The sequence below is a fragment of the Phoca vitulina genome, unplaced genomic scaffold, assembly GCF_004348235.1.
Source record: "Phoca vitulina isolate PV1807 unplaced genomic scaffold, GSC_HSeal_1.0 scaffold25, whole genome shotgun sequence".
NCBI lineage: Eukaryota > Metazoa > Chordata > Mammalia > Carnivora > Phocidae > Phoca > Phoca vitulina.
In genome coordinates, this window is record NW_022589728.1 from 24890604 (window position 1) to 24962692 (window position 72089).

At 35.9% G+C, this 72089-nt stretch overlaps 1 protein-coding gene across 2 annotated transcripts; it reads left to right on the forward strand.

Annotated features, from left to right (window-relative positions):
- The first annotated feature begins 8588 nt into the window (after positions 1-8588).
- Positions 8589-53180, forward strand: CRISPLD1 (cysteine rich secretory protein LCCL domain containing 1). Of its 2 annotated transcripts, XM_032421871.1 has the most exons (15): positions 8589-9035; positions 9955-10327; positions 35389-35507; positions 35857-35989; positions 37041-37156; positions 37861-37961; positions 39636-39776; positions 39943-40003; positions 40110-40176; positions 40382-40512; positions 42239-42282; positions 42376-42448; positions 46922-46997; positions 50546-50676; positions 52053-53180. In XM_032421871.1, exons 2-15 carry the CDS (start codon positions 10070-10072, stop codon positions 52102-52104), a joined length of 1503 nt encoding a protein of 500 aa, XP_032277762.1. In that variant the 5' UTR covers positions 8589-9035; positions 9955-10069; the 3' UTR covers positions 52105-53180. The 2 variants fall into 2 exon arrangements, with proteins under 2 accessions (XP_032277762.1, XP_032277763.1); XM_032421872.1 differs by lacking the exons at positions 8589-9035; positions 9955-10327; positions 35389-35507; positions 37041-37156 and having other exon boundaries at positions 35922-35989; positions 52053-53174.
- The last annotated feature ends 18909 nt before the right edge of the window (positions 53181-72089 follow it).

Here is a 72089-nt window from a genome sequence, read left to right on the forward strand (position 1 = left end):
TGGAAGTGTTGAATCACTATTGTACACCTGAAACTAATATAACATTGTATGTTAATTACTGGAATTAAAATAAAGATTTAAAATACAAAGATGAAGCTGCAGCATGATTTCTTAGGCTAAATGCACTTCAGAGACACTTCTTTATTTTTAAAAGTTTTTAGCATTACCTACTATTCTGGATATTCTAATTTAAAGAAATTAAAATATAATATTTCAACCAGGCTGGACAGTTTTATATCAATGAATAGCTCTTTCAGTTTCACATCTCTGGCTCCTGCTGTAATTTACAATGTTGCAGATGCTAACAATACACAGGTGCCAGGTCTTCATATAAGCTGTAAAGAGACCTATGGAAATATAAAAAAATCCATCAGTAGGTAAAACATACATAGTAGGACATCAGTTAAGTAGGGTATCATTCTGAAATATGGTTTTTAAAAAATATTTGACCTGCTTCTCTTTACCTTAGCAAACATCATTTTCCTATGGATGTTTAGAAATGATATATTGAAAAGAATGCATGGCTTAAATGTGCATTCTTTTTTAGAAAATGTTACACCATGCTTGGTTTTCATTTTAAAATTAATCTGAATTGCTCATCTGCTTTGTAATTCATTTGTGACATAAACACTTGTTTCAATATGTTTTCCCTCAAAAAAAAAAAAAAAAAGAGCTCCAAGTGAAAATCATCTCTAGTATGATGTGCTTTGTTTTGTGAATTCTAGTTCTCCTGCCAACAGGCTTGTATGCCCAGGGATATGTGTGTACCATTCTGAGAAATACCGAATATTCCAAAAATCCAAATTCATTTGTTTATATAACATAAATGGTAAGTAACACAAAGTCACATAAATATGATCTCCCTTCTCTAGCACTGTTGGAGATAAGACAAGTACATTGATAAGAGTTTGAGGAAAACGAAACAACAGAGATAATGGTTGGCTGGATTAGTTAAAATCTTTGTGGAGAAGGATGGTTAGAGAGTGGGTACTCAAAAAGAATAAATGGAGGAGACTTCAAGCCGTGAAAACAGGATCAAGAAAGGCACAGAAGTATTTATGGAAATTATTAAAATTTTGTTTTTTTCAGATAATGTAGGACAGCACTGGTGGTAAAAGAAGATATTTTAAAAATGAATCACTGTACTTAGTAACTGTAGATGAGTCAAATTTCAAATGGATGACAAAATAGGTTCTCTAAAAATCTAAAAATAAGCTTAAAATAATTACTTTCCTAGACCTCAAGAAACAGGTTAAAGAGTTTTCAGGTTATGGGATCAATATACATCTCGGCATTTATGTTTTAAATAGTCTGATCAAAGCATCATAGTGACTCCAGATTTCAAGAACAATGACATTTTTCTATCTTTTCATTCTGAAACTTACACTTTTTTCCAGAACAAATTCATAGCTTTATAGCGATGACTACAAGAAATGCAGATTTGAATATAATCATTGCAATCTTTCTTTAAAAATTCAGTTATTCCCTTGACATAGCATAACACAAAAATCCATTCTGGGTGGATCAAAGAGTTTATTGTAAAGTGTAAAATAATAGAGGCAGAAGATAACATAAGAAAACTTTCTTCATGACTTTAGGATAGGCAAATATTTCTCCAACAGGTTACACACATCACTTACCAAAAGAAAAAGATCGATGAAATGAACTCCATTAAAATTAGGACATTATGTTCATCGAGAGACATGATTACAAGAGTGAAAAGGCAATGACAGGAGAGAAATAAGAAATGTATATTTTATATCTAAAAAAGACACACGCCCAACACTTACAAAAGATCAATAAGAAAAAGGTATACAATCCAATTTATCTACTGAAATTATACATAAATATGCATTAGGACTCACTAGTTCTACTCCTAGCTGTATAGCCAATAAAAAAAGTATAAATATGTGCATAAAAAGACATGTACAGGAATGTTCTTAGCAGCATTATTTTTACACTCCTAAACTGGAAACAACTCTAATATTGAACAACAGAATGGATAAATAAGTTGGGGTATGTTCACTAAAGAAAAAGAACAAATTATGGCTATCTACAACAACATGGATGACTCTTGCAGACATACTGAATTTGAAAGAAACAAGACACCAAAGAAGCCAGACAATGGAAGAATCTACTGTATGATTCCATTTATGTATAAATTAAAAATAGGCAAAGCTAATTGTAGATAAAAAGTAAGAATATTAGTTACCTTTAGGGGGGATGTATCAGGAAAGAGGCACAAAATAGGCTTCTAGGGGATGATTATGTTCTCTATCTGGATCTGAGTGGTTTTCACACAGGTGTGTTAACTTTGTAAAATTCCGTCAAGCTGAACACTTAAGATTTCTTCATTTTAATATATGTATATATGATTTTAATATATGTATATATGATTACATGCTTGCAGTTAGAGTAGAAAGGCTACGTATGGCATTCATTAAAAGTGTGTCATATATATATGAAAGACATATACATATATATATGAAAGACATATGCATATACATATATATATTCCAGATCTTGAGCAGAGACAAAGGGCTGCTTTGAATAAGAATGGAGACCGTTTCCTATGGTAAGCTGAATTAAATACTATATGAGCAGTGAGAAGAAAATTGATTACACATTGCCAGAAATATTATAGATTGTCTTCATCATGTCTATGACTCGTCTTCGATTTAAAAGTTAAGCCTCTAAACTGCACAGTACTTTGATTAAACCCCATTGAGTTTATAAAATAGCATATATAAAGTCTCTAGTTTAGTTCTTATAATAATATTTAACTCTTGTTGAGTACTTTCTATTTGTTACTGTTTTAAGTACTCCCAAGCATTAACTCTCTCTCTCTTTTTTTAAAAAAGATTTACCTAGGGGCGCCTGGGTGGCTCAGCCGTTAAGCGTCTGCCTTCGGCTCAGGTCATGATCCCAGAGTCCTGGGATCGAGCCCCACATCGGGCTCCCTGCTCAGCAGGGAGCCTGCTTCTCCCTCTCCCGCAGTCCCCCTGCTTGTGTTCCTGCTCTCGCTATCTCTCTCTCTGTCAGATACATAAATAAAAAATTAAAAAAAAAAGATTTACCTATTTATTTTAGAGAGAGAGAGAGTGCACGGTCTGGGGGGGGGGGGGGGGCAGAAGGAGAGGGAGAGAGAGTCTCAAGCAGACTCTGCACTGAGCATGGAGCCTAATGCTGGCTGGATCCCATGACCCCAAGATCATGACCCCAGCCAAAACCAAGAGTCTGATGCTTAATCAACTGTGCCACCCAGGCGCCCCCGTTAACTCATCTTAGTACACAAAGTGACAAAGTTTAAGATAGCTACTATTATTATTTCCTTTTAAAGAGGAAGGATCAAGGGCTCAGAGTGGCCAAGTAGCATAATCAAGGTCCCACAACTAGTAACAGGTCATGGCGCTCACTCCAGCATCTTAATTTAAAATTCCACACTTTAAAACATTGCACTACACTGATTCCACCTCTTAAAACAAGACAGGAATTCTATTCTTATATTCCCTAGTGGAGGATGGGTTTATCAGTGATGTGCTACCAGAACAACCAGTGCCTTGCCCTGAGATCCAGGTTTGAGGGTCATGAAACCATACCCTGGATGAAATGTCTATAGGAGAATATGTACAGATGAATATACACAGGCATGCCTCATTTTTTTTCCTGCTTTGTTTTATTGCACTTTACAGATGCTGAAGTTTTTACGAATTGAAGTTTGTAGCAACCCTGTGTCAAGCAAGGCTATCGTGCCGTTTTTCCAGAAGCATTTGCTCACTTCTTATCTCTGCGTCACATTTTGGTAATTCTCAAAATATTTCAAACTTTTTCATTGTTACTGTGTTTGTTAATGATGATCTGTGATCAGTGATCTTTGATGTTACTACTGTAATTCTTTTAGGGTGCTATGAACCATGCCCATATAAGACTGTGAACTTAATAAATGTTGTGTGTGTTCTGACTGCACCACCTTCTAAATGTTCAAGTGAAAGAATAATCACCATCTCTCACTTTAAATAAAAAAACAAACAAACCAGAAATGATTAAGCTTAGTGAGGAAGGTATGTTGAAAACAGAGATAGATCAAAAGCCAGTCCTCTTGCGCCAGTTAGCCAAACTGTGAATATAAAGAGAAGAGGTCTTGAAGGAAATTAGAAGTGCCACTTCAGTGAACACACAAATGATAAGAAAGCAAAACAGCCTCGTTGCTGATATGTAGAATGTTTTCATGTTCTGAATAGGGGGTCAGATAAGCCACAACACTCTGTTAAGCATAAACCTCATCCAGAGCAAGGCCCTGACTCTCCTAAATTCTAAAGGCTGAGAGAGGCGAGGAAGCTGCAGGAAAAAAATTTGAAGCTAGAAGAGATTGCTTTAAGAGTTTTATGGAAGGAGCCATCTCCATAACATCAAAGTACAAGGTGAAGCAGCCAATGCTGATGTAGAAGCTGCAGCAAGTTCTCCAGAAGATCCAGCTAAGATAACTAATGAGGGTGGCTACACTAAATAACAGATCTTCAATGTAGACAAAACAGCCTTCTATTAGAAAAAAAGATGCCATCTAGGACTTTCATAGCTAGAGAGGAGAAATCAATGCCTGGCTTCAAAGCTTCAAAGGACAGGCTCACTTTCTAGTTAGGGGTTAATGCAACGGATGACTTTAGGTCAAAGCCTCTGCTCATTTCTCATTCTGAAAATCTTAGGGCTCTTAAGAATGATGCTAAATCTACTTTGCTTGTGCTCTATAAATGAAACAACACCTGTATGATAGCACATCTGTTTACAACATGGTTCACTGAATATTTTTAGCCCACTGTTATGACCTATTGCTAAGAGAAAAAGATTCCTTACAAAATATTATTGCTCATTGACAAGCATCTGGTCACCCAAGAGCTCTGATGGAGATGTACAATGAGATTAATCTTGTTTTCATGCCAGCTAACATAACATCCACTCTGCTGCTTATAGATCAAAGAGTAATTTTGACTTTTAAATCTTATTATTAAAAAAATACATTTCATAAAGTTATAGCTGCCATAGATAATGATTTCTCTGATGGATTTGGGCAAAGTTAGTTGAAAACCTCTGGAAAGGTTTCACTATTCTAGATGCCCTTAAGAAAGTGTGTGATTTGTGGGAAAAGGTCAAAATATCAACATCAACAGGAATTTGGAAGAAGTTGATTCCAATCCTCATGGATGACTTTGAGGGGTTCAGGACTTCAGTGGAGGAAGTCACTGCAAATGTGGCGGAAACTGCAAGAGAACTAGAATTAGAAGTGGAGCCTGAAGATGTCTTTGAATTGCGGCAACATCATGATAAAACTGGAATGAATGAGGAGTTGCTTCTTATGGATGAGCAAAGAAAGTGGTTTCTTGAGATGGAATCTACTCCTGGTGAAGATGTTGTGAAGATTTTTTAAATGACAATAAAGATTTAGAATATCACATAAATTTAGTTGAAGGCAGCAGCAGGGTTTGAGAGGATTGACTCAATTTTGAAAGAAGTTCTACTATGGGTAAAATGCTCTCAAACAGCATCACATGCTACAGAGAAATCATTTGTGAAAGAAAGAGTCAATCAACATGGCAAACTTCATCATCGTTTTAAGAAATTGCCACAGCCACCCCAACCTTCCATAACAAGGTGTCAGCAGCCATCAATACTGAGGTAAGTCCCTCCACCAGCAAAAAGATTATGACTCACTGAAAGCTCAGATGGCCATTGGCATTTTTTAGAAATATTTTTAAATTAAGATATACATTGTTTTTTAGACACAATGTTATTGCACACTTAATAGACTACAGTATAGTATAAACATAGCTTTTATATGCACTGGGAAATTAAAAAATTCATTTGACTTGCTTTATTATGATATTTGCTTTATTGCAATGGTCTGGAAATGAAACCACAATATCTCTGAGGTATGCCCATACCTACTTTTGCAAGGGCAGGGATAGAAAAACACATAAGAATGTATTTAAAGATAGCACCTAAGTATGCACCATAGCAGAAAATGATAGCAGCATAGACAAAATGACATTGCCAGAGGAAGGTATCTTCTTTGTGGAATATGTCTGTTAGAATACTTTGAGCTGCAAGTAGCTGAATACCCAAGTCAATGTGGCCTACATAATACATTTATTATCTCTCGTAGGCAGGTGTACAATGACCGGCCAACGGCAAAGAGACTTAGCCACTATCTGTCCATCCATTCAGCCAAGCTGATAGGTCTCTGCTCTCAGGCTTACCCCTCTTCTTTGCACAATAACAGCTATATCTTTAAATTTCACAAACTTATCAGCACCTGCAGGGACATTTTCTTGTTTTGTATCTCTTTTTATCACAAAAGAAAACCTTGCCAACCCTTCTCCTCATACCTAAGATTTCTTCCATCCTTTCTGTAGCCAGGGTTGCATGTCATGTCCATGTGAAATCAATCACTGCCCAGGGATAAATTGTGATGATTGGCTTTAGTTAATCAACATTCATCTCAAGGATGCTAGCTGGACAGCATGTGAGAGGGTGACCACCCTCAGTAAACTGCAGGCTTGGGAGAAAAGGGTGGAAGGCTGGTTGTTGGTTAAGCAATCAACAGCGTCTGCCACAAGAAAGTAGTAATGCTAACATTATAAGTAACATCCTTACCCACAAACCAAAGTGCCATTTTTATATGAATTCAGCATGGAGAAGATGTTTGCTCTGTCTACATACAGATTTCTCAACCACAAATAAAAATGTGTAGAGTATCATCTTTAAGTATTCAAGAATATTGTCACTTCTCTTCAGAACATATATTCTGGCATATATATTATGCCAGGCATATATATTAGGCATAATATATAAGGCATATATATTAAATCAGATATGATAAGCTGTATTATCAAAATGTTAATATTTAATATAATGAATGTTTGAATCATTCTTTTACATAAAAATATGACCTGAAGTACCAAATTGGAGGCCAATTTAAATGCTGAGCCAAGGGATAAAAACTTTTTTTTTCTTGTCTGGAGAGTTTGGAAATAAAACCTTAAAGCCAAATCTTATTTTCTTTAATGTAAGCCTTTAGGTGTCTGATTTGTATATTGTGTAGGAAGGCTTATGACGGAAACATTCAAGAGTCAATGCATTTCACTTCAGTTCCTTATCATCTTACTTCCCTTCTTCCCAATTTAAATTCACTTTGAAAATGTTTCAAGTGATGTTATTACTTTTAAGATTTTTTTATTTGATACTCAGCATACTTTTCAATACTACATTAAAATTGTAGTTTCCAAGAGGGAAAGCCAGTTTTCTGAACCCTGTGCAGAAGAGTTATAAATAACTGTTTGAAAAGTACAAAGCAACAGTCTTTTGTGCTTAAACTGCTATGAAGTTGCAAAATTACACCTTCTATGGAAGTCGTATGTGCACCAAAACTTTTCACCTTCTGTGCCCTTCTGATAGGTGATGCTTTCCTTTTCTTTATTGTGAGAGGAAGCAAGGTCTCAAGTGCACTTGAGGCTTAAATGTCAGTTTTTAGGTTTGATAAAGTGTAACTGCATTGTGGAAAGAGACAGGTAGCAGCTTGGGATGATTTGGGAGTTACTATCAAAATGTTTTACTTCATTTGATTATATGCTATACACTGTAGCATTTAGAAATAAAGAATTAAAATCATGGCTCACTACAGAAGGGAAGCAAAGGTAAATGAATTAAATTAATTAATTAAAAAAAAAACCTATCTGTAGAAGCAGTACCACATTCAGTAGGGTGAGCCTTCCTGAATTTAAAGATAGTTATTTTCTTACTCCAGATTATAACATGGACTACAGGGAAACTGGTACTCATTTCACTATCAATTCTAGGGCTGGGTTTTGAATTCCTGTTAATATAGCACTGATGAATTAATTTAGGGCACCCTTTATATATCAACTCCAAAAATATATACATCATCATAAAAGAAAAAAAAAGTGCTCTCGTCCCCTTGGGAAGCGAATGCCACATATTTTACAGATGAAGTGAGACTCAACTGTCAGACAATCCCAAGTGACAGATCATTACATCATTCTATGAAACCCCTTGTCCATCTGGTCATCATAAAGTTTTAATGGAGCCAAAAAGAACAACTTCTCAATTCTAGACACTGGGTCCTGGAAACAGAAGTGATCTGGAGAAAATAAAAGAAAAAGCCTTTCCTTCCCCATCCCGTCCCCCAGTACCTCTTCTGCATCTCCAAGATCTGATGTGTTAACCCATCCCTACTCCCTCTGCATGCTCTCTGGGGCGCCTCCTTTTCTGTAAGGGTTGTTAAAGTCATTGTAGCATCTCGTCAGGAAGCAACTAGGAAGAAGACCTCTGGAAGCAGAGGAGCTGTGAGGGGCGGGAGGAGTTGGGGCCCTCCTTACACACGCCTCCCCCAGGGTCCTGACCGGCACGCCGGGCCTCTGAAGCCCAAATCACGCCCACAAAGGCCAAGCGTCCAGGCTTCGCGGGGCCGGGGGAGAAGCAGAGCGGCTGCTCCCTGCTCCGCAGCAGGCAGCGGGCCAGGCTGGGTAGAGGTGGGGGTGGGCGAGGAGGGGCGCTCACGTCACGTGCGCGCGCAGGGACCGCAATAAATGCCCGGGAGCTCGCGGGAGCGGCGGAAGCGCTCGGCGCCTGCTCTGCGCACCGCGGCTGCACCGAGCGGGAGCGCGAGGTCGCCGGCGGCCTTCGCTTCCCAGCCCCGCTCCTGTCCCCGCCCCTTGCTCCTGCGGAGAGCGCTTGCAGGAGCTCGGGCACCCACCCTGGCTAGCTAGCCGGGCCGCTCCCTTTCAGCCCGAATTTCAGGCTCTAACTTCGGAGCGCTTCGCCTGCTGCAGGACCTAACGAGCCGCGAAGGCCCAGGCTCGCGTCCACCCTCAGTCAGCGCCCTCGTCGCCCCAGGACGCGCCGCGTCCCGGTCTTTCCCGACCCGACTGTGTGTGTGCAGTCGCGTGCGGAGGCTGGGGCGGCTGCGGGAGGCCGGCCGTGGTGTTCTGCTCCGCTCTCGTAGGGAACTTCACGCTGGAGAGGTAAGGGCATTTCTAAAACTCATCGCCGAGTCGTCAGGCTCCCACCTTTTCCCATCTACTTTTTTTTTTTTTTCCCAAAACCCCACTTAAAAAAAAAAAAAAGCCAACTTGTAGAGAATGGGCGGACACGGGGGTGAGTGCGCTGCTTGGAAAGCTGCAGCGATGGAGATCTGCGGATGCTTGTGCTTTCAAGTGACTGTGGGTTTCACCTCCTCCTCCTCCTCCTGTCGCGCGCTTTCCGTTTGGGTTATGAAGAGTGTGCGCCTGCGGCGTGTGGGAGGAAAAGCTGAAGTTAGTGGTGAACTGTTAGCTCTATCGGGTGCGGGCCACAGGCTGGGCTCACACTTCCCAGGAAATAATGATTGAATTCTTCTTGCCCTGCGCCTGGTTAAGAGGAGACTTCCTCCCAGACCATTCTTTGGCATTAGTTCCGTGGGCCCTCTAGATGTACCCATGGATACATGAATGAATGACATTTTGTACTTTAAAACATGCACCTCAATTTCAGCATGTTGTGGACATTCTGACTGTCTGCGAACTGGATATAGGACACTGGTATAAAATAATACCTTAGTACAGAGAAACATGGACCTCTAGATTGGTAGAAAACCCTGTAGGTAGATAATACCCTTTGCAGGCTGTATGTAATATATAGCCATCTAAAGCCTTTCAATTCAGAAATTGATTTCAGACTTGGACTCTTCGGGGCTACTTTTGCCATTTATTTTGGCCTCACGCATGTTATCTTGGTACATATAGTTGCTTATTTTGTGAAAATAACGCAATGTGAAAAGTCCTCTGGAGGAAAAATGGATTGGAGATAGGTATTTCAAAAAGTGCATGTCCATTTGTTGGCATTATAGAAACAAATCAAACTGTCACACTTCCTTTGTAACTGTTATTTTACTTTTGTTATTAGAAAATTAGTATCTGCCTCGATTTTCGCCTTAATCACACTGCATGTCGTGATAGCCAAAAGGAGTGGAAGAGCCTGTCTTGGAGATTTTCCCGGGGAAATCCTGAGATCATTCATTATGAAGTGTACGGCGCAGGAGTGGCTCAGAGTAACCACAGTGCTATTCATGGCTAGAGCAATTCCAGCCATGGTAGTTCCTAATGCTACTTTATTGGAGAAACTTTTGGAAAAGTACATGGATGAGGATGGTGAGTGGTGGATGGCCAAGCAAAGAGGGAAAAGGGCCATCACAGACAATGACATGCAGAGTATCTTGGACCTTCATAACAAATTACGAAGTCAGGTGTATCCAACAGCATCTAATATGCAGTATATGGTAAGGAAATTTTTCGAATGGTATGTACAAAAAATGTTTATTAATGCTTTCAGTCTTCCTGGTTAAATTCCCTCATGCTATTATTTAATCTTTACCATTTGTCCTGTATGAAATTTTTAAAAAAAGAGATTTTCTTGGGGAGTATCTTCCTCTGCATATTTTTTTATCAGTGTTCCCTTTATTCTAAGAGCTCTTTGAATTTCAGAGTAGAATTAAATATCTTCAGATGCAATGTTCCTACTAAAAGTCCTAAATTCTACTCTTACCAGGAAGATTCCTATACTGAAAATGCTGAACAGCTGACACATTTGCTTTTAAGTGACTTAGTAGAACAATTGCTTCCTAATTCCTAACTGATGGAACTTACGAATGGTGGATCTGAAAAAATCAGGGACCAATAATTTAAAGCAGTTTTCTGGATTGTTGATAACTTTCCAATGGGTCCTTGCTTCTTACCAATATGTAAATGACCCACTGTAAAGGGTATGTTTCTGTGGTTGCTTTATGTTAAGCAGTGCTTTGGCAATGACTTTTTTTTCTTGTGGGTTTATTTGTGCACTTTGACATGTGAAAACAAGCCTGGACAAAGATTAAAATAAATATGTGACTTATCCATAATAACCTCATATTTATTTTTAGAATAAAGTAACAAATTTGGGAAACAAACTTACATTATTATTATTATTTTTATTTATTATTATTTTTAGAGAGGTAGGGAGAGGGAGCAAGAGAATCTTAAGCAGGCTCCCTGCCCAAAGTGGAGTCGGACGCGGGGCTCGATCTCATGACCCTGAGATTATGACCTTAGCCGAAATCAAGAGTCAGACACTTAATCAACTGAGCCACCCAGCCATCCCACAAACTTATTCTTTAAAGGCTATTAGGATGTTACTCATTAATGTATTACTCTATACCTTAAATATGGAGAAAAATTTTCAAATATCTATTACACTAAAATTAGGAATGTACTAGCAAAAACTGATAAGTAATCATTGGTGATAGCAACGTTTATACAGTGAACCTTGGGAATCGCATTTCTCCTTTGGATACGTTGTAGGGTATAGTTAATTTTAATGCATTCTAGTTTTCTTCTTTCTGTATTCACATTAGTGCTGATGGATATTCTCTAGGCAACTTTTATGATATATGGAAGTTCTAAGTTCACATTACCCATTACAAAGTATAGCTTATTATTTTAGCTTTCACTAGAAAAATTTACCCTGAAGAAAGTAGGTAGCACTCAAGAGAACTCATCAGAGGTTAAGAATTAGGGCCTGGCAATCAGGCGGTCTGGGTTTAAATTCTGGCACTGATACCCATTAGCTGTGTGACTTAGGGCAACTTAATTTCTATTTCCGTTCCCTCATGTCTAGCATGTGTACTCACCTCAGAGGGTTGTTGTGGGGATTGAATGAGATGACCTATGTAAAGTTTAGCTCATTATCAGGCATATTGTAAGGTCTTAGTAAATGTGACTATGACCGATAGTTAATTTTACGTCTTCCCATAGTGTTTAAATAAAATACCTAAGGAAATTGTTAGCTCTTTTAAAAATTCTTTGCAGGCTATGACATCTGTAATGTCTCACATTTCGGTTTTTTTTGTATTTTAAAGCATTTGTCCAAAGTAAAAAATTCTATGACTTCTTCATTTGTGAGCTTTCAAACAGCATGAGCCAATTACGGAGCCTTTCCAAGTAGGCCACCTTATGCTTATTCCATGTGGATAGGTATTCCATTGCTTTATTTAAAATAAGGAAGAACTTGGGAGTTTGAACCCACAAAAAGAAACCTGAGAATATTTGTGTGTTTTTTAAGTAATATGGAAATAATGAAAGAACAGTTCTGTGATTCGTTTTCATGTCTTACTTCCAAAGAAAATAACTGCCTATTGTATGATGTCTAGTCTGGGGTGTTTATAGGAGTTTCTTTTTAGTTTCACTGGTTTCATTCTATCCTTGAAATGTAGATTTAGAAACCAGCCAGGGTTTATGTTGTGTTGCCCTTAGATACTATTAGCACTGGAACTGTGTCTTGGCCATTAGCTGGGCTGCAAAGGACTTCATTGCCCAACTGTACTGGAACACGTTTTCTAGAATACACATTTAAGGGGAAGGTCTAAAAGAACAATACTATATTATGTGAAATATTGTTGACTTATGTATTACATAGCAGTAGAAGTATGGATGTTGATCAACCTTGTGAAAATGTTACTTATTCAAATAGTTATTTAAAAGTGTATTTATTCTGGGGCACCTGGGTGGCTCAGATGGTTAAGCATCTGCCTTCGGCTCAGGTCATGATCCCAGGGTCCTGGGATCGAGCCCCGCATCAGGCTCCCTGCTCAGCGGGGAGCTTGCTTCTCCCCCTCCCTCTGCTTCTCCCCCTGCTCATGTTCTCTCTCTCTCTCTCTGTATCTCTGTGTCTCAAATGAATAAATAAAAAAAAATCTTAAAAAAAAATAAAAGTGTATTTATTCTGAGACAGCAAAGTTAAAATTTGGCTTAAAGAGCTATTTCCTGTAAAATCTGCAATACCCTAGAAGTGCCACCACTTTGTCTACTTGTACACTGCATGTCACTAGCCAGTTACCTTATTTACGCTTGGTGCTCATGTTAGTGTACTCTTTGTACTTGAACCAATGGCAGCCAACCACATCCACATTTATTAACATCACATCCCTACCCCTACTCTTATCATCATTTAACTAATAGGGTTAAAAATTGACTCTGGAACACCACATCTTCCCTTGAAGAGCTTATAGGTTGATTGAGAAGAAAGAATAGACACATTTGAAAATGTTCAAGTAAACAAGGGCATAAAATTCTCTGCTAAAGTGTGTGAATAATACCAAGGGAGCACAGAATAATGGAATATTCCTAATGGTGAGAGTTAATCAGTGGGGAGGATGGGGTTTATGTTATTCCTGGAAGGTGGTCAGGACCCTGAATTGTGGCAAAGAGTGGAGGGCGTATCTCAACTAGAGGAAGAGAAACAGGCAAGTGCTGCTTCCAGGGAAACTTCTAGAAGAAGAGCAGGTTGAGGAAAGCACAGACCTGGGGCAGAATCAGGAAGGGGAGAAATGAATTATTGATTATTGAAACCAGTGATGCTTGGAAAGGCTCCCTAATTGGCTTTCTTTTTGAAAGCTCATAAATGAAGAAGTCCTACAAATTTTTACTTTAGACAAGCCTTTAAAAAGAAAGATTACCCATATTTAATTTTGGGTAAGTTGAGAAACTAGAGCTCTTAGGTCACCAAGGGAAACTGTTGCTGAAAGAGGCAATGGATTTTTAAAGGAAAAACTAGCTTTGGCCCTCGATAGCAGCAGGTTCACCTTTGCCTCTGCTGCTTGCTGGTATGTGAACTCTGTCAGTCAGCAACCATTCTGGGCACTGCTTTTCTCAATGGTAAAATTGGTGTAAAGAATAAAACTACAAGCTGAAAGGAGATAAGACATTTGACTGTTGCACATACTTTCTTTTTTTCAGGTCTTTCCTTTCCATGGGTTTTCTTTCACCTTATCATTTGGTTGTTTTATTTTTCTGGTTATTTCATCAACGTGTTCTTGTTTCTAGCTCGTCTTGTAAAACTTTGTTTCCTAGGTTTTTCCTTTTGGCCTTCTCCTTTCCTACAGGATGTTATGTACTCCTTTGACTTTAAATACCATCCGTATATTGATGGTGTATAGTCCATAGCTAATCTATATCTCTATGTAACAATCTTCTCTTTGAGCTTCATTTTCATATTTCTTACTGGAAATATGGGTCATCTCCTTGTGGTATTACTCCACAGTTACTTCAAACTTAAGATGTCTGAAAAGAAAATGAACTGCCTTACCTTTTTCCCTCTACCCTTGCCCGTGATCCTACTTCTTTTCCTGGATTCTTAGTAGATCTCATCAACATCTGCTCAGTTTTCTGTAAGCAAAGCAAAACAAAACAAAACACCCCACAAAACAGAAAATTGGTCCCATCCCCCCAACTCTTGCCGTGCTCTCATTCTTTCTTCCCACTTTCATATAACATATGCACGCAAACATAAATACACAGTTACTTGCCAAATTCTGTAGCTCCTGTCTCAGAAATGTCTTTTGAATTCATCTCTTCCATTTCATCCTAACCTTTGCTCATTATCTCACCTCAAGATTGGTACTACAGCTTCTCACCCAACAGACTATACCAGTCTGTTCCTACTTTATTTTTACTTTAGTCCACCTTCCTCATTGTTACTAAATCTGTCTTTTTCCTCAAACAAATCTGTGGTTGTTACTCAGCTGTGCAAAACTTCTGTTAACTTCTGGAAGCTCACAAGTTGAAGCCCACCTTGATTAATGTATAAAAGGAGGCACATCATGTCAATTCTGCCCATGGCCCTCAACTCCCTTGTGTATATCCGGATCTGTGTTCACACTGAACTATTTTCACTGTTCTTCTTTTTTTTTTTTTTTTAAAGATTTTATTTATTTATTTATTTGACAGAAAGCGGGAGAGAGACAGCGAGAGAGGGAACACAAGCAGGGGGAGTGGGAGAGAGAGAAGCAGGCTTCCCGCCGAGCAGGGAGCCTGATGCGGGCCCGATCCCAGGACCCCGGGATCATGACCTGAGCCGAAGGCAGACGCCTAACGACTGAGCCACCCAGGCGCCCCTATTTTCACTGTTCTTAAAGATGGTTGTGCTTCCTCATGTCTCTTTGCCTCTTTGCTCATCAGTTTCTTCTGTGCCCAGAATATCTGTGCTTCCTGTCCCTTCCTCATAATCTCTTACTCAAGACTAAGCTCAAATGTTGTCTTTCTGCAGAGCTTCCTCTGGTGCACCCATTCCTCTGCTCCACAGAAGGAGCACCACTTCTGTGCTCCTCAAGTATTTTATTCAAACTTATTGAAAGTATAACCGTTTTGTTGCAATTAAATAGTTACATGTCTCTTTTCCTTTCCAAGATTTTAAATTTCTAGATAGGTAAGCATCCTACCTTATTGTTTACAACTCTGTGCCTGATGCCTAGAAGTGCTTAGTAAATATTTTTTTTGATTGAATATTGTTGATGGTTCAACAAATGTGTTGGATGAAGGGATGGGTGGAAAAATAAAGATTATATATGAGATAAACGTGAGGACAGGTAAGAAAGAGGAATTAAAATAATAAAATTTCTGGAAGGTAGGATATCAGCAACACTGGAGATATTGACATAGAAACTGGAAATGCTAGAGATGAAGGAATGAATGTTTCAAATAATTCAATATTTAAAATATTGATAGTACATTAAAAATTATCCTGTAATATGGAGCTACTGAGATAATTATAAATATATTCAAATATTCTGGAATTCAAATACTAAAATGAGTTAATGGGTATTTACCTCTTGCTACAAATTTTTAACATAGAGCCCCTAAAACACTATAGACTGAAATCCCAAGTAGTTCACTGTGATGCAAAGTGTACGTAAGTCTAGAATGTGCTTTAGCAGCCAGAACAATTTACCTGAAAAAGGACACATGGGCCAATTATATAAGCCATTTTCCGCTATTGTAACTATTTCCATGTCTTTTAGGGAACTGTTGACAGACACTCTGCTGGGAGGTTTGGTGGCTGTGCCGGCTTGTTCTCACCTGACATATGGGCGAGACTGTGGGCAGAACCTTGGCATAGCACTTTCCCGAATGTAGAACAAAATACATCTGAATACCTCTCCTTTTGCTAGGCAACCGGAGGCTCTGAGGCAAACAACCGGTGGTACTTTTGGTCCATGGTGCATGTTGCAATAACTTGGTTCCTGTTTGTCACTTAGATTTTTTCTGAGGCCATGTTTAACATGGGAAGTTAAGTTGTTAGTGGTCTTGTTTTTTCCTGTACTTTAGTATAGCAGATAATCATAGAAACTGGACATGAGACAACCTAGTTTGCTAAACAGGGTGAAGCTAGTCTGGTTTCTGCCCTATTTCTGTCTGTAGCCTGAATCCAAACCTGAAAGAGTGATCTTTGTCTTGTGAGTTGCTCTGTTTATTCTCATAAATCTATATTTTCTGGCATTATTTGCCACCTGTTACATATATCCAGAATAAATACAGGTAATGAAGTGATGGCCTCATAACTCACTTACCCAAAGTTCCATGTTTGCATATTTTTTATCTTGCTAAAAGTGGCAGAAAGGAAAGAGAAGACAAGTAGTTTTAGGAGGAGAATGGAGCACTCAAAGCCAGAAAATGCCACAAAATTTTGAAATTGTTGTTGTTATTTATTCCTTCATTCAGCAGATACCAGAGGTTTACTCTATGGCAGGCACCACTAGGACCCAGAAGTAAACACAACAAACATTCTTCCTTGCCTGGAATAGGTGTGAAGACCCTGAATCACCATACTCGACAGATTGCCCATGTGGCTGACACAGAGTGAGGGTGGGAAGTAATGTAGGAAATGAGATCAGAAATTTAACTGAGAAGGACAGATTTAGATCATTGTAGAAACTCACTTTCAGTCTGAGCAGTAAGAAACCATTTGAACTGTTTAAACAGAGGAATAGTATGATCTTGAACTTACACAGAATCATCTGGCTTTGTTGAGAACAGAAATTAGGTGGTGCAAGGTGGGGCAAAAGTGTGAGCAGGGAGGCAAAACTATTGCAATAATCCATCTAATACTGATAACTGGTAGCCACGAAGGTGGTGAGAAGTGGCAAGAGTGTGAATACACACTAAAACCCCTTTGTAATCATAACATCAATCTTGAAAAGTTCAAGGAAGCCTTGTTGCAAGATTACTGAAATTGCCTTGGTGAGCTAGGCAGCCAGTAGGCTGGGAGTTTCTGCATCTAATGCAAGATCTAAATCCAGTCAATTCCTGGCTGCAGTTTTTTGAAAATGGATGGTGTTTCTATTCTAGTTTAAAGATCAATGGGGAAGATTCTGTATCTTTCAACTTGTAGTGGCTTCCTAATGGTTACAGAGATCCCAGAAGTCACCCAGTTACTTGATACCCATTTTGCCAACAAATTCCAAGAGATTAGAGGAGGTGAAACCAACCTCTGCCTTCTCACTTCCCAGGATAAGGATGCCTGCTGTTTTCCCACATGGTTTTCTCTCCTCTCCTCTCCCAAAAAGCCAGTCTACTCTTTCACTCCCTCTATTAACAATGGAAGATGAGACCTTTAGCATGAGAAGCAGAACAGGACAGTGGCCTCGTTCTTGTCCATCACCAGTTTCTTTATAATGGGGTATATCATTAGGATTTTATTTCATTTTGGAGTTAACAGATTTTGGATGTGGTGTATGGCTGTATAGTTTTTGCCTGAGGAACTAGAAGTATTGGAGTTACCATATTTTTAAGACAGGGAAGAATGTAGATAGATCAACTTTTGGTAGAGAAAGCTTGGGCTCAATTTTGGACATATTAAACTTAAGATTTAGCTTAAATATCCAAGTGAATTTGTCATGTATGCAATTAGACAAATGTGGTATAGTCTAATATGGAACATAAAATTAGCATTTATCAGCATTTAGATAGTATTTAAAGCCATGAAGAGAGAGGAGATCATCAAGGAAGTGAGTATAGATAGAGATGTTTGAGAAGTGAGCCCTTGACACACTTTATGGTGTAGAGTTAGAGAGGTGGGAGAAACAGCAAAGGGAATTGAAAATTAGGAAAAAAAAAAACAATAACAGCAACAAAAACACCTGGGAGCATGATGTCCTAGAAGCTAAATGAAGAAAGGCAGAAATGATGATCAGCTCTGTTGGATGACGCTTATAAAAATTAAGTAAAATGAGGAGCCTTGAATTTAACAATATGGAGGCGACATTGAAAGTCTGATAAAACAGTTTGGGTAAAGTCATAGTGGTCCAAGGGTAGCTGGGCAGAATGGGATGAAAAAAATGAGCACGCACGTTCATTCACTCATTCATCAAACACGTGTGTTTCATTTTCTATGGGCCAGGTGGTATCTGCACTCTTAACTGTTTTCTAACCAAAAATTTTTAACTTAGTTTTAGAAGATGCAACTCAATAAACATGTCCCACACTTAAAATGATGGTCAGTAGGAAAATGCAATTTCTTTGAGTATTTTTTTTTACCTTTACTAAATGCCTTCATTAAAAACAAAATAATCATTTATAATAATTTATAATCATAATTGAGTGACATTGAGTTCAAGAACATTCTTTGCTATCATTCAGCTGTGTCCTCTTACACAGTCCTTTTAGGAATTTATACAACCAAATAATTATACATGATTTAAAATTTAAATTCTCATTTTTTTTTTAAAGATTTTATTTATTTGACAGAGAGAGACACGGCAAGAGAGGGAACACAAGAGAGAGGGAACACAAGCAGGGAGAATGGGGGAGGTAGAAGCAGGCTTCCCACAGAGCAGGGAGCCCGAAACGGGGCCGATCCCAGAATCCTGGGATCATGACCTGAGCCAAAAGCAGACGCTTAATGACTGACCCACCCAGGTGCCCCTAAATTCTCATATTTTTAATGATTTTTACTAATTCAATTAAAGCCAGATATTTATAAAACTGACATATATGTCATATATTATTATGTACAATACATACATATAATATCTAGTTAATTGGAAGAAAATGTACAAATTCAAGTGGTAATGAATTGTCTGGTTCAGGTATTACAGTATGTCTAAGTAACCCTTTCCTTCTTTTCCTATGTATCTGTTGCCTTCAAAATTTTAAGAAGTTACAGGAAAGCTTTTATAATTGATTAAACCAATTTGTTATTGATAACCTTGTGTTTGAGAAAGCATTTAATTCAACAAATACTGATTGAGCATTTTTGTGTCAGGCACTGTTCTTGATGCTGGAGGATACATAAAGTTCAATAAGTTAATGAAAATAAGGAGAATGAGATGATTGAGAAGGATAGAGATGGAGCTAATCCTGTTGGATAGTTGGGGAAGACTTCTCTGAGTTGGTGTCTCTTGAGCTGAGAGCTAAGTTACAAGAAGGAGTCAGCTAAACAAAAATACAGAGATCTGGGCAGAAGGCATACTGGATACAAAGTCTCTAAGTCAGAAGTGAAGTGGGGTTTTCAGGGGTCATAAAGAAGGCTAGTGTGACTGAACTTTATTCAGTAATGAGGGAAGTGTTAGAAAATGAGGTAGACTTATAAGCATGGGCCAGAAGCCCTTTTGGGTTATAGGTGAGGAGAAATTTGGATTTTATGCTGAGTGATATGGAAATCCATTGGAAAATTTCTTGCAAGGGATTGACCTGGTCAATTTCCATTTCAGAAATTATTCTGACTACATTATGGAGAGTGGTCTGAAGGATAGCTAAGGCTGAAAGCAGAGAGGCAGTTAGGAAGCCATTGCTATATTCTGGGTGTGAGAGAATGGTGACTGGGACCAGGGTGATCGTGGTAAAGATGGGGAGAGGTGGGTTGTTTCAAGGTATGATTTGATGGCATTTAATGTGAAGGGTGAAAGATAAGGAGAAATTTGGGATGTTCACAGATTTTACTTAAGCACATTGGTGGATAGTTGAAGCATTTTCTGAGAAGCAGACAGGAGTAGGTGAGGATGAAATCAGGAATCTTTTTGGCCAAGCTTCATTGTGATGCCAAATGTCATCTTCATTTGGGTTTTAATGGTCATTGGGGAGGTGGGACTCGAGATAAAAATGTGGAAATTACGTAGATGTTATTAGGAAACATCTTAACTGACCGAACAAAATCATCCAAGGAGAAGATTTTTATGGACAAGAGTCATAGGCCTTGGATTGAGCCCTGGGGTCCCGCAATATGTAGAGGTTGAACAGAGAGGAGCAATTAACAAAGAAAGCTGAGAAAAAGTGGTCAGCAGGATTGGAGGAAAAGACAGGGTAGACTGGTGTCCCAAGAGCAGAAGAGAGTTCAACAAGGGAGAAGTTAGTGTTTCAGTATTGTTGAGAGGCTGAGTAAAATGAAGAAGAAAAGCCAACAATGGTTTTGTTAACATGGAGGTTGTTGATGACCTTGATATGAGTAATTTCAGTGGTGGGATCTGACTGGAAGTCTTACTGAAGTGGGAAGAAGAGAATAGGAGAGGTAATAGGGAAGTTACTTCAAGTAACTCTTTAAGATGATGTTGCTGTGCAAGAGGTTAAAGAAAGGAAACTACCTATTGCTAGAGGGGAATATGGGCTTTTTTTCATTTTTTTAAAGGAGTATGTTTGTAGGTTAATGAGAATGAAGAAGTTGAGAAAGCACTTGGCAATGGGAGGGAGAAAATATAACTACAAAGTCACCTCATTTATTGTAACAGGAAAGACTGAGGCTATAGGTTCAGAAGCAGACAGTTTGGTGTATTCGATGAGGAAGAGAGAAGAGAATTTTCATGTGGATGCTTCCAATTTTTTCCCAGTGAAATTATAAAGCAAGATCATCAGCAGAGATTGAGAAGGTGGGAATGAAGGGTATGAAGATAGGACATTACGAGGTGGTAATTTTGGACATACTGCATAAAGATCCATATGGAATCAAATGTATGGGATGTTTTGAGATGTTTTCAGCTCATTTCGTTCATAATGCTTTAAGTTTAAAAATCCAAGAGATATAGAGAAGATTTACTATATAGTATGTTAAGATGTTTCTAAAAAACAGGGAGATTTAAAGTAATGATTCCTGCTCTGACTTGCCATAGGTCACATTGCTCTTTTTCAGCCACTTTATGTGATGTCACCTGCTTGAACTTTGAAGACATTTGACTAGGCATCTTCTGGAGATGAGAAAGAGATGATTAAAGGCAAGTTAGTGGGGTTCAAGTTTTGAAATATTCAGATACTACATAATACGGATCAAGTACAGATACAGACCAAATAGTATATTTGGGGTTCAGATTGCAAACTGAATGCTAAATACAGATAGTTGTATGGGAAGTCCAAAAATTAAATTATGGGACCAATCCAAATATGTGACTTGGAATAGTGGGTAACTAAAACTTACCAAAGATAAGAACCCGGAACTATGATCTGGTGAAACTTACTTTTTTTCTTTTAAGTAGTTAACAGAATCAATAAGGTGTGGTTAAGTCAACTACTTACATCTAGCTTATTGGAGAAATGGCAGCATATTTTCTATATTGGTAGCTGATCAACCTCAAAAGCAAAATATGAATACGGACATAATCTATTTAGTAGGCTATGCTGCTTTATATTTTAAGTTTTTAATCGAAGAACATTTTGAAATCAATCATCAGGAAATTAAGGAGAGCAAGTGTTTTCATTAGAGAAAAGCCATTAGGTATGATTTTGGGAATAGGATGCTTTAGTCCAGCATTGCTGAAACTTTAATGTGCATATGAATCCCCTGGGAATCTTGTTAAAATACAGATTTTGATTCAGTAAGTCTATGTAGACCTCACTATTCTGCAGGCTCCCAGGTGATGTGGCAGCACTATCTGGGAACCCCAGTTTGAATAGACTCTAGGCTCCCTGAAGGACATGAAACATTGACTCTGGAATTCAGATTCTTTCTTTTTCCCCTCCTCAACTATTATATTCACCTTCTTCCTTTTTATAAGATAGCAGCTGTAACTACTAATGCAGGACAACAGAAACTTTTCACTCTCTTTCAAGAAGTACTTAGAAACCAAAAAGATAAAAGCATTTGAACAGTAAAATCCCCCAATGCCTAATGTTTAAATCAGTGTAATTGGAGGAGAAATGGAAAATGAAATCTTAAAATTAGCTAATGGCACAGTTTTGTGGGATAGTGACAGGAGAGGTGTAGTCAGTGATAGGATAAACAATAAAGGGCATGTGAGTGAGGAGGGAGGAAGTGGAATTTCAAATTGGGCAAGTATGGAGGGGCAACTAGGAAAAAAAGGGTAATGAGCTATTAGATAAGACCCAGGAATGAGCACGAGAGTTCCTGTTCATAGACTTTCCCATGTATGTTGTTGTACCTCAGACAATATAAAGTAATCCCACGAAGGGGGCAATCCCATAAAGTTTCTGGGAGTAAAACATAAAACTGTATCTTATATTTCCTCAAGACATGGCAGATCCATATCTGAAATACTGAATGATTGACTGTATATGGTGAGATCAGATGTTATCCAGAGAAGGGAAACCAAAGCGCTAGAAGTATGGGTTCCTGGGAGGGCGTGGCTCTGGATTGAGATGGAATAAGAGCATCAGAACTCCTGCCTAGAAAGAGAGAGCAGAGAGGTCTGTTCACCAAGAGTTCTGTGAACACAGAAAACTAAACAAATAAAAAGCATCGCTAATTTCACGTGAGCATCTATGCCATGATTCCATATACCTTGGGTTTTTTTGATGCTGTACACATCTTGCCAAGCCTGATCACCTTTGCACATGTTGGAATGCCTTATGCCCTCCCGGTTTTCTCTCTAACAAATTTCTCCTCTTCCTTAAGAATCTGCTTTTGTCTGAACCCTTCCATACAGAGTTGGGTGCACGCCCATGCACTGCCCAAGCTCCCATAGCATTTCATATCTGCCTCTGACCCTGGTATTTGCATCCTGTCTCTTTCCCTAACCTTCCATTCATTTATGGGAAGGACCTGTTCTTTAGTAATTTTTGTATTCCCCAGCTGAGTGGCTGACAGATACTCCACGCTCAATTCATGCTAGTTGGAATGGGAAAAAATGTAATGAATAAAGGAAAAACGAAAAGATGATTAGGTCTTCAACAACAGTTCTAAAATGGGTAGAATGCAAAAGGATTTGATTAATTTTGTTCTGACAAGAAAGTGCTCTTAAAAATTGCAAAAACATTCTTTTTAATGAAGTATGGTGTTTATGTTTTATTTTATAATTTTAAGTGCAGTGCATTTTGGTTAGGTAAAATCATTCTTTAATAAGTATGACAGGTGGCTAAATTGGCACTGGATTTCAGTGACTTTGAGAGTTACATTGGTTTATGGACAACTCTATCTCATGAAGGGAGGATGTCTAGACCCCTCAGCAAGTATGGAGACTCTTTCAGGAGATATAGGGATCAGAGTGCGAAGACTTTTGCCAGAGCACTGTTTTTGAGATGTAAATCACAATGTGGTAATAAGTACAAATTAATATATTTTAAAGTGCATGTAAATCTTAAAGAATTTCAGAATAGGGCACCTGGGTGGCTCAGTTGGTTAAGCGACTGCCTTCGGCTCAGGTCATGATCCTGGAGTCCCTGGATCGAGTCCCGCATCGGGCTCCCTGCTCGGCAGGGAGTCTGCTTCTCCCTCTGACCCTCCCCGCTCTCATGTGCTCTCTCTCATTCTCTCTCTCTCAAATAAATAAATAAAATCTTTAAAAAAAAATTAAAAAAAATAAAAATAAAAATAAAAAAAAATAAGAATTTCAGAATAAAACAGTAATCAAGTAAGCCTTCTTAGAAGAGGTACATTTTGAAATAGTATTTGGAAGAAGTTATAGTTGTTGTGTGGTGGGGATTCTGGAAGAGAGCATTTGGATGATGAGAACCTTCTTAGTAAAGAGGTTGATATGAGAATATGTGTACAGTTGATTTGAAGGCAAGTACTTAGCAGCCACGATCCTATAAACTGAGGGTTGCAGAAGGGGAGGTGGGTGGGGAGATGGGGTAATTGCATGATGGGCATTAAGGAAAGCACGTGATGTGTGATGAGCACTGGGTGTTGTACACAACTAATGAATCATTGAACACTACATCAGAAACTAATGATGTACTATACGTTGGCTAATTGAATTAAAAAAAAAAAAAAAGAACTGATCCAAGCCTCTATATGGAGATATTTGGGGATGTATTTTTTCTACATATAATGAAAAGAACCTTGTTCAAGTGCAAATCAGACAGACTAGAGCATCATAACCCTACTCATCTTTCTATTCATATCTCAAAAAGAAAAAAATGAAAAGAAACATTTCCTTTGACAAAATTTGACAGTATTCATTTGATTTTTGTAAGTGAAAGTTATTACAATGGATTTCTAAACTTGAGGTTTGTGAAAACTTTTTAAATTATTCCTCTATGTATTTGTGTGTGTGTCATATATATATATATATATATATATATATAATGATACACACACGTATCATCTTACCTAAACTTTGGAGGTAGTTGGGAGTTTCAGTGGAAATATTATCTTAGAAATTTAATAGGAAAAATGGTCTTTAGGTTTGAAAGTTTATTGCTAATAGACTCAAAGCAAAGCTAGGAATAACTTACTCTAAACTTTGTATAATTAATATTGTGTTGAATTTGAATTGTAAGGGGATTATTTACCTTTCCATTGGGACTTTAGGTGGCAATGATTGATTATCTTGTGTTTCAATCATTCAAAATTTTGGATTTGAATTTCTTCCTTAGTCACATGAATATCAGCAGTGTTCCATTAAAAGGCTATGCAAATCACAGCAAATTAAGCAGATTCTTAAAGGAACGATGAAATAAGAAAACATTTATTAAGATCTAATAGGTATCAGGTAATATGTTAGGCAGCTTGTAATATAAATTCTGTGAGATATTTTTATTCTCAAATACTATTTTTTAGCAGGAAACAATGCCTCAATAATAGAGTTCACCAGGAAAAAAAAAATGAGGGTCTATATGCAGAGTTGTGGACAGGACTAAAGTGAGCCATAAGGGATGGGGGGCACCCAGGCTTGAATGGTGATGTCACAGCCTGGTGAGGACTATTGCCTGAAAGAAGGGCTGTGTGACAGGTTACTGTCACCATCACAACGAGGCAGAAGATTCAAAGGGAATGCATAGGGCTGGTGAGGGGGTAATACAGACACCTCACACCCTCTGACTTCCTGTTTGTGTCTCCCATTAGCCAAATCCAATTGGAATCCAGGGGCCAAGAGAGCCTGAAGTAACTTGGTATGTAGGATTGAGCCTTTTGGGACATAGAAAATGGTACTTAGGGACCAAGAATGGCTTTGTGGAAACAAAGAATATTGAACACAATAGTCTTTTGCAGATTTTCAAATAAGGACTTTTGAAAACCGTATTTCTTAAAATCATCATCTTAGTCATTGTTTAATTATTGAAGAAGAAAAAGTTAAAGGCATAGTACTAAAGGACACCTAAAAACCTGATTGCTGTGGTTATTAAACTAGCTTTAAGTTTCCTAGCAGCCAAGGAAAACAGGAAACCATGTTTACATAGCTCCAATTGACTGCTGGGAAGGAAAACAGTTTATCATTCTTGAGATAGGAATTCTTAGTGAAAAGTTAACACAGAATTCTCACTATAGGAACAATGAGCAACTTACTATAGTAGTTTCATTAAAACTGTGTAAACATAATCATTTAAATATTTCTGGTTTTAGCGTTTGGTTTAAATTGAAATTAGGGTTTTAAATTATAAGTTTTGGTTTCTATGTGTCCATCAACTTTTTCTATTACTAATTTGCCTAAGAAGTTTTTCATTTGTTAACCCATCTCTTTCTTTCTGAAAACTAGAAAAGCATCCCTAAGTACAATAAATAAAAGCAATTAATATTTTATTTACTTTCAGGGTACCTGGGTGGCTCAGTCAGTTAAACGTCTGCCTTCAGCTCAGGTCATGATCCCAGGGTCCTGGGATCGAGTCCCATATCGGGCTCCTTGCTCTCTCTCTCTCAAATACATAAATAAAATCTTAAAAAAATAATAAAAATATTTACTTTCAAAACCCAAGTTATATTGAAATATAAATATAAACTAATACATAAGTAGATAATATAGAGTGACTTATTATGAGAGTTTAGCTTTCCTATCATATATTCTTCTAGGCTTGACTTAATGATCAATCTTGCATCTATCTAAATTGTATGAGCTATAAATAAATTAAAACCCGGGTGTTAATTCTTATAAATTGACCCAGTGCTATAAATGGAGACTTAAAGAACTGATAGATGGTACTTTTCAAGTTACTAAAGGATTTCCTTAAATACTGAATCTCCTCAAACATCTAGAACATAGTCTTGAAGATTATTAGCTACTCCTCTCTTAAATGACAATAAAAATAATGAAGGCGTCATCACCTTGGATTAATCACAAAGTTAATACAAAGATACGACATTTACAAAAGTAATCCAAGTTTAGCTTTTTAGAGGTTTACCTTTTGTTTAGCATAGGTACATTATGACTACCCTTTCATTTGAGTTTATATCACACATGTATGTTTGAGGCAGAGAACTTAGGTCCTGTATCTTCAATCCAAATTATTGATTGTTTCCAGGCCAGCTGTGAGACAAGTGATAACTGATTAGTACATACTGGTAATGTATGTTATGCTATGTTTTATATTAGATGCCATGGAAAACACAAAAAAGTGTGAGACACAATTTTTATTTTGAATTCTAGTTTGGGAATTAAGATGCAAAACAATGGATACAGATCAAGGGGAATATATAGTAATTGGTAAATTGCATGTTTAAGAAGATTCAGAGAAGAGTATGATAAATGGAATATTGTAGTTAGAATGACTTCCAAAAGGAGAGAGATTGTGAATAGGACTTTGGTGAAAGGATGAAGTTTAAGTAACTAAGTAGGAGAGCAGAAAAAGGACAGTTCCTTTTGGGGAAAATCTCTAATGGATTCAATTGACCAAGAAACTAGACAGGTGCTAGAACCTTGCAACTCTAAGTGTGGTTTTTCAATGAATGGTCCTAGCACCAGATCTTAGAAATATTATAGTTTAGATTTGTCTCCTAACCTGCCAAATCAGAATCTGCATTTTTTTAAAAAAAGATTTTTTAAATTTATTTTAGAGTGCGCATGCACAGTGAGAGGGGGTAGGGGCAGAGGGAGAGGGAGAGAGAATCTTCAAGCAGACTCCCTGCTGAGCAAGAAGCCCTTCTCAGGGCTCGATCTCAGGACCCCAAGATCATGACCTGAGCCAGAATCAAGAGTCGGCCACTTAGCTGACTGAGCCACGTGAGTGCCCCCAGAATCTGCATTTTAAAAAAGATCTTCTGGTGATTCATAAACTCTTTAAAGTTTCAGAGAGTCAGCTGTTGAGGGTCCCTGTTGAATAGAGGTGGGATATAAGTGAGCTAGTTAAGTTATGGTCAGACTGGGGAGGGCATTGGCAGTGAGATGAGAATGAGATCAATCAGTAGACATTTCTATGTAAGGATTGAGTTGAATTAATGGCTCTGCTGTCTCACAAGGGCAATCTTCCCTGCGTCATGCATTCAGTATCTCTGTATAATATTTAAACTGTGGGTTTATTGAAATCATCTTATGTGTTTATCTGCACGTTAAATTTCCATTTCAAAAATATTTCAATTTTAAGGAAATGAAGAGGCAATTCCCTAAATTACAGGTTGCTAGGGATTTAGTTTTTTTTTTAAGGTTTTAAGGCATTGTTTTAAAGTGTTTTAAGTAAAATACTGCCACATCTGCCTCATATCTCTGTAACTTGCAGGAGACCCTCAGAAGTGCATTGCCTGGAGGTAATGCTACTTTCTCAGTACCTGGCCTCTTTGTGCAGTAACACAGGTGTTCCCTTTGAAATCTGAACCTTGTACATTTTCCTTGGTACTACAAAGTCTTTTCGAGACAGGTGAGGCACAGTAGTTAAACACCTGAGGAAATTTCTGAGTTGTAAGGAATGTGTTACTGCAGATTTCCATAGTGCTTTCTATACCAGATGACTTTATCACAAAAAACATCATACATTCTTTCAGCATTGATCGACTTGCTTCTTTATTTCACTGATGTCAGTTTCTTCATTGTAATTCTGAATAATACCACCAACAGGGAGCAAAGAAGGTGGCTTAAAAAATTTATAATGAGGCATTATATTCGGAATTTAAATCTGAAATCTTGTGAACTGTCAAATGTGTGACTTGCTTAGAATAACATTCTTTTTGGAAGGTCAGGTTATTGCTATCGAGAGGATCATGTTGACAGCTTATCCTGTCAGATTTTTGGATTGCACTTTCTGATTCAAATAGGACACAGCAGTGATTTGGGGAGGGATTTAGTTTTGACACATGATGGATAATTTATAAACCTGTTTTTCCAGAAGTGAAGGCACAGCAAGAATTATCTTTTATAGGTGGTATTTAGAAAGATGTAACTCTTCATGTCTTTGGTTTTCTTCAACAACTATGTTCATGAGCTGGCTAAAAATCCTTGTTCCTTTTAGCTGTGCAGAAAATTTACATGTACGTTATATTTTGGAAATCCATAAAACTATATCAGTTTTACAAAAATGTGTTAGCTGGCTAAAAAATCCTGTTCCTTTTGGCAGTGCAGAAAAATTACATGTAGAAGTCTATGTCTTATTTCAAAGGTTTTACCATTGTGTTTTCGGGATTAGTTGAAGGGAGCCTGGATTTAACTTCTTACTGAAAATATATTCTTGTCACATTCAGTTAAGTTTCAGTTTATCTGTCTTGGACAATATTAAAACTTTCTTTAGTAGGGATGATTCAGAAATAGTTGAGCTCTTCTCTAGACTCATGATTGGAAGATCTGAAACCTTTTTGGTTTTGCAATCTTGTAAGTTGCAATACAGCTTTAATTCTTTTTTTTAATTTAAGAGTAATTGGTATACAATGTTATATTAGTTTCAGGTGCACAACAGCGATTTGACAATTCTATATGTTAGGCAGTGCTCACTATGATAAGTATAGTTACCATCTGTTACTACACAATGTTATTATGGTTTTATTAACTGCATTCTCTATGCTGTACTTTTCATCTCTATAACTTCTTTATTCATAACTGGAAGTTTGTATCTCTTAATCCCTTTCAATTATTTTGCCCATCCCCCCTACCCCACCCCCCATCCCCTCTGGCAACCACCAGTTTGTTCTCTTTATTTGAGTCTGTTTCTGTTTCTGGTTGTTTGTTTAGATTCCACATATAGGTGAAATCATACGGTATTTTTCTTTGAGTTATTTCACTTAGCATAATATCCTCTAGGTTCATCCATGTTATTGCAAATGGCAAGATCTCATTCTTTTTTATGGCTGAGTAATATTCCATTGTATTCTAATAATGTATCTTTATTCATTTATTGATAGACACTTGAGTTGCTTCCATATCTTGAATATTGTAAATAATGCTGCAGTGAACATAGGGGTAGATATATCCTTTTGAATTTGTGTTTTTGTTTTCTTTGGTTAAATACTCAGTAGTGGAATTACTGGATTGTATGCTATTTCTGTTTCTATTTTTTTGAGGAATCTCATTGTTTTTCACAGTGGTAGCACCAATTTGTATTCCTACCAACAGTGTAGGAGGGTTCCTTTTTTTCCACACCCTCTCCAACACTTGTTATTTCTTTTTTTGTTTTTATGTGAACCATTCTGATTGGTGTGAGTGATATCTCATTTTTGTTTCAAGATGCATTCCCTGATGGTTAGTGATGTTGAGCATCTTTTCATGTTTCTGTTGCCCATCTGTATGTCTTCTTTGGAAAAATGCCTATTCAAGTCCTCTGCCCATCTTTTAATCACAATAGCTTTTGCTTCTTAGTTAGAAATGCCCTTAATTGTCATCAGAAAGATTATTTTACAGTTTGTAAGTTCTTATGGGGTTTTATAAACAATGCAGAGCATTCTATAAGAGACTATAAGTGCAAAATAATAGAATTTTAAAGCTGAAAGAAATTGAAGGACTTTATTCTAGCTTCCTGTTGTTACAGATAAGGAAACAGAAACCAAACTTGACATAATCAAGAGACAAATTTGAAAGTACATAATTTAAATAAGAAAGAAAACTCTTCCAGGGTGTATCGTGTATTTTAATTACTCACTGAAGTACTTTGAACAAATGCAAGCTTATTTTTACTCTGTCTATACAAGAAAATGAGAGGAAAATTTATGACTAATAACCTTACTTGCATATGTCCAGAAGACATAGAACTAAGGAAAGGGTGTTTTCAATACCATTGAAAGCTATCATGCTGTTACTATTTCTGACAGCCATTGACTGCTCAGGACTGAGGTAGGTTTGGAGATATAAGGGTGGTATTCCAAGTTAGGTATGCAGATATATATGTCTCAAAACAAGAATGTTTGTGAAATTCATTTTGTCAAAGTTTATTGCAAATGCTAAGATAATTTTTAAAAATAATTTCATCATGCTATTTCTAGTTTTCAGTGGTAGGGAGTAGACCAGAGTTTCTAGCCTAGACTGGACTTTCAACACAATTGTCTTTTCAAACCACTGTGTGTTCATAATATTGTTACTTTGCCAGAAAGCAGTGCAGGTTTTAAAAGTCCATATTAAATTGCAAATTGTATCATGGACAGATGCTTGTCGTTTGATTAGGCTACCTAATAGTATGATAGTCACAGACCAGTTTTGTCTTTTGCATTTATCTTGGAAGTCCATTAAAACTGTATCAATTTTGCAAAAAGGTGTAATGAATTAGTACATTATTTCTATATTATTTAGATATTCTTTTCATTTTTAGATAATTGCAACATTAATTATATTTCCCAGGTGTTTTGGAAAAAGTTTATCTTCTTTATTTAAAGACATTTTTCTCAGCATGTCTTTGAAAAGACCTATTGTAGCTTTATCACACTTAGGTAGAATTTCATAAAATTTTAGAAAATCTTACAATCCTATTTCTTTCTACTTAGAATGACATTTAACAATTATGAAATTAATTGAGTTTCTAGTCAATAATTTTCTTGTGCATTTAAAGGTGTCAGACCATTTAAAGCTGGTCAATTTAAAATGTCTTTAATCATTTATATATTTTCTTTGTTGGTGAATATAAGTCTGTAAAACTACTTTAGTTCAGTGTCACCTAGGGTATTCTCTTTGGTAGACTAATTATCATGATACAATTCCCAGGACATGAATTTTCAAATTTTATTAATCTGGAAAGAGTTGTAAATTTACTGTGGTCAAGAACATATATTTGAAAATACTTAATCATTCTTAAGAGACAAAACTATTCTCAGTATCAAAGAGAAAGGAAAAGTAATATCACTAATGACAAATTTTACCTAATGTACAGTGATAGAACTTACTGGTAGCCTACTAATATTAACTCTGTTAAAAACTACATCCTTAAGTGGTTTCTAGCTGTCATCACCTATTATTAGAGCAGGATTGCAGGTATTCTGGTAGGAATATGAATTGTATATGTTCACTCATGTTTCACAGAGGATAACAGTCAATGGAATTTTCTGTACATGTCTAGATAGCTACATACTTTCCAATTTCTACCACTATAATATTTTAGTACTAACATTACTTTGTATTTCTAGGCTTACTTTTGACAGTCCTTTGTCAACATTTAGGATTTCTCATACAGTCACACACATACACAGGAAATGATAAAGCCTCCCTGTTGAACTGGCTTTAAAAATATCATTGGAGACAAAGAATTTAGTAGTATTCTAAATGTTTCTTTGTAATAAAACTTCATTGAACACTTCACTGTGGTCTAAGAAGGAACAGCTTACAGATGTAATTGGAAAATAGAGTGGTTTTCATTTCTACACACCTCAAGTACCCATTTTATAAAGAAATGGTAATTTTAAGTGTGGTTTGGCTTTAAATTATTGCTGGGTGAATAGTTCAGAGAGGGAAAAAAAAGTCCATCAGGCCATCTTGATTTTATTTACAAACCTGAACTTAAAAAGAAATGTGTAGAGAGTGACTTACATTTAAATAGGATGGGTATGAATTATTGGTGGTCTTAAAACATGTAATATAATGTTGTGGCATAAAAATATACATTCCATGCTGTTTTCACAATAATATTTCTTCTAGGACAGCTATATTTTCATTAAGTTTTTTTAAAGATCCTCTCAATTCATATTGTTGAACTTCACCTAAACACCTATGCTTGATTACATTCTTTAAATAGATAATTACTTTAAAAACTATCACTAATTAATATTTGTTAAATATTAATAGTAAATTTTAGTTGCATGCTCCTTTGCTTCAGTTCTTATATTAAAATAATGTGTCCCTATTTTAGCCTTACTATAGTTCATTTGATATGGTTTCCCCCTTATTTTTAGTGCATTACATGGAAAACTTGTCATGCCATAAAAAACAGCTTATCCATAGTACATACTCAATAACTGAATTTTTTAGTCCTTGAAGGGACCTGAGTTATCTTCTATTTCTCATTTTGCAGATAAGAAAACTTAGCCTAAAGCATTTGAATGATACATTTTAAATTTTATTTCAATTTCTATACAACAGATATGTAAGCAGACTTTTGCAATATAACATATTTGTGAATTTGTGAATTTGGAGCTGGTTGTTTATCCTCTTTAAAAAGCATCCATCTTGGGGCACCTGGGTGGCTCAGTCGTTAAGCGGCTGCCTTTGGCTCAGGTCATGATCCCAGGGCCCTGGGATCGAGCCCCGCATCGGGCTCCCTGCTCCGCGGGAAGCCTGCTTCTCCCTCTCCCACTCCCACTGCTTGTGTTCCCTCTCTCGTGTCTCTCTGTCAAATAAATAAATAAAAAGCATCCATCTTCAATTTCATTAGAAAAACTAACATCTGAGATTGTAGAATCATGTATAAAACAAGAGATTGGCCTTGAATAAGGGTCCTATGATCTCTTTTAAGGGCTAAGTTTGGTGGGTCATACTTGGGTCTCTCACATATTTGCTTGCAGTGACCTGGACTTGCAAACTAACAGCCTCATGCCTGGGCTAGGAAAGCCCAAACAACCGAAATTCCTCCTGCATCTCTTGCTCTCTGTGTGATCTCTCTACAATATCTTTCCAGCTACGTCTTCAGGGCAGCCAGACTATAATTTCTTGGCTCAGGTTTGTTAAGATGTGTATGGAGGGGCAGAAGGAGAGGGAGAGAGAAACCCAAGGAAACTCCACGCTGAGCATGGAGCCTGGGGCTAGATCTCACAACCCTGAGATCATGATCCTGAGATCATGACCCTGACAAAGAGTTGGATGTTTAACTGACTGTGCCACCTAGGCGTCCCAAGATGTGTGTGTTAAAAGAGAAAGAACTGACTGAATAGAGGCTGTATTTCATAACCTTGCCTGAGAAATCTCACAGTGACATTCTATGTATTAGAAGGGAGTTACTATATACTGGCTAATTGAACATAATAATTAAAAAAAAAAGGGAGTTACTATCCAGCTCAGATTGAAGGGAGGGGGAGAGAATTCAACTCCACCTTTGTGGGGAAGAGTGTTTTAAAATCACCACAATGGCTTCAAGCCATTATTTTATTTTACTTATTGTCTTCTATTATTTATTATTATTATTATTATTATTATTATTATTATTATTATTATTATTTTGGTGCTTCTTTTTCCCTAGTGTGCTTTCCTTTGGCCTATAGTCACGACTACAAATTCTCCCTAGAACCTGGCAGGTTACTTTTTTTTTTTTTTTAAGCTTCTGCATATCTCTTTTTCTTTTCTGAAGTCTTAACAAAGTAATGCACACTTGCCTTCTCCAATTTCTCCTTCCAGTCAAGTATGTGCCCATGTGTTCTGATTTTCTCCCTAGCATTGTTCTGAAACTGTTCTTGATCATGAATTAGCACTTAGCAGCTCTTGTCTTTCTGGACTTCTCTGTGGCATTTGATCTTTTGCCTGCTCTCTATGCCTAGAATCCTTGTCCCGTTGCTTTATAATTTAATCCTTTTACAGTTTTCCCTTTACATTTCTGATCCCATTTTCCCTGGTTTATTTTACAAATTCATTGTTTTTTTCTCCCTTTTAAGGTTGGTAGTCTTAGAATTTTGTTTTCATTCCTCTTCTCATTCTATATCATCTTCCTGAAGAAAGTCATCTCTGGGTGAATAACATCAAAATTCATATCTTCAGCACAGATTTCTTTCCCCAGAATCCCAGTCATCTATTTCCACCATCTCCTTGGCACACATGCTGCATAAATCACAGACATCTCATGCGGCACCCTAGAAATTTGCACTGAGATACATTAAACATATTTCCATGGCAACAATCTATTTCTCTTCCTGTATTTTCCTTCTCCCAATTTGGTAACCTTCATCATCTTCATCTTTTTTTTTTTTTTCCCCCCTCATGACCTACATTCAGTCATCCATCAACTTCTAGGAATTTAAATTCTGAAACATGATTTCAGTCTGTCTGCTCTTCTCCAGCCTCATTGCTATCACCTTAGGTTGTATCCTCGTGTTCTGGTTCCAGGACTACTCTCCTATCCTCTGAACATGCCCGGAGTTCTGTGATTGTGCCAAGACTGAACCCAGCTCTGCCTAACTCTTATGTTTTTACAACCACACTTGCTACTACACTCCCTGTTTTTCAGATTAACAAATTGAACATTAAACCTAGGACATACAAGATAATTTCAGTAATAATTTTGTAATTTTAAATATTCCTTTGTAAATTATTTTAGAAGTACAAATTAATCACCCTCATTGAATGTTATATATAAAAATGCATATGTATTTTTATAGGAGTCAGATTCATTCATCATTCGTATACTCAATAAGCATTTATTAATCATCTTGTCTATATGATAGACAGAAAACACAAAAAATAGGCCAAAGATACTGGTGTGAATTAAATGACTGCCTCCAAGCAATGCATAGTCTTGTGAAAGAGACAGACATGTAGATGAATACTAACATTTCATTGTAATAGCTGCTAAATGAAAAAGTATTACAAAGTTTTAAGAGCCCCAAGGAGGGAATAGCCTACATCTGAGAGAAATGGAAAGGTTGTCTAAAATGTATTATCTAAAGCTGGGCTGTGAAAAAAGAGTAGGGGTCTGTGTGACAAATAACGGGTAGAAGGATGTTTTAGACAGAGGAAACAATGCCAGCAAGAGCAAGGAACAGCATGTTTTATGATAAGGAACAGTGAGACCAAGGCTCTTGGACTTTATGTATGTGGGAATTTGTTGGATGTGTTTAGATGGAGCAATCCGCTAAGCATATTTGTGCTCACTTAGGTAATTCTAAACACTTGTGGGGCAGATTGGAGGGATGAGAGATAGGGGCAAAGAGACTAGTTAGGAGACTAGTGCAAAAATCTAGGCGAGAGATGGTGAGAACCCAGACTAAGATGTTGACTTTGTAAAGCAGTAAGAATGGAAGAAACTGAACTGAAGCATACTGTATTCTGAAGAAATGTCCAAACTCCAAACAAATACATTATCTGTATCTGTATGTTGTTTTTGTTTTAAACTATAGACATGGGATGTAGAGCTGGAAAGATCCGCAGAATCCTGGGCTGAAACTTGTTTGTGGGAACATGGACCTGCAAGTTTGCTTCCATCAATTGGACAGAACTTGGGAGCACACTGGGGAAGGTAGTGTAAAGTGTAACTTTTTTGTTTTTGGTAATATAAGTGCTTGAAATGCTAATTCAGCACTGAACATTTTCTAAGGGTTAGAGCCTAAAAGGAAAACAAATGGTCACACCAATACAAATAATAAAAAAACAAATGTCATAGCAGAATGACCAGCAATATTTTAGACTTATTTTTTGTTTAAATCATTGACATAACATTACAAGTAACGTAATGGCCATAAGTATTTAACGTTAATAACTTACACAAGAATATTTCTCTACCAAACTTTACCAATCTATTTTGCAATATTTGGTGTTACATTTTCTCCCACTTTACTTACTCTTGGTGGTTATTGTCTTTCAAATAGATACAGGCCCCCAACATTTCATGTACAAGCATGGTATGATGAAGTGAGAGACTTTAGCTACCCGTATGAACATGAATGCAACCCATATTGTCCATTCAGATGTTCCGGTCCTGTGTGTACTCATTATACACAGGTATGTTTTGGGTACATTATACCTCATTTTTCTAAGTTGAGTTTGTGTAACTGTGGCAGAATTTAAGCTACTCAATGTGAGTCTTATGTAATTTGGTGTGGTTATTAAAAAACATATTGATTTATGTAGAATAGACTTACCAATTTCTATAAACAATAAAAGTAGTTACTAGGAAAAGTCCAAACATCAATTTAAAAAAGACATTATTTCAATTATTTTATATGTGAAACATTTTTAATCTGGCCCCAGGAAATGCACATGGGAGAAATTTACCATCTTCAAAGTCAGGTATCATTTTTTATTTTCCAAAGAATAAAAAATATAGTTTTATTTACCATGACACTCAGTATTTATATGTGTGCAGCATTTATATATACATATACATTTTATACATTATATATAAATACACTTTATACATTATATGTATTTTATTCAGTGTCCACAGTTGGTATTGGATAAATTGTAAACCTCTAAATCAAACCACTAAGGATAAATACAACTAGATAAATCTCACCACAGATCTGAGTTACTAGAATCTCTATGGCTGATTATTAGTGAATATAAAGCAAATTGTTCTGTCTGCCTTTGCATGTGAGAAGATTAAGATCAGCACTGAATTCCCTAATAAGCAGTTATACTATGAAAATACACATTGTATAAGACATTTGAACCTCTACATTTTTGTTCCAGTACAGTTTAAGATGAGAAATTCTGTTCCTTTGTTAGGTAAGCCTCTTTATAGATACATTAACACAGCATTTAGGTTTGTGAGGATGTAACTTTTGAACTATTTAGTAAATGCATATTTTGAAGATGCTTACCTATTATAGCTAGATAGAGTTATTTACCTGTAGCACTCTTCTTTAAATTGAATCAAGCACTTCCCAAAGTCTCAGGAAAAATATCCTTTTGACATTGCTTTATTTCATCCTGGATGATAAAGGTTCATTTCTTAAGTTCAGTTTTATACATCTTTCTCTGAGATATGTTGTTGTCTTACTTTGTCTCAGCCTACTTTTTCTGAGCCTTTCTTTTCCTTTCTCTAACATAGGTGGTGTGGGCAACAAGTAGCAGAATAGGCTGTGCCATTAATTTGTGTCATAACATGAATATCTGGGGACAGATATGGCCCAAAGCTGTCTACTTGGTGTGCAATTATTCCCCAAAGTAAGTAGACAAAACATTACTTTTATATGTAAATTTTTCCTAACAACATGAAGAAACTTTATATTCCCAATTTTTTTCTCATTTTCAGTATGTATTATTGACTAAAATGTATTGTTTTAATGCTATTTATTTAATATGGCAACAATTAAAATGGTTGCCTGATGCATAAAATCAGTGCTTAAGAGGAATATGAAAATTGAAAATATGATCTTTGTGAAGACAGGAATTACATTTTTATATCTTCAGTTTTACTCATTACATTATATTACATAGTTTTAATAATTTGGATTTATTAGAGATGAAAAACTATTTATTAACTGAGAAATGTATTTTCACCTGTGTAAAGACCATTGAATGATTATGTTGAAAATATTATGTATGTAGGGTCAAATCTAAGTCTAAAATCTCTCCATTAAAACAAATGGAATATGAATGAATATCCCATAACAGAGCTTAGTGTTCTGTGGAAGTTTAACTTTGTAATTTTTAACAATATACATAGCAAATTACTTAAAATATTTTCAAAAGAATGAGGCAGCAGTTCATATATAAACCTAGTAACTAAAAGGACTCTGCGATGAAAGATATAAATGTTTTATATCTACACACCAAAATCATTACTTAGAAAATAGTAATATTTCACAGTGTCTTATAAATTATGCTATATTAGACCAACTCTTAATAGAGTGGATCATCTCTTTAAGGGGAAACTGGTGGGGCCATGCTCCCTATAAACATGGACGGCCCTGTTCTGCTTGCCCACCTAGTTTTGGAGGCGGCTGTAGAGAGAATCTGTGCTACAAAGGTATGTGCTATTGTGTTATAATATTCAGTTTGATTTATATTTTAATCCAACTTCTACATTAATTTGTATTTAAAAGGCAAAAAAGCACATTTAATTATTACATTAAAATTCCCAGAACTCTATTTAAACTATTTTGAAGCCATTACAAATATTTTAAAAATATAGTATTAATAAGTCTGTTATACCAAATATGTATTTAAAGGAAAGTTTCATCATTATTTCAGATAACCACTTCTAATTCTACTTTGAAATTATCCCAGAATGATAAGTACATTTACATTTTTAAAAAGCCACCTTAATATATTATTAGACTAGAGTTATTTTTATGAGTCTTCATTTTTGAAGGATTTAGCAATTTAATAGTTTATTTTTAGCACTTTAAGAGTTTTTGCCAAAATACTTACTCATGAATCTTACTAAATGATGCTCAAAGAATTATACTAATTCTGTGCTCCTTATTGCAGAATATATAATTTCTCATGCCAAAATAACCCATAAAAAAGCTATCATATTATTGTAAAACTGTTGTAAAAGTAGTGCTCTGAAATGCATCTGATGTGCTAGAATGTACATATAAATGTGGTGTCCTGTTTACAGCACGTGAAGAGAAAACTTATATGACAAAGCTTTGTGAAAATCCTGCTCTTAATTGGGCATCCAAGTGAACATTTCTATTCTCTTGTACTTTTTTCTTAATGATGACCAAATGAAGATTAATGTAGACTAAGTGTTTTAGAAAACATGAATTAATGCAGCCCTTTTTCAGTACTCATAAAGAGATGTCTTTTTTCCCCTTGATGACTGAGTGCTCATTACTATAATGAGCAGACAAGAAGTAATGATTTATTTCACTCTGTTATATGAGCCATTTTCCATTCCTGGAAGCATTTTTCATTGTGTGTGAGTCTGTTTTCCATTTTCTCCATCCCTAAACCTCCACCCTACTTGCCCCTTCACCAGTGACCACTATTTTACTTAAAACTGACTCTCCTCTGAATTCATACTTCCCTTTTCTAGGTTCTGAGTTCTTGGACATACATGAAAATAACATACCGTTCCAAATTATGCCACTGTTAAGCCCTTGATATGCCAACCTGGAAAAAAATAAATTCTCCATTGTTAAGTTTAAATTTCTGCACATTGGATTTCCTTCTAAAAGAGAAAAACCTTTCCGTGGAAACTGACATTGTAGTAAATTAAAAGGGCATGGCAAGCCTTTAAGCTGAATTTCCTTTTGGGAGAATTTTAAATGTGACCCTTTTGAAAATTTTAAAAGCGATTTTCTTAAAAATATGATTTCATTTGGGAAAACAAACTCAGATACACTAAGCCCTTACTTCCTTAGATCACTGTGTAGACTTCATGGTACCATCATGAAAGGCAATCCCTGATACCACTCTCAAATATAAAGCAAGTTTAGAAATGACTCCATTTAATGTTAGCCAGATGGAAGCAAAGATGAATCAAGAGTTCAGAGCCTTATACATTTATTTTATTTACTCCAATGCATTACATAAGACGACCACCTTAAGCCAACACCTGTGCAAAAAACTACAGATTTTTCTAGTTTTCTAGTTTTAAGTGTTACCCAGGCATATAACGGTATATCGTTATTTGATGATTTGTGTACATTTAAGGTGGGCTCATGTTTCTTAAATCTATTCTCTCTAACAGAAGGATCAGACAGGTATTACCCTCCTCGAGAAGAAGAAACAAATGAAATTGAACGGCAGCAGTCACAAGTCCGTGACACCCACGTTCGGACAAGAGCAGACGATAGTAACAGAAATGAAGTCATAAGCACACAGCAAATGTGTAAGATTTACACAAATTTTAAGGTTTACATAGATGGCATATGCGACTGTATTTTATTAATTGGGACAGTTTTAAAATGGCAAAAGCTTGACATTAGAATATATGTTATGAACTACAGTAGCTTTTACATTATCTAAATTATTTTGGTATTTTTTTCTTTTTTCAGCCCAAATTGTTTCTTGTGAAGTAAGATTAAGAGATCAGTGCAAAGGAACAACCTGCAATAGGTAATATTTGTTATTATTCTCAAAATTACCTGACAAAATATGATGTATTTTCATTTTACACTGACATTCAGAGAAAATAAATTTGTTGCCAATTTCTTTCATTTAGATATGAATGCCCTGCTGGCTGTTTGGATAGTAAAGCTAAGGTTATTGGCAGTGTACATTATGAAATGGTAAGTACTATAAATATAATGATTTGGGACTAGGATCTTGTTACATATTGGATTTTTTAAATGCAAAAATAACAATTTATATAAGTATAGATATTTTGCTCAGATATGTTCGTTTAATTTAAAGTCATGTAAATAGTAATTAGATGTGTCCTATGGAGAACTCTTAATATTTTAATATCCTTTGCTCCCTTCTTTTTTCTCCAAGCAATCCAGCATCTGTAGAGCTGCAATTCATTATGGTATAATAGACAATGATGGCGGTTGGGTAGATATCACTAGACAAGGAAGAAAACATTATTTCATCAAATCCAATAGAAATGGTGTTCAAACAATTGGGTAAGTACACAAACGATCTTTTGGATGAGATGATTTTAAATTGTAATAATGAGTTGACAAATTCTTTCAGAGCCAAGCATAGAAGGATTTATATGGAAGTTGGTAATTGTCAAGGCTCATTTGAGCTCTGTAATTTCTGAAGACAAAAAGGAGCTGAAGTATGTGAATTCAAAGTTGAACAGTTTTACTTATAAAGAACATGCTAAAGCTCCACATTTTCTGGAGTTTCATTGAGAATGTACAAATTTACAGTTTTTCTTGATGTGAAAAAACAGATTTTTTTCAGCTATGAGAGAAAATACCCCAGAGAAAGCTAATTGATTTGCATATTCTCCCTGCCCTGCTTATGGATAAATGGTTTATTTCATGCAACAATAACTTTGTTAGTAAGATAAATTAGATTAATAGGTAAAATTACGAGCATTTTGAAAAGTTCTTTAAATATGTAATATATTATGTACCTTTGTCCATCTAAATGTAACTTAACATAAAAGCATTAACTTTTGAAATGTTTCTCATATTAAATATATGAAACATTATTTTAGAAGACTATATATTTTGATATATACTCTATAGAAATTAGAACAGTATGGCCTTTTGAAATAACTTTTTGTTAGTGTCTTTCTTCTATGTAAAAAAACAAACATTAGGCCTCATATGGAATGCTTCTTCTTAAGATATACGACATAGTTTCTTTTCTTTGTAACTATAGAATTGCATGAAACTCCACAGTAGAAGATTCATAATGATAAGAAAGAATTTATTAAAAACCCTTGCAAATTTGGTAGAATGACATTCTATGTATACAATTTTGTTCAAAGGCTTTGTGTGTGGTTTTCAGTCATTAGCAATTACTCTCTTAAGTAAAAGTTTATAGAAGCATTTATTGATTAACTTAGTAATTCTGCAGATATTTATTAATTACCTTTAATGAATAATAGAAGTCATTAGCTTTAGTAAGCAAACACTGGGTGTTGGATTAAAGAACATTTATCCTATTTACTTTTTTGTTTGAACTTAGTTTTTGATTATGTCTATTACAAAAACTCTTTTGAAATGTGAAGGTATGTCATTAAAATACTATCACAAATAAGCTTTATCTTTTGTAATAGATATTTTTCTGAAAATCTGGGTATAAATAAACCAATTAAAATTTTGATATATAATGGTATACCTATTCTTCTATTCCTGCTTTTTAATGATGCATGATGCATATAATAAGGAGGAATTCATTCATCACAGACACTTTATTAGATACTTGGGACAGAAAATGAATAACACACATTCCTTTAAGGTACTTATGATTTAGTAGTCTTTTTACAATACTACCTTGTATTTACTATTGTGAGAGATTAAATGGTTTGGTTCTATGGTGACAGGGGATTAGTATATTTAGAGTTTTAATTTTAATAGGAAACAAATATATAGATATAAATCTGTGTGGTTTTATGCTGTTATTTATATATTTTGAGATTGATCATGGGAAGAGACCATTTTCCAATATCAAGAATGATTAATTTGGTTGGTATTGATTTGGTTCATATTTGAAGGTAATATGGATTTAGAATAAAATAGATGATATATTCTTATACTACTACTTATTTAGATATGTAAGTAAGAATGTTTAAGAAGAAACAAAGTATTCATAGACCTAAATAATACCAGAAATTATGTTGATGATGATGCATCTAAAAAATGATTGACATGTTTATGTTTTTATCTTCAGCAAATATCAGTCTGCTAATTCCTTCACAGTCTCTAAAGTAACAGGTTAGCACTTTTTTAAATCTTATTTTCTTACAACCATGTTGCATGTTATTGTTGCCAAAGATTTGCTTATTGTTTTGTGTTTCAATTCTTCAGTCCAGGCTGTCACTTGTGAAACAACTGTGGAACAGCTCTGTCCATTTCATAAGCCTGCTTCACATTGCCCAAGGTAATGTTTTCTAAATTTTCTCATTCTTCTTGACCAGTGAACATACATGCATGGGGCTTTTACTCTGTGATAACTGTTCTTGCCTGGAATTCTGCTGTGTGAAGGCTTTGAAAGGTGTATGGTCTTGAGCTGCGAAGCGGAAAGGAGTGGTGGGTCATCACAAACTACCTGAACTCCAGGCACTCCCAGTGTGCTTTCTCCAAAGGCCAGGGTGCTTTTGGCTGTTCCATAATACCAGGGCTGTTGGGTGTATTCTGTATGTTCACATGTGCTGTGAAGACTTCTGTCTTAGTCTGCTCAGGCTGATATAACAACATACCACAGACTGGGTGGTGTAAAAAGTAGAAATTTATTTTCACCTAATTCGGGAAGATGGAAGACTAAGATCAAGGTGTGGACAGGTTTGGTTTCTTCTGAAGCCTGTCTCCTTGTTGCAGATGGCTGCCTTCTCTCTGTGTCCTCACAAGACAGGAGAGGTAGGGAGGGGGAGAGACAGAGACAGAGAGAGAAGATTCTCCTTTCCTGGGATCAGGGCTGAACCCTGATAATCTCATTTAACCTTATTTAACTCCATAAAGGCCCATCTCCAAATACAGTCACACTGGGAGTTGGGCTTCAACATATGAATTTGGAGGTACACAAATAGTCTATAACAAGTTGTTACCACAAAAACTATAATGATGTAACATATTTTTAAGCATTTCCATCCAGTTCCTAAATTGGATAAATCTAATTGCGATTGGTAAGTCAAAAAGCCCATCTTCTGCCTTCCTTTTACTTTTGTTTTTAAACTATCTTTTTAAAAATTATAATGGAGTTTATCTACTATACAATAAAGAAAAAATAGTTCATTTATCTTGACCACACTAAGGTGAAAACTGTTAGAAGTATTATGGCCATACATCATAACCATACATAGGAAAAATGAAATATGTCTTTTCACATCCATTCTTACTTCTATCCACACTTCCTCCATTAATGCAAAGAAATCACATGTTAATTCTAAGAACCAGTAGTAAGATTTAGAGGTAGAATTGTAATTGATAACCTGTAATTACTAAAAATTGAGGGAGCTTTTTATGGAAAAGTTTATTTTGGAAAAGCTTCATCACTTAGCCTTTTAAAACTAAAGCAGTGTTTCACTTAAAGAATGAGACTGGTTCAAGGTACTAAAAGACTATGATAATATAAGAAGTAGCTACTTCTTAAGGTAGGTGAAGCTAAAAAATTTTACCATTATGATATAATGAAAAAAATTTTTAGAATTATCCATGAATATTTATTAAATACCCCCTATGTACAGTATTATGCTAGGCCCTATCTCAGCCATGTGACTAGGCTTGTGAAGACCAAATAATAAGGATAATCTCTGTAGAGCACCCCAGGATAAAGCTTCCCTCTAGTAGATGCTCAGTAAATGGTTATTTTAATATCTGTGGAATAATTTATAGCAATATTGTTCCAAAAGAAATAAAAATCACTGAAGTGAAATATTAATAAATGTTTCCTATTTATTTGGTTACTCCAGGAAGGAAAATATTCCTCCAAGAGAGAAATTTTTAAAATTAAATTTAACTGGGGTGCCTGGGTGGGCTTCAGTTAAGCATCCGACTCTTGATTTTAGCACAGGTCATGATCTTAGGGTCGTGGGATTGAGCCCCATGCTCAGCATGGAGTCTGCTTGGGATTCTCTTTCTCCTTCTCCCTCTGCCCTTCCCCCTGTTTGTGCGTACACTTTCTCTCTAAATAAATAAAGAAAGAAAATCTTAAAAAAAATTAATTTTACCTTTTACTGTTACCAACATAACAAATTGGTAGAAGTAATGATTTATAAATAATTTTGACCTTAAGTAGTCTGGAACCACCCCCCCCATTTTCTTTTAAAGACTAGTGAAACAAAGGGTTGTCTTTTCTCATACAAAATTTTTAATAGTTTCCTAAATTATGCTATAATGGTATGATTTATATAGCAGTTTATAACTTTTAAAGAACCATGTGGTTGGTACATCTGTTTCAGAATTTCATGTGACTTAAATAAGTTGAGACATAAATCTATTCCGGAGAAAATGCCAAGAACAAGTAAATGAAAGGAAATTAGCTCAAGACGAGCATGAATAAAAACAATATTTCCCTGTACAGTTGTGTCCTTAAGAGGTTCCCTACAGGCAGAATAGCCCCAAATAAGCAGTCTCTATTATTTAGTTCCATAACCTTGTAAATATCATGTGTTTGTGTTACTAGAGAATTTTTTTTTCCTGACCTGGGGATGGGGCATGAGGTGGAGGGCAGAAATCATACCCTGATTTACATATAATCTATAAATAACTTGATCTTTGAAACTTACTGAATGTTCAAGATGTAAAAGCAGGTATCATTAAAATGTGTCAACATTTTTATTAAAAACTTACAACTAAATTATATATAAAGGAATGCTTACCAGGTCACTATCTACATTCTCAGTAATACATAACAAGGTATTAAAACCAGAGATTAGAACACAAGCAAGTAAAAACCTCCTTCAGTCTTTCTTTGACCTGAACTTGCCTGAGTAGAAACTCAGTTTGAAGCAACCGACCTTGGCCTTCCACAAACCAAGTGCTAAATATAGTCAAGGTAGAGCCTGCAGTGTGATCCTAAGAGTAGAGCAGATGATTTTACTACCATAGGATGGGCAGTGAATGCCCAACTGCTCTCAAACACATGGGGAAAGTTTCACAGTCAATGGGGACAACTTTCCTCCTATAGAAATCCCCAATAGCATCTTTTATAAAAATCAGCTCTTTAAAGTTATAAAAACTCAGACTCATTTATTATTTATATTTAAATGGTTCTAGTTTAGATGTTATAAGTAACAGATAAGCTGTACAACATTATATAAGTTTTAGAAATAAGAAATGCAGCTATTTCTTAAGAGCTATCTTAAGGAATTTTTTCAATTGGTAAAGGTAGTTGTGATTAAAGTTTTTTTCGAATACTTTTGGGAAAATCATTGATTCCTTCATCACACAATGATTTTCATGTAGTCATTTTGTTGAGACTCTGGTGTACTATTTACTAAAATGAATTCTGTTTTTTTCCAGTTTTAGTTTTTAATTTCCTTTTAGTGCACGAGTGTCTGTGTGTGTGTGACTTGAAGAGCCCATTGCTTAAAAAAAGGTGCCACTTTATAGTTTCTTAAACTCTCAGAGTGGAGTTTTTAAACATGTGATTAAACAGTGATAATTGGACCCCATGTTTAAATAAAGGGCTTTTGGATATGTTCTTTAAATGAGCTAAGCCAATCAGATATCAGTAAGGCAATAGGCTATCTGGAGAAAGAATATTCCAGGCGCAGAGAAAGATAAGTGCAAAGGCCCTAAGGAAGAGCCTATTTTTTGTATGTTTGAGAAATAACTATTAGGTGAGTATCACTGGAGCTGGGGGAGAAAGCGGAAGAGGAGGATATAGGGTCAGAAAGGTAATGGGGGGGAGGGAACAACATATGAAGGGCTTACTGGCCATTGTAAGGATCTTGTCATTTATTCTGAATGAGATGGAAAGCCACTGGAGTATTTGGAGCAGAGAAATGTTATGATTGGATTGGCATGCTTTTATATAAATGGGGAAAAACAGGAGTGGAGGGAGCAATGTTGGAAGCAGGGAGATCACAGGGGAACCTATAGCTAGACACCATAAAGTCTAGGGTTATAGTAACTGAGGTGTTTAGGAATGCTCTGATTTTATTTTAACGTATGAGCAAGAGAAATTGCTGGCTGACTGAATGTAAGGTGTGAGAGATAAAGAGAAGGATTGAGGCTAGAATAAAGGTTTTTGGCCTGAGCAACTGGAGTAATGGAGTTGCCCTTTATTGTAGGAAGCCTACAGAAAGAACAGATTTGGGGGCCGGAGGAAGAGATTAGGAATTTGGTTTTAAACACGCTAAGTTTGAAATGATTATTAGAGTTAAGTAGAGATATTGAATAAGCAATAGGACATACAAATTTGGAATTAAGAAGTCTTAACTGGAGATATTAATTTGGAAATCAATAATTTATAGTCATGATTAAAACCATGAAATTAGAGGAGATACCAAAGATGTGAACACAGAAGAAAGAAACTGTGAGATGTGTGAGGCAATGCGTCACATTTTTCAAGTTATCGGTTTACTAAATTCTACAGACACATTGGGTACCAATTCCCAGATACTCAGAAATGCACCCTGATGTTTCTTTCTGCTTAATCCAGAAACTAGAAAGCTTCCTGATTAAGTTAAAAAAGAAAAGAACTCATTTGTGCCAAAAGCTGGAAGTGGGTAAATTAAGCAGAAGCAATTGCATCTACTGCCTGGCTTGTACCTTGACCTATTTCAGAAGAAAAAAAGATGAGTAGGATTGAGAATGCTGTTAACTTTTTTGTGTGCCTGTCTGTGGTCTTATTAGTGAGAATGACTAAAGTAACCAGCTACTTAATATTTATATATATATATTTTTTCAGAGTCTACTGTCCTCGTAACTGTATGCAGGCAAATCCTCATTATGCTCGTGTAATTGGGACTCGAGTTTATTCTGATGTAAGTATCTTAATTTATTTAGCTCTCAGTATTCATGTATATATATGTATACACACATTTAAATGTATGTACATTTATATATAGAAATAGGGAACAGATTCTATGTGGATATACATATTCTCAGAGAAGCTAGTCAGCAATAACACTACAAAATGACTATCCTTATGCAAATATGAGTGCAAATTAATTTATTTTTACTAAATTTTTCTTTATGTCCTACCCATACATTGTACATCAGACCCCTATGAAATAGTCCAGTGTCATCTTTCTGAAGGAAAATTCATTTTGCTTTTTTAAAATCTTCCTTTTGTTTCTTCAGTAATTTATAGTGTAAACTTGATAATTAAGAAATTATCAAATGTATGAACAATATCTTTCATATTGTGGCAAAGGAGCACTTAAAAAGTAGCATAGAATCAAGGACAGATAATACATTAAAATATGTACAAAAGGACACCACTTGAGGGGATGTTATAATGGACAACGTTACTGGGTTGGACAAGGACTATTAGCTGGGAGGGCTTCCATATGGACAAGTGCTCTTTGAGCCAGGTTTCAAGTGTGGGTTGATAAATTGGATTAGGGACACATTCTAGGTGGGATGAACAGCATCTACAAAGACAGGGAGGTGACAGCAGGTGAGATGCACGCATAACACATAGGTTTGCTTGCTCGGAACAGGTGAGCATTGAATCTCAAAGGGACTGCAGCCAATTTTGTGCGAGGGATGGAGGGATCCGGCTCTTGAAACATGTAAATGGAGAGTCTAAATGGATGCTGATGAGTTTAGATTTTATGTGGCAGACATTTAGAAACCATTACAAATTTCTAAGCCAGAGAGATGCAAAAACAAATTCAGGAAATACACTCTTGAAACACATATTCAATAGAATACTATGGAAATAGGTTTGTGAAAAGAGGTCTAAAATAGTATTTACCATCTTATTTCCATTGGTGAGTTCATTGAGGTCCAGGGTTTTGTTTTGTTTTGTTTTTGTTTTTAGTTCAGTGTTAGCTCTGAAATTTTCTCCACATCTGAGTCCTTCCCAGGCTTCAGCTTTGCACTATACGTATCTGCAGCTTAAATGTCTTACTGGTATCCTAATTTATTAGTTCTCATGTTTGTGCTTATCTTCTTATCCTCCTGTCTGTTAAAATCATGGTCATTCTTCACATCCTAAATTATTGCCACTTTCTCTGTGGAGTGTATTGCGGGATCTCCTAATACATGTATAACGTCGTCCTTCTTTCAACCCCTATAACTTTATTTTTTTCCTTTTAGCATGTAGCTGATTCTGTTAGTGTCATGATTGTTTCTCCACCTCTTTTATTATTTTGAAGTTCCCTGAGGGCGACAGCTGGGCTATTCATGCATCATTTTTTCATCAACAATTTGATGTGTGCCAGCCTGTGAACAAGACAGAATTACATCCTGCCTTAACAAACTTAGAGCACACAGTGACATCAGAAATTAAGCAGATAATCTTGCACATAAATATTTGTCGAAAAAATAAGTTGATAAGTGTACATGAATAAGCCTAGCTAAAATTATCAGAGATTTCAAAAGAAATTATTCTTTTTAGATTGTCCCTTTAAACACCAAACTTTTCATTTTAGTCATGCCTGGTGAAAAATCTTTCAAAATATCCTATACACTTCTATACCTGTCAGCCATCTATTTTTCTAGAGTTAATGTTTTATTAGAACTTATATCCTGAGGTCATTTTATATTCCTTAGGGCAATAAATATAGGTGATTATGTATTATTATGTAGATCCTTTTAAAAGTAAGTTGGAAATATAAGGATCACTATTATGAGGTCAGTACAGAGTCAGAGATTCAAGAATTAACTGTCAATCTTCCCACCCCCTACAAAATACATTATCTTTTTGAATACAAGATATGGAAAGATATCTTCTCTCCCTCCCTCCCCACATTTCCTTCTGTCTCTCTCTTTCTGTTTATACAGCTACAACTTGTACATTCTATTGCTTTGAACTTTTCTCATTTGTTACAAATAAAGTTAATTTCTGCATTCATTAAAAATGTTTCACTGTTTTCACAGATAAATTCTTTTTCTTTTCGTGATATATTAATTCTTACAAAGTGCGGGTATAAAAAGAAAATCTCTTCTGACCTTTGAGCTCAAATAGGAATGCCTGCTGACTGCATAGTTATGGGCAAAACAATAGTTTCAAAACATATTAAGTGCTTGGATTTAGTGAATGTTATATCTAAGCACTTTTATTGCCTTGGGGAAAATGCTGATAATACTCTTTTAACAGAGCAAGATAAATACTGAAATGTGTACAGAATTATTTTTAATTTATCTGTTATGTACCATATTGGATACAAACATTAATTCAATGAGGGACTTTAAACTGAATAAAATTCCTCTTTAGAGTAAGGATTCAAGACTTTAGATATATGGTATTTTGTGATATAACAAAAACATGAAAAGGATTAAACAGCTTGGCATTCAGGCTCTCTGATCTAATAAGTTCTGACTGATGCCACAAAGTTCAGAGCACAGTAATAAAGCAAGGTCATGTAAGATGCACATGCTTATGTGAACTTAAAAAAAGCACATTAAGTCACGCACATGTGCATAGAGATAAAAAAAAAGAACACACCAGTGGGATCAGAAGAGACCCCTCGGATATGAGGGGGATTGTTTTATACTGAAACAGTTCAAGTGTTTCATTTTGTGGGATTTCCTCAGGCTGTATTCAGCTATTGACAAATTTTGGTAGAACATTAGGATTAAAGCGCAAACATCAAAGTCTGGAGAAGACTTTAATGGGACAAAGGAAAAGAGTTGACTTCTAGAAATCCAGTTAATAATTTTAAAGTGTTGGACCTGAAAATAATTTTCTCTTCCATAGAAATACAATTCAATGCAGACTGTGTAACTGGTACAATGTAATCATAGCACTTTCCTAGTACTATGTCAGACCATTCAAACCAAAGTGATAGCCATTGCCAATATAGGTAAGAAGCTATGATTGTTCTTTATATTTTTCTCCTTGGGCAGATTTTCTCTGCATAGATTACATTATTTAATAGAAGAAAACTCCCCATTTAATACTTGTATTTTGGAAAAGGGACTGTAAAGATATACAGAACTATGATTTGTTTGTAAGTCAAAACTGAACATAAATGAGGTGCAGATAATAAGCCTGTGAACATTTGGTCAGAGTGACTCCAGTAGGGACTAGCAAAGGCTGAAATTTAAGAATGATAAATAGGCCCTTCAAGAGATAGAAGGAGCAAGTTTGCATCTGATTGCTTCACTATAGCAAAAGCCTGCTATTTGGAAAGGCAAATGTTTGTTAGATTAAATGGTGAAGGGATTTTACCATTGTAGCTACCCTTAGGATCTGCCTCAGACTCCCTCAGAGTGGGCTTTGACTTTGTGACTTTTGAAACATTCCTTTATGCACAAAACATCCACCTGTAACTGCTGAATATCAGTCCAATGGAAGAGTAGACTGGACAAGTTCAGCAGGAATTTCCTAATAACGATGGGTTTTTCCTCGTCCCCTCAGCTGTCCAGTATCTGCAGAGCAGCAGTACACGCTGGCGTGGTGCGAAATCATGGTGGTTATGTTGACGTCATGCCTGTGGACAAAAGAAAGACTTACACTGCTTCTTTTCAAAATGGAATCTTCTCAGAAAGGTAAATTTAAAAATGTATACATATATATTTTGTATTTTATATATTTATAGTCTCTGTCTTCCCCCCTCTCTCTTCCCCTCTCTCTCTCTACACCCCCCACCCCACACACACCCTTTATGCTTACTTTACAACCAACTCACTTTAGTATGGGTTTGGAGTTACATGGCTGCTCCAGTATGTTTCCTTTAAACCCTGTGTAATATTGGTCCTCTAGGGATGGGAGAAGCTGTGGTACCAGAGGAGCCTGTCTCCTACAGGGTTATAAAAATCAACATGAAAATCGGATTATGAGTCAGAACCACTCTTGGTTAATTGATTTTATAGTAAGGAAATTTCTTTCATCCTCTTTTGGACTTTCTAGATTAGTTCTTATATTCTTATATGTAATTCTCTCTAGGTGAGCAGGGCACTGAATATTTCTCTAATCCAGTTATATGACGAAGTATTTGCAAAAAACGAGTCTGATTTTTCCCAGAACCAAATTCTCTTTTTGATTAGAAGTTGGATACCTAGTATGACATAAATGAATGCCTTCTGGTCATCTCATACTATTCAGTCCATTATTATTATATATTTCAGTGGTTTGGGAAAATGCATATGACTTACTTTATCAAGTATTAAAAAAAGGTAAGAGCAAAGAACCTATAGTGATTTTTCAAATCATTTGTACTTGGGGAAGTAGCATTAATTCTCATGTATGTTGTATAGATACAGAAAAGTTCCTAACTTTTAGACATTTACTGGGTTCTTTAAAATTGCCAATGCAAATTTCGTACATACAGTAAAGTTTTTATAAAGGACACCAAGGGATGGTCCTATGTAAGGTATCTAGATTGCCTTTCACATAACCATCTGAGTGCCATCTTTATAAAAAGACAGCTTTGCATTTAGCATCTGTTATGCATCTGGGAAATTCATAGTAGGTGCTCAAAAATAATAGTACTCTAGAGTATTGCATAAGTATCACTATCTTCTTAACTTGCAGCTAACTTTTAACCATATTGGTCAGTTGTAAACCTAGGTCTTAATATTCCCCCAGTAAAACGGAATAACGGCTGCCTAACTCTGCTTTATTAAAATCAAAGGTGGTAATACAGGAAAACATGATCTGGAATCTCTTAAGTTATATATAAAATACTATTATTACCACTGTGCACCTTAAATTTTAGTAAACTTGCAGCCCAGCATACAACCAAGATTTAAAGAATTACGTCATCCTCACTCGAGCTTTCCAATAACTATAAATTATAGTAGCCTAAGAGAGTTGGCCATCTGGATTCATAGAGCTGCTTTCTTGACTGTCATAAGTAAGCATGATTTATTTGGAGGATTATATGTGGAGATGACATCAATATACTTTCTGTATTTTTTTGCAGTTTACAGAATCCTCCAGGAGGAAAGGCATTCAGAGTATTTGCTGTTGTGTGAAGTGGAACACTTGGAAGACGATCGTAAAGACTATTCCAAATGCCATACTTCTGAAGTTTGTATAAAATTGTAACATTACTGTACAGAAGATATCAACTATTTTCAGCCCCCCAAAAAGTGCCAAATGCATATAAATCTTGATAGATAAATTCTGTAAAAATTAAACATGGGACATTATTAACTTTGGGAAAAGTAATGAATATGTAATGGTTTTAGAAATCCTGTGTTAAATATTGCTATATTTTCTTAGCAGTTATTTCTATAGTTAATTACATAGTCATGATTGTTCTACATTTCACATGTTATTTTATATGGTGCTTTGTATATGCCACTAATAAAATGAATCTAAACATTGAATGTGAATGGCCTTCAGAAAATCATCTGGTGCATTTAAAAATAATCAATTCTTAAAAAATGAAAGGAACCATAGTATCACATTTCCCCCAGCTCAATACTGTGCCATTACCTACTCCAAATAATCTGAAATTGTTTTCCACTTAATACCTGTATAGTTTTTCTCTTCTGTTAAGTTTAGGCATATCAAATATTATGTCCTGATATTGCACTTCTTATTTTGTATAAACTAATTCCTTAATATCCAAATGAATCTATTAAAATGTTTGATTCCTTGGGAATGGCTTTAATAGTAAGTGGAATGAACTATTGTTCCATGGTAGAATAGTGGTATGAAAACATTCCTAGTGATAATATAGTAAATATAGGGTTAAGCACAGGCAGCCAGAGCTTTCTATGTATTGTTCAAAGTGAGGTCACACATTTTTCTTTTGTATCCTGGCAAATACTCCTGCAGGCCAGGAAGTATGATAGCAAAAATTTTAACAAAGATAAACTAACGTATTGCATCACCATTGCCACTGATTTTATTAATGGTAAATGGCCTTGTGTATAAATGTTGCCATATTATTGTACCTGTGATGGTGATATACTTGTTTCTATGAAAAATGTATTGTGCTTTGAGACTAAAAACCTGTAAAATGTTAATTTTGGTATTTTTTTTCCTGCTGGTGAATTTACTCTTTCCCTGTAAACGTATTAAAATTAATCATGTTTCAAAATATTTTTAGTCCCTTCTTCCTTATTTTGATTTAGAAATCATTTTACATTAACGAAATTATTGTAAGTCTTTTAAATTTGGGTTATTGACAATATAAATAACATCCTTAATACCAGAAGTCTGTAAAGTCAACTTGACTAGATATTTGTATATGAAAGAGAAGACAATCATATATTTAGGAGCATTGTATCAAGAGAAAATTTGAATAAAATGAAGAAAGAATCTGAAGGATATAAAGTAATTATAAAAGAATTGACAAGACAGTAAATACTTCATATATTTTCAGAAAATAAATGATTACGTGTTTAGGAGCAGATAAAGGGGAGATAAATCATATGCAGAGATCTGGAAAAGCAAGAGAGCTGGATAATAGAAAAACAAGAAAGGAGAGGCTCATATAGACCATTGCTGGAGAACAAATGGTAAAGAAAATGATACCTTGATCACTTATCAAGCACTGGCCAGAAATTAAGCGATTCAAAATATGGGTAGTCAAAACTTAAGCATTTGTAGATTAAAAATATCAAAATTTAATCAGATTTGTGAGAACATTTTTTTTCCCAAAAGACACATTACACCTTCTTAAATAGCATGATTGAAATGAAAACTTTACCCAGATTCATCTTCTGCTGTCCATTGCTCCCCCCCGCCCCCGCAGTAGGGAAGCCCCATCTTTTCTTGTCAGTATAAAGATTCTCATATTTGTCCCTAGTTTAGGTATTCACCGTCAATTTTCCTGTACTATTACAGGGTCTCCACCTGGAGCCTTATTTTGTTTCTTTCCATGCCTTTTCAATCCATCTTTAAAGTTTTCACTGGAATTACTCTTTTCCATAAGTTTCCATTATTTAAGAAAACCTAATCATCTTATAAAAACATTTAAGAACCTCCATAGTCTTGCTCCATATTGCTTACCTATGCTTTTCTATAATACAAGGTGTGGCCTTGAGTAAGCTTCTTAACTTTCCAAACTTTAATTACCTCGCCTGAAAAATGGGATGAATAATACTTCATAGGGATTGCTCTAAGAATTAATTGAGATATTATGTATAACATACTTAAACACATAGTATGTGGTAAATATGTTAGTTCTTATTATTAATATAATCATTCCTGTTACTTACCTTGGAGAAACTATGTATCTGCCATGCTAGACTACTGATCCTTCAGCACTTAATATGAAATCCTCTAGGAATTTTCTTGCAATTCTCTTGGTAAGAATTAAATAATGCTCTCTAATATGTCCTTTTAATTTGACCATACTAATTTTTAGATTTTGCCTTGTATTATATTTAGTTCTTTAAACTTAAGGATAAGCTCCTTGAGAATTGTAACATTCTTACCTCTTTACCGCAGAGATACAATGATTTTTACATTCTATAAATGGTTGGTCAGTACTGCTAAATGAATATTCCAACAATTTTAAATTTTATTCTTGAGGACAAATGAATATTGTTGCGTACTATCAGCAGAAGATACTATAGCTAATGAAACTAGATCATTGATAAACATTCTAAATGTGGATCTAAAACAGAGGTTAATGCTTATAAAATGGTATTAACATTATTATTGCAACTTTGAAAGTTTACCAGACCATGTGTTAATTATTTCTTTAATGTTCTGCATCTAATAAAAGTGATCTGTGTATTTCAAGCAAAGCCGAATTCTCCAGAAAGATTTCTCTCCTAATCTGTTAGATAATTGGCTCATTATAATGTATGCTTTTCTATTCAGTATTGTATTTTGAAATATTGACTTCTCTAGCATTTCTAAAATGTTTTTAAAAGAACTGTAAACTCTTGAAGAACATAGCGAGCTTAACAAACAGCTATCATTTCTGCAAACATACCAAACTTCAGATTTGGGGCTTAAACTAACTTACTGCACAAAGAGTCATATTGTTTACGTTGATTTAAAACACTTATCTTAGGTGGTATTTCAACCCTGGCACCATAATTTTCAGGAGCTGAAGAAACAGTTTAGCCAAATAATGTGATCCTTTCACTAATTTGTTAGAATTCAAGGCTAAATTAGATCAGTTAGAATTTTTGAAAGGCACCAGGGGACGCCCACTTTCTTGTGGATTCAGAGTCTGGAAAGGTGATTACATCATACTGGGTAAGGCCCTGCTGACGTAAGCAATTGTAATTCACAGGTGCCGCCCATCTCCTTTAGCCCCGGTCGCCGCACTGGCTTCTGAGATCACGGGAGGTTTGGCTCTGAGGTATCGCGAGATCTGGTTTTCGCGGTTTTAACTATCCTGTTGTGGAAGAGAAGGGACCCTGGTAGCAACGGGTATTCTGGACAGGCTCTCTCCTTTGGCTTGTCTTAGCTCTATGCTCCCCAGATTCCGGAAGATCTCAGGAAGCCTGGCTGCCAAGTCAGCACGAACCGCGCGTGCAGAGTTCCCTATTCCGGTGCCTTCCTTCAGGCATCCTGGAACTCTAGGCCTGAGTTAACAGGGGCCACCGCAGCCTAGCCAGCCATCCTCCTGGGGCCAGAGGTTCCTCCTACTGCGTTCCCCATGCCTAGCGTGGAAGGCCACGTGAGCCGGAGGTGCCGGGCTGGCGCATAGGGCCTTGTGGGAGTCAGGTCTCCAAGGTTCCTCATCAGCAGACATGCCGACAGTGCCTTGGATGGCAAGACTAAGGAGCTCCTGTGAGATCTGGCTGCAGGGGAACAGGCATCTCTGTTTTGGGGCATTCTGGACCTTGGCAGCTTGGTGTGTTCCCCACAAGTCCCTGCCTGTGGCCTGCTCTATCCACTGCCCAGACCCAGATTGGGGGCAGACTGGACCTTGCAGTAATAAAAATAGGCCAGATCCTGTATTTACACTTAGCTGAGAGGTGAGTGTTCATTTATAGCTGTTAAGTATAAGTGACCTTTATTTAATTCAAAGAATTCCACCAGAAGTATTTAATTGACTTCGGTTATCGTACATTAGAGGAAGAAAATTGGAGACCGTTATTACTGCCTAATAATAAGATTTTTGCTTCTACTTGGCTTATTGCTTTGGTACTGCTGAGATGTTCAATGAAAGGAAATAATTATGGTAATATTATCCAGAACAGATGTGCTGGAAATTGTCCCATAACTTTGATAGGGTTTTAATCGACAAAACAAAACAAAAAATCTTAGGCTCCTTTGAGAACTGTAGTTGGATAATCTCTGCCTATGTTGTATGTGAGTTTATGTGTGTGTATAAATTTATATTTGTCACAGATTGATGCTGTGTTAGATAAATGTCTTCGAGTTCATCTAACTACCATTTATTATCTCAGTTTGCTGATGGAAAAAAAATGGAATATGTACTACCTTGGCCAAAGTCACATAGAGCTGTGACTAATTTCAAATAAATTCTTTATATTTCCAATCATATTTTCTATATTTCCCTGAGATACAGCCAGGAATAAGAGCACAAACCAAATGTTAGAGTCCTGATGCCTAAATACTTTAAATACTTGCTCACAAACTTAAGAAAATACCAAGTCATTGCAATGTAATCCAATACTGTACATGTAAGGGTGAGTGCCACACTAATAAGAAATAAACCTAATTGGGTATTTAGATGTGTCAATTTAGGAGCATATTTATTTGTTGCATGAGAACTTATTTTTTAAAAAGTAAAATACATCTTCTACCGCATATGCACTCTCAAAGACATTATAAAGCAACAAGACAAGTAGTATTTCTGTATGAACTAGAAGCCTATTGAATGCTTTTTTTCTTTTTTTTTTTTTAAGATTATTTATTTATTTATTTATTTAACAGAGATAGCACAAGTAGGCAGAGCGGCAGGCAGAGGGAGAGGGAGAAGCAGGCTCTCCGCTCTGCAGGGAGCCCGATGCAGGGCTCGATCCCAGGACCCTGGGATCATGACCGGAGCCGAAGGCAGACGCTTAACCAACTGAGCCATCCAGGAGCCCCCTATTGAATGCTTTTTAAAAATAGTACTAATAATAGCCATTTTCACATAGTGCTTATTTGTGCCAGGCACTGTCCTAAGTAGTTTTTACCTAAATTCACACATTCCACACTGTAATCCAGTGAGGAGAGTACTATTATTATCATGTTCATTTTATGGATGACAAGAGGAGTTCAGTAACTTCCTCAAAATCACCCAGAAAATAAATATTGGAGCCAGGATTCAAACTCTTAAAATATGGCTCTGGATTCTGTGCTCTAAGTAATTATTTCCCCTCCCATAGCCAGCATCTTTTATGTTAGGTGTATAGACAGTCTAATCTCTTTATGTAAATATCTTTTTTCAGAATAAGTACAAAGTGTGAAGATATTTTTGTCATAAACAAATGCCCTGAAGAAGTCATTTACTGCAGAGGAGGCTTCCAGTAACCAGACAAATGCCCCGCTGGACTCCTAAGGGACATCACTTAGACATGTAAGTCCCTTATGCAATCCCTTGGCCCCTTGATTATATTCCCTTGTCTTCTCTCCCCCTGCTTTGCTTCTGATCAGTGTCATGTTGTGAGGGCTATCCCCCACATGCAAACAAGTCAAAGCATTCATTGTTCAGTAAGTTTGTGTGTGCTCTTTCCACCTGTGGTTATATATTTTTCCTTGAAATATATTTACCCCCTATGGTTGGTATATATTTTCCATTTGCACATCTGTTTTTTTATTCATTTATTCCTCCTTTCTTGTCTACTTTTGGATGAGTCAGGTTTAATTTAATTATTCTGTTAATCTTAAAAATAAAACTGCCAGTTGGGGTGCCCAGGCGGTGCAGTTGGTTGAGCTTCCGACTCTTGTTTTTTGGCCAGGTCCTGATCTCAGGGTGTGAGATAGAGCCCAAGTAGGGCTCTACACTCAGCGGGGTGTCTGCTTGAGACTTTACCTCCCTCTCCCTTTTTCCCTCCCCACAGCTCTCTCTAAATGAATAAATCTCTTAAAAAGTCAAAATAAATAAATAAAACTGCCAGTTATTTTACCAGAAAAAAATAGATTTTTTTTGGGGGAATAGCAGAGAATTGCAATCTGGGACAAGCAAGCTAAAAAACCATAGGCAAGTCCGCAGAACAAAGGACGTTCATAGAAGAAAGGGGGATATTGTGAGGGCTGTTATAAACAAAAAGTCCACTGGAGTAAACTGGGAGTTCCGACTCCAGGGGCTTTTCATTGTCAGAGCTGGGACTGTCTCTCATTGGCTGGGCTGTGGTAGGGAGGAGAGAAGAATTTTTTCCTCCTGCTGGTGTAGTGAAGTAGTAACTCAAATAGTATGAACTTGCAACTTTCCTATTGGGTTTGCAATTAAATAGTAGGGCAGAGGAGCTCCATGCTGGTCCCTTGACTCCCTTCTAAAGTTTTTTAAAATTGATTTTCACAGATCCATTTTTTCCTTCTCCATTAACAGTTTAACTCTCTTATTTTTCTTACAGTGGTAATTTCTAGACAACATAATATGCATTTTTTTATGTATTACTGTCTACCTTTAAATTAGCACATTTGTCACTTCTCAATGCAAGCACCTTCAAACAATTTCACTCTGTTTACCCCACTCCTGCCTTTTGTGCTTCTTTTGTACTAAATTTTACTTCTATGTTTGTGATCTGCCTTACAAGACATTATTATTTTTCACTGAAGTAGTCAATTTCATTTGCATTCACCTTTTCCAATGTTTGTCATTATTTCTGATATTCTGTGTTTCTATATAGTGTCATATTTATTCAATATGAGGGCCTATCTTTTCATATCCAGTAGTGAAGCCTACTGATTGTATATTTGCTCAGTTTTTATTTATCTGACACGTCTTTACTTTGCCTTCATTTTTGAAGGATGTTTTTGTTAGAATTCTAGGTGAATTGTCTTTTTCTTTTTGATCACTTCAAAGATATTCCATTGTCTTTTGCCTTCCATACTAATGATGATCCTTAAACTATAAGTTTTAATTTTTTTTTTCTTTTGGTGCTCCTTTGAAAGCAAAGTGTGATTTTCTTTGGCTGCTCTTAAAATTTTTTCTTTCTCTTTATTTTTTGGCAACCTAACTAATAACTAACAAGTAACTAAAATATTGAAATCACCCATAGATTTCTCTTTTTCTTTCTTATTTTTCTTTGATTTTTGGTCATTTGTTTATTTTCCTTTTGCATGCCTCATACTTTGGACTGGATCAAAATTGTAGCAATTCAAAATGATGTTATCTTCCTCCAGGTGGGCTAAATTTTCTTTTGGAAAACAGCCAGAGCACTAGTGGATCCCCTTGGTCCTATTAAGGCTTGGTTTTAGTCTTTGTTAGAGCTATTTTATTTTTGTCTTTATTCCTAAGGTGTAGCCCTTAATATTACAGTGTTGCCTTTCTGGGGTCTCAGATTAAAGCTTTGGGTCTTACCAAAGCCACTCACCTTGGCAGGGTTTGAACTCCAGCTATTATCCCAACACCATGTGGCTGCTGTGATCTCTGCTTTAGCATTTTAGCCCCCCACATGCTGTCTCTACTAAGACTTAAAAAGATTTTTCTAAGTCTTACTCTCTGAGTGCAGTTTAGAAGTCAGCCAATGATTTAGGGGAGATTTGTATATGAATTTTTGAACTCTGTCTCTTGGGTTTTCTTCTCCCCTGGGGTTTGCCCTTTAAATGGCAGTCAGTATGGGAGCCCCAAAATCTGCTCTCACTCTGCTCAGTGCAGTAAGACTTGCACTTCCTGCCTATGCTCTATTTCCCTTGTCTGATATTTGGAAAATGACTTTAGTGAACAAGGAAGGCCAGAGAGAATATGAATTTCACATTATACATTCCCTTCTCTCAAGGAGGTTAGCTCTTCAAGTCCTTTCTATATTGGATGTTTTCCAAAACCTTCAAATCCATGCTTTATAAATTTTTTCCGCTTTTATAGATGTTTTGTGCTGAAGGATTAGTCCAAAGCAAGCTATTTTACTATGGCTGGAACCAGAAGGTCACACATGTTTATTTTTATAAATTGTACTTTATTCAGAAAGGTAATGTAACTCATGATGACAATGAAAAAGAATATAGAAGTTTGAAAGCTATATAATGAAAAATATATTACTCTGACCCCCATTTCCCTTTATAAATTCAACTAAGCTTTGTATGCATTTACAATTACAGATACGCATGTCTTTGTATGTATTTATGAATTTGTACATATATGCATGTGAACTCTTAACATTATGCTACTCTAATTAAGAAATTAACACTTCCTTATTAATTTAAACCACTTTTACCATTTTTCTTTTCATTTTTACACTTTGTATGTTGTTAAATTTATCAAATCTTTCCCTTAATGATTTCTGAATTTTGTGTCATCTGCTTAGAAGGGTCATCTTACTCCAAGCATATGTTAAAAAATATCTTCAATGTTTTCTTCAGGCACTTGGAAGTTTTCACTTACTATGTTAAAATGCTGAATCAATCTAAAATTTATTTTGGTATAAGGGCTGAGGGAAGGAGAAATCCAGCTATATTTTTCCAAATGGCTATCCATTTTTTGTAACACTGTTTTTTGATTAATTCATCTTTTCTACATAAATTTGAAAATGCTGCTGTATTTGAACTAAATTTCTATAAATATTTGATATAACTATTGGCTCTATCTTCTGGTATGTTCCTCTCTTCTGATTATGTAGCTATTAGCCAGTACTAACATGTTTTATTAATTTTTTTGTAATATATTTTAATGTGTGTTGTGGCTTACTACTCATATTTAAGAATTTTCCCAATTAGTCTCACATCTTTATATTTTCAGTGTAAAAAGTCATTTTTTGTCAATTAGATAGTCCAGTTTGAAAAACACAGGTATAATGTTGAACACCCTGTGCTTTTGCTTTTCATCATAATTGCAGTTCCTGTTACCATTATTTCTATCCTTTTTATTAAACTGGATCAATTGTATCCCTAGAGCCTATGACCTGAGGTCATATGTCATATGCACTCTGTGATGTGCTAGTATGTCCCTACTCCCTCCATACACATCCCTCAGGCAGAGCCCCTTGAGAGCTCCTTTTCTTTTTCTATCTCCTGTTATAAAACCAAGCCTAGTCCATCTAAATAGGATTTTGATGACATAAATGTATAAACCACATCACAAAGAAGTACTTGATATAAATGGGCAATAAGTTGTAGTCAGTACCAAAAAGAATAGCATAGGAAAATATGTGTTTCAACATTGAGCTGTGCACTGAACTTAGATAATATTCTCGCTTAGTTCCTAGCTCTCTGTCTGCTACAAATACTCATCACATTGTTGTAAATAGTAAATACTATTTTAAATATCTGGCTATACTTGGAGAGTAATCCTCCATTCATTTGGTTGGTGCCAAACTAAAACAGAGCTGTTACAGTCACACAGGTAGGTCAGACACTTAGGACCAAAAGTCAGTGAGTCATCAAGTTTTGCTTTCATAATTTCCAGGCACTGGGGGAATCCAAGATCTGGAAGATCAAAAAAGGGTGGGGATCAGTTCTTGGTTGCTAAATTAGGCGGGAGTGTGGAATACCTACAGTTAATAGAGTAAGGTAAACATAACAGAAAAATAAAAACAGGGAGAATGCAGAAGAGATTAAGCGTCTGGACAGGTTTATTTGTCTGTAATGTCAAAAAGAAATGTATGTGCAGCTGCTCTGGAGGCTTGTGTAGGTTAGATACAACAGAGTTAGGTGTTAATGTATGTCTGGCACATATTCTAGGAGAGCTCATCAGTATACCTTTCCTTTGTTGAAATAGTGTAGTCCTTTGAAATGTCTGACCTACTAACTGCTTTATATGAAAAAGAGGTAGTAAAGCATTTGACCTGGTGTGGACCTACCTATGATTATCTAAGGGAATGTTAGTCCATTGCAATGCAAGGTCTACTTTGAATGTACACAGCCTTTAGGAGACATTGCAATATAAATCAGGGTTTCTTTGGTTATTGCCACATTTTAATCATTTAAAAATATTTTTTTGTTCATGGGATAGTATCCATAAATATTGGCACATTTAAGAATTTATGTAAAAGAATACACATGCATCAGTGTATACATATTAAGAACCATTTAAGTATGAACAGAAGACATAATTTATTTCTTATATATGCATTATTTCTTTTTATCTGTGCACACTCTATTGCCTCATAACACCACAGGTGATAAAGTGTTGAAATTATAGCATTTGGCATGTAATACAATAAATGTGAAGATTTTGCAAACATTTGAAAATGAGAATATGAATAAGAATTCCTTTATGTGCTCTTTACTAATAGTTATTAATAAATATAATCTTTATTGCATATGTTGAATTGTCTTTCCTCTTTATATGAGTCATCTTATTGAAACCATTTAAGCACTTTCCTTGTGTCAATTGAAGATCTATAACAATCCTGTAAGGAAAAAAGGAGTTAAAAAAAAAAAAGTAAAAAATTATACTAAGCCACAGGTAGTTTCTGCTGGTTCTAATGGCTCTTCCCCAGCTCTTTTGGTCAATATGATGTTCTATTTGACAGTAGCTGTTAGTGTAGCACTGCCAGAGAAAGCCAGCCCGTGCATGCACCAGCCAATATTCCTCCACATCCTCACATGTTGAGTAAATCTTTGCTTACTGGCAGCCTTGCCCACTGGTTGGAGCACTTGACTGGAAAGGAGAAACATAGATGTGAAAACTTGGGTTGAGGGGGAAAGAGGAGACGTGGAAAAGTTCAGAAAAAAAAAGGGAAAAGGATTTGAGAATTCTTCTCCTTAAAAATAAAAAATAAAAATTTTAGAATGATGAATCAAAGTGGAAAATATTCATGTATAATTCATAGCCACGTAACCATTGCTCCCATGGATTTTTTTAAACTTTTTTTTCTTTTAAGATTTTATTTATTTATTTATTTAACAGAGGTGGGGGGAAAGCACAAGCAGGGGGAGCAGCAGGCAGAGGGAGAGGGAAAAACGGGCTCCCTGTGGAGCAGGGCGCCTGATGCAGGGCTTGATCCCAGGACCCTGGGATCATGACCTGAGCCAGAGGCAGAGGCTTAACCGACTGAGCCACCTAGGTGCCCCTGCTTCCATGGATTTTTAAAACAACACAATACAATGAAAGAAGTGTTTAGATAAAAGTATCAACAGTATTGACTTCTTACAAATTCTTTACACTTAGAAGGAATACAGTTCTTCCAAGAGCAAGATGAAGTTTTACTTCCAGGGAAACATGCCACCATAATAGTTAAGGAAATGCTGTCTTTATTTTCAACATTTTTGAGCCAAAATTTAGCCGATATGTTCTTGTCCTTTGTAGTCTTCTTCAGATGTCTATAGATAAATGTATGCTAGCTATCATTTCCATTTATCCATACATAAGAAACAAGTAACTTATTTCACTCTGATAAAAAGTATCAGATTGAAAGGACTGATAGTTGAACAGATGTTGAAAAATATTTCTTTCTATTTTCAAAACCCTAATACAGAATAAGTGAAAGGAAAAGTATATGTTCATTGAAAAATACTTATATTTGTTTGCATTAAGAATGTTTACTTATAGGGTAATAACCTAAGTAAAGTACAAGTGAATTCCTAAAAATAATATAAGCATAACTAACATAACACAACTATTGTAATAATAAATAAAACAAGTATTTGTATGTTCTAGGTGCATATAATTTATTCTATACCTTATGTAATAAAATAAAACCTAAAAGATTTCATTTTTGGAAAGATGACAGTGAGGATCAGAAACAAATAATTAAGCTCTTGTAATAAAAACATATTTTCAGGAGCACCATTAAAAATAGATATAAGTAAAGGTTGAAATATTTAAAGTTATTAATGTCATTTCACTTCTTACAATCATTTTTAAGCAAACCCTTTTCATAGACAGAATGTGTACAGATTAAGTTGTGTGAAAAGAGAACAATAAACCACTTTGTCTTGCAGTATCAGCAGATGAGTAGACATCTATGAATGGAGAAGATAGAAAAAACTTGCCAATATCAACCTTTCAATCAGATTTTTTTGTAAACATATTCAACAGAAGAGGATAGATATGTAAATTTTCATAAACATTGCTTGTTTAAGGAACAGTTTAGATACCTTAGACAAGCTGGATGTGTAATGTAAAAGATAAAGCAAGATAAGATATTGCTAGAAGAACTCAGAATTCAAAGAATAGGTGTAAAGTAAAAGAATACCCATGATGTAGGTGCATTACATTGAAAGCAGATTTAAAAAAAAGAAAGAGTAATCTGACAATAGAACACGTTTTTGGCAATATCTCCCCTACTCCAGTCAAACACCAACAAAACAGCCACCCGATACTTATGGTTTCAGAGCGGTGCTGTACCTCACTATGCCTGCCTCATAGAAACCAGTGATTCTGATTGCCCCATTGGGTATTGGTGGGCCCAAACAGGCAGTTGACTTCCAATCTCAACTAGTATAATCAGTAGATGCTTTGGTTTCCTTGCTAGGGTAGTGGCAATGGGGCTGAGTGGGAAACTCATCTCTATTCCCCATCCAGCAGAAGCAGGCAGTGCTTCTATCCCCCCACTACCCCACCCAGATAGTTTCCGTATGGTCCAGTGGTTGGTGAACCTCCACTGCCATCTAGCATCAAGGAGACTGAACAAGATGATGCAAAACAGACTACTCACCCCTCTACTGCCTCCTGCATCAGCAGGGCTCAGTGAAATGGTAAGACGTAGGACTAGTTTGTATTCTGCTTTTCCCTTTCTCTTCCTCTAGTAGCGTGGGGCCCAGCAGGGAAGGGCTCTTATACCTCTACTTGGAAGAAATAGTACTGCACTAGTGGGTATCCCACTTGTGTGGGGTGGTGTGGTAAGACCAAGCAAGAAGCTAGTCTTAAATACCTACTTGGCCCTTGTGCTATACCTCAACAGGAGGAAAGTCTTTTATAAATATATATTATAATTTATATAAATATATATAAATATGAAATCCCTGGACATAACACAAATATATTTATGTGTATGTGTTTCATTTTCTTATATTACAAAATCAAAAAGTCCAGGATGCAAAAAAAAATTCTATCAAGAACCAGGAAAATACCACAATATGAATGACAGTGGTAACATAGAGACAAATCAAATGTTGGAATTATCTGACGAGGATTTTAAAGTAGCCATCATAAAAGCACTTAAGCAATTTAAAATTCTCTTGAAACAGGGGTGCTTAGGTGACTCAATAGGTTAAGCATCCGACTCTTGATATCCATTCCGGTCATGATCTCAGGGTCGTAAGATTGAGCCCCATGTCCAGCTCCGTGCTGGGTTTGCTTCTCTCTCTCCCTCTGCCCCTCCCCCTGCTCACGTTCTCTCTCTCTAAAATAAATAAATCTTAAATATTAAAAAATAAAAATTCTCGTGTAACAAATGAAAAAAAATAGAAAATCTCAGTTAAGGGGCGCCTGGTGGCTCAGTTGGTTAAGCGTCTGCCTTCGGCTCAGGTCGTGATCCCAGGGTCCTGGGATTGAGCCCCATGTCGGGCTCCCTGCTCAGTGGGGAGCCTGCTTCTCCCTCTCCCCTCTGCTTGTGCTCTCTCAAATAAATAAAATCTTAAAAAAAAAATAAATCTCAGTTAAAAAATAGAACATCAAAGAAGAACCAAATGGAAATTATTGAACTGAAAAGTACAATAACTGAATACATAACTCTCTGGATGCGTTCAGTACTAGAGTGGAGATGTCAGAGGATAAAATAAATTAACTTGAGGAAATATCAAAAGGATTGACCTAATCTGAATAACAGAAAATGGACTGAAAATAAATTACTGTCTACATTAAGAAGCAAGAAAGATCCCAAATAAGCAACCTGTTTGCCATAAGCAACCAGAAGAACAAATGAACCCAAAGTTAGCAGAAGAAAGGAAATAATAAAGATTAGAGCAGAGATAAATGAAGTAGGGAACCAAAAAACAATAGAAAAGAGAACAAAAGAAACAAACTAAGAGTTGTTTCTTTGAAAAGATAAGCAAAATAAAAATTAAAAAGACAAATCCTTGGCTAGACTAATCAAAGAGAACCCACATTGACAAAATTGTAAATAAAAAGGAGACATTGTAACTGATACCTCATGAATTCAAAGGATCGTCAGAGACTACTATGAACAACTATATGCCCACAAACTAGACACCCTAGAAGAAATGGAAAAAATTCTTAGAAACATACAATTTACCAAGACTGAATCAGGAAGAAATAGAAAATCTGGATGGACCAATTACTAATCAGTAATCCCAAATCTCCCAATCAAGAAAGGTCAGGGCAGATGGTTTCATTGGTGAATTCTACCAAACATTTAAAGAATTAACACCATTCCTTCTCAAACTTTCCCAAAAAATCAGAGGAGGGAACACTCCCAAATTCATTTTACAAGGCCAACATTATCTTGATACTAAAACCAGAAGAGGACATTACTAGAAAACAGAACTACAGGCCATTTTCCCTAGTGAATGTAGATACAAAATTTCTCAATAAAATACTACCAAACCAGGGCACCTGTGTGGCTCAATCAGTTAATCGGCCTTTGGCTCAGGTTGTGATCCCAGGGTCCTGGGTTTGAGTCCTGCATCAGGCTCCCTGCTCAGCGGGAAGCCTGCTTCTCCCTCTCTCGTTCCTCCTGCTTGTGTGCGCTCTCTCTCTGTCAAATAAATAAATAAAATCTTAAAAAAAAATACTACCAAACCATATTCAGCAGTACATTCGAAGGATCATTCACCATGATCAAGTGGGATTTATCCCTGGGATGCAGGGATGGTTCAGTGTACACAAATCAGTAAATGTGATAAACCACATTAACAGAATGAAGTATAAAAATTATATGATGGCCTCAATAGATGCAGAAAAAGCATGTGACAAAATTCAACAGCTATTCGTGATAAAAACTCCTTAACAATTTAGGAACATATCTCAACATAATAAAAGACATCTGTGACAAGCCTACAGCTAACATCATACTCAATGGTGAAAGGTTGAAAGCTTTTTCTCTAAGATCAGGAATTGGACAAGAGTGCCCATTCTCATATTTCTATTCAACATAGTCCTAGAAGTCTTAGCTAGAGCAATAAGGCAAGAAAAAGAAATAAAAGGTACTAGAATTGGGAAGGAAGAAGTGAAATAGTTTCTGTTTATAGATGACATGATCTTATATATAAAATACCCTAAAGGCTCAATAAAAAAAACTTGAGAACTAATAAATGAATTCAGTAAAGTTGCAAGATACAAAATCAACATAGAAAAATCACTCACATTTCTATACACTAAATGAACTATTCAAAAAAGAAATTAAGAAACAATCCCATTTGCAATAGAATCAAAAAAATTAAATACTGGGGATAGATTTAACTGTGGAGATGAAAGACACCAAAAACTATAAAACACTGATGAATGAAATTGAAGAAACAAATAAATGGGAAGATATTCTGTGTCCATGGATTGGAAGAATTAATTTCCTCTTAGTCATTTTCTCTAACTACTCTGACAGAGAAGTTGAAAGGAAATAGCACTTGAATAGATATGCCTTCTTTTTGATCTTTAACTATTGGGCATTTCTTCTTTTTGTTTGTGTTAAGTTTTAGAACATGATTAAAAAGCTCTTTTGTGTAGGAAATTCAAGAAGTTTATCTTAGGTGATTCTGTGTTCAATTTTATTCACAGTATTCTTATATTTATGATTATTTTTTTCCAGTTTATCATAGCTTAAAGATCCTCATTTCTCTCTTTTGAACACATTGGACTACAGTTTTTTAATCTTAATTTTCTGGCTCTCTCAATTGTCAATCTATAGCAAAATTTTTTTACAAGGGAAATTTACTTTCTGTACAAAATTTATAGAACTAAAATAATTACTCAAATACTGAATTTATAGAGTATGAGGTGCCCCAAAGGCTCTCTTTTAAAAGGTAGAAGAGAAGAAAACTTTGTCAGGAAAGCTCCATGTAAAGCAATTCTTTCTTCCTGGAAAACTGTGGGTATTAGCAATTTCTGATGTTTTCATTAGTTAAAAGAAAATACCAAAGTCATCCTCCTGTGGTTTTGTCTTTTTTAACTTGAATCTGAGTTTCCATTTTTTTGGCTGCATTTTCTTGCTCCTCAGTACTTTACACTGGCAGGGATGCTAGGCCTCTGAAGAAAATTTTGAATGAAACTGCTCAAGTGTTAGATAACCGGAAGGTTGCTAATCCTATTGCTAAACTGATTCATGAGTGGTCTTTTTCACTATATACCCATCCACCTTATAGCCATGTTATTCACAATGCCAAGTGGTTTTACTAAGTCATAAACCTGATGTATCACTTCTCTGCTTAAATCTCTAAGGCTCTCTATTGCCTATGGGGTGTTCCAAGCTCCTCCTTGATCCATATAAAGCTTTCCATCACTATGAAATGGGTCTCCTTTACAATCAACCCCATTACTTGCTACTCTGGCTCCAGAATTTATGGTCCCACAATACCAAGGTACCTGTAGATCTCACAATCTAAATGCGTAATGCTTTTTACTTCTGTACTTCTAATTGTTGGTTTAGGAAGTCATGTCCATTGGAATAAAACGACATGTTGTTTCCCGGATCGCTGAACACTACATAAAAAACTAATGATATACTGTATGTTGGCTAATTGAACATAATAAAAAAATAAAATGAAATATTAAAAAAATAAAACAACATGTTAGAATGTTGGAAAAAATATTAATTGAAGCCATCCATTTAAATCTGCATGATATTTGTAAAAACTTGGCTCAAGCCCACAGATCTATATTCTGTTTCTGTATGTATAAGATGGTAGGCAGTATCTCAGTGTTTTCACTTAGATTGCTGTGCATTTCTAGGATCTTATTTTTTATGGTGACTCTGTGATCCCAGTTCCTGGTCCCAGTTGTTTCACTCATGTTTCATTTCCTGGGACTATTCTCCCCTCTTTGCTCCATACCAATACAGATGTTTAAAAAAAAATCACTTAAGTTTCTTAAAACCCAAGTATTTCCGTGTGTAGTAGACCTTATCTTAGTCTAGGGTAATGGAAAGCATTCAAATTGAAACAACAAAAATGATTCAAAATTGATTATAAGTTCCTGTTATTTAATAATCCTTTAGGCATCCCATTATTTGAATTCAGTAAATATTTTGTCCCAAAGAACTTCTAGCCAGGTTGCTTTAACTCTTTACACCTATTTATCCTTTTAATCTCTTTTCCAGGCCCTTTTTTCTTTTCTTTTCTTTTTTTTAAAATTTATTTATTTGAGAGAGAGAGAACAAGTGGTGAGGAGGGGCAGAAGGAGAGAAAGAGAGAGAGAAGCAGACTCCCTGGTGAGCAAGGAGCCTGATGCAGGGCTGGATCCCAGGACCCGGAGATCATGACCTGAGCTGAAGGCAGCACAACTGACTGAGCCTTCCAGGTGCATCTGGGTCCTTTTTTCTACCAGGAAGACTCAGATACTCTCACCTGTAATGTTAAGCAATTCCACATAATTCTTGACTCATAATGGCTTCTCCTGAGTTAATTTAGTTAACCAAAATGAACTTGGTGGTTTTGAAGTTTAGACTCATTTTTCTCCCCTTCCTTCAATACATCTCTGTATGATGAAGTAAAAACCTGTACTCCATTTGATATGAATTAGGCTAGCTCTCATAGAAACAAGGGGGAGAAACAGTACGTTTAGGATTTAAAATAACTGTCTCTTGGGGCACCTGGGTGGCTCAGTCAGTTAAGCATCTGCCTTAGGCTCTGGTCATGATCCCAGGGTTCTGAAATTGAGTCCCGCATCGGGCTCCCTGCTCAGCTGGGAGCCTGCTTCTCCCTCTCCCTCTGCTATTCCCCCTGCTTGTGTGCTCTCTCTCTCTCTCTGTCAAATAAATAAATAAATAAATAAAATCTTTAAAATAACTGTCTCTTTCTTCTCTGGCCACCCTTAAACATATGTCCTCACTCTCTAAGCACACACCCTCTGATGCATCTCTCAGCAAGATGGTAAGCTCCCTAAAGGCAGGGTGTTTTTTTTTGTGTTTTGTTCACCATATTTCAAATGCTTGAATATTGTTTGGTATATAGTGATACTTGATAAATACATATTTTAATTAAATTAAATTTTGACTAGTTGCCACATTTTCCTGAATTTTTTCTTCTTAAGTTTATCTGAAAGTTCAAGTTTTTATTGACTACAGTAATATCTTTTATTTATACCATACTTTAGAATTCTAAAAGCACTATAATGCAAGTTAGTTTTATTTAATCCTTACATGGCCTTTGTGGGGGTAGATAGACTAGGTAATATTATTTCTGTTTGGGGATAAGAACAGTGAGATACAAAGATAGTATTATTTTTCTTAATTAGTAACTTTGGCCTCCAAACTTTGTATGGTATTTTTTTTATAACAATAAAGGGCATATGCAAATACATATATAATACATGTATATGAAGTAATCTTTGTTTTAAACATACTACATTGTGAATTTATGAACTGAGTCTTGGAAGAAGTTACTTGGATTTAAATAAACAGCTGGCTCCACAACATGAAAGCATGCTAAAAGCCTACTTCAACTAGTGAAAGCAAATTTCTTCACAGTGCCTCCATTTTGGGGAGGAGGAAGACTTGTGAATCATTATTTTGAAGAATCGTTTCAATTGTAGTCTTCCTGAGATTACAATAAAATACAGCCTCTTAAAACTTGCTTTTTGTTTTTTAACTTTTATGTTGCTACATAAGTAAAAAACAAATGGTAGTGAAATATGAGTACCATTCCATTTCAACATTACAATCATAGAAGCAGTTAACTAAAAAATCCAGGAATTATTAGCTGTTTTTAGAATAAGATTTATTTCTGGTTGGGTAAGCCAGATATTTAAGGCAATGTTCAAATCATCTGGAAGCCTTTAGGTCTATAAAACTACATGAAATCTTATACAAATTAGCCTCTTTGAGAAGAAAAAAAAATCCATAGTTCATTTTGTGTTGCTGCTTTATAGATACCAGGTTGTATCTTTGTATTAATAATCTATTAATTTTTATGGAAGTCATAAGACAATACAGAGCGAAACTCTTGCTAAAAATGTATCATTCTAAAGTCAAGCACACCAACTTTCACAGGTGTGTGTCTGTGTGTTATTTTTCTGTTTTATGACAGTGTTTACTGTGTAGTTACTATGTAATAGGCACTATCCTCAGCCCTACAAATACAGGAAACTTCCTTACTCTCTTTGAGCTCTCATTCCAATGTTAAAAGACAATCAATACAGGTGCCTGGGGGCTCAACTCTTGATTCTTAATTTCGGCTCAGGTCATGATCTCAGGGTCCTGAGATTGAGCCCCACATTGGGCTCTGTGCTCCATGCAGAGTCTGCTTGTCCCTCCCCCTTGCTCCTCCTCCTCTCTCTCAAATAAATAAATAAAATCTTTAAAAAAGAGACAATATATTCACAAAATATCTAAACAAATTTTTTTTATCTAAAGAAGAAAATAATATATTTGGAAAATGTTCAATAAGTGTCTACAAAACAAAGTTCAAAATGAAATTTAATTTGGAATTTTGAGGGGGAAGCTGTAAGCCCCCAGTGCAAGCCACAGGTTAGCAAACTTGGTTTGTGACTTTTAGTACATAACTTATTTTTTGCATAAATTCCTTAAAACTGAATTGAAACTAAATAATTGGCAGAGCTAAAGTTGTAACATTATCACAAACACAATGGCAACAGCATGATTTTCTGTTTCATCCCAGTGACTGGTACTTCTGGCCAAGAGAGTGATATGTGCCTGCTTAGAACTGAATCATCTTTTGTCAAGCTAGGAAAGAAAGCACTGGTGCAGCCAGGAGTTCCTCTGGGCAGACGTCATTTGGGTTCTCTAATTTAGTAGGGTGCAAATAGATCCTAAAATTAAAAACCCAGTCCTCTGTTTATTTCTTCTGTTTGGGAAGCAGTCAATAAACTCCAGAAAACATAAGCTCTGTGCTATGTTTCCAATGTCAGCTGCCT

Excerpts from the sequence above, each read along its gene's own strand:
- CRISPLD1 (XM_032421871.1), top strand. The coding sequence starts at position 10,070 with ATGAAGTGTACGGCGCAGGAGTGGCTCAGAGTAACCACAGTGCTATTC. Across the intron at positions 37,157-37,860 it reads GTGTGCAATTATTCCCCAAA|GGGAAACTGGTGGGGCCATG; the intron begins GTAAGTAGACAA and ends CATCTCTTTAAG. Across the intron at positions 37,962-39,635 it reads AGAGAATCTGTGCTACAAAG|AAGGATCAGACAGGTATTAC; the intron begins GTATGTGCTATT and ends TCTCTCTAACAG.